Below are 72,089 nucleotides of genomic sequence, written 5' to 3'. Positions count from 1 at the left end.
ACAACCGCCATGCTCCAGAGCCCATGGTACCCATTCATCTGTCGTGAGCACTTGAACCATCAGGGAAGCGGCCTCACCGCTCACCGCCTGTCTCCTGTCCCTCTCGCCCACGTTCGGTGCCGCTCCAGGGGACTCCTCGTGCAGATCAGAAATCACTTAGCTCCACACACTGGGGTCAGACCCACCACAGCTCCAGTGGTACCTAGCCGAGTGCATTTAAAACAATTCCACAGTTCATTCTCATACCTCTCCAGAATGAGAACCCTCTGGTGTGGACCGAGTATCTTTTCTGAAATAACAAAAACAGGGCTACGAAAGCAATCAAGAGTCAAACAAACAAACAAAAGCTCTCCCTGTTGAAAACAATTGAGTATCTTTCCATCACCTATTTTTACAAGCTCAGACTCGTTCTGTGCCCCATCACGGCCTTTGCCATCCTCACCGGCAAACAAGCTAACCCTTTTCCTTCTTCCTGTTCTGCGTGTGCTGACATAGCGGGAGAGCTCTTTCTCCTACAGCAGCCTTTCTCCTGCCTCAGGGCTTTTGCTCCTGTTTGTTCCTTCTTCCTGGACTGTGTCCTGCCCCGTGGTCCAACTTGGACCACTTTTTCAACACTTAGTTCACGAATCTCCGTCCCTGAACCCTCCCCGCCTTAAAACTCTCCATCCCCACCTGACACCCGCAGGGGCCTGGGGCCTCAGGGCTCCTGTTAGCACTCCTGGTTTGCTTTGACAGACCCTGCTTGTGACAATGTCTTTACATTCTCTCACCCACCCTCCCCCCACACCTCAGTGCCCTGAGGACACTGCCTGTCTTATTCACGTCTGCAGGGCCAGCACTTAGCCCAGCATCTGGTACACATTAGATGCCCTGCAAATATTTGCTGAATGAATGAGTAAGTTGCGTTCATTGATACTTATGAGTGCTTTACAGTTTACAAAGTGTTTCAAATGGCAAATGGTATGAATAAAAGCGTGAGAAAGTGCGTGCGGATCTAGTGGCCCTTCCAGCGAGGGTTCCTGCCAGCCCTGACTCAGTGTTCAACTCTTCTCCAAAGCCTGCAATGGAAATATGGCTGTTAGTGGAGGGTGTTGGGTTTTGAACTTGGGCAACGGAGGGTAAGTTCACACACGCTGGGGCAGAGAGGGCCAGGCTTTATCCCGCTTCAGTGTGATCGACAACATGACCCCCCGCTACTCCCTACTCCAAGCAAAAATCCTGAATTCTGCCATTTACAAAGAAAGATGGGCGTGATTAGCAGATGTGCCTCTGGCCATGCAGAGGACAGGTGTTTCCATCTGTGAGCACAGGCTCCTCTCCCAGATCAGTCACACCCTGAACACAAAAGGCTGTTTCTTTCCAGTTCGTTCAACCCCAGAGCACTCAGGGAGTTTCAGTGTCCATCTTGAGTGTCCAGCCCCTCGCCAAGACCTCTAGTGAAGCCACATGGAAGAGGCGAGGGACAGGGAATTAGGGTCACATAGAAGGAGAACTGGCTTTGAGGCAGCTCCTGGGCAGGGCCTCCTCGCCCGGGGCCCCAGAGATACTCTTGGACTGATAGACAGTGGGCCCAGCCCCAGACCTGTCCATTGCCCACCTGCTCCACCTCCTGAAATATACTCCGTATGGCCCCCTCCCTTCAAGCCCATGTGGTGACAGCATTAAGACACTCCTGTCACCCACATTCTTCCTCTGCTTCACTCTTGCTCGGATTCCGCTTTCTTCCCGGGTCTCACAACCCCCTTCTGGGTCCAGCTCTTCATCACCTTGCATGGATCAACAGCTCGATTCCAAATTAGCCTTCTCAGCTTCAGCAGCCGCCATCCCACCCTCTGCCCTCTCCAGCCTTGCCTCCCTCCTGTCCCTCCAACAGACCCAAGGGCACCCGTGTCCACCAGACTCTGCCTTGTGGCTTCGTGTGCTGAAACCATGGTAAGGGGCCGCCCAAGCTCCACTGAACCCTGGTCTTGTCTTTTCTAGTTTATCACAGCCCAATGAGGCCTCAGTCCAGCAGGGAGATGGGTCTGTCTCTGAAGTTGTCATCAGCCCAAGAGGTGGCATCCAGTCCAGGCCCACTGCCTAGCTCCAGTCAAAGCTGAGTTGCAACCTTGTCTATGAAGTTGGGTGGCTCCCACTGAGTCCTCCTTTTGTCTCTTAGAAAAACTGATCACCAAGAAGCTCACAGCCAGAGATGGAATCCACCCCCTTCACAAAGGAGTTAAGCCTTCGTGTGCCTGGATTACTTACTGATTTTACCCTGGTCTCATTTTACTTGGTTTGCCTTACTCTGTTCTTTTTTGCTTCTCTCTAATTTTGAAATTCTCAAATCCTTAGGAAGGAGGGTTAAAAAATGAGCAAATCAATTAAACGAAATGATTAAACTCAAAAAAATAGAGATTAGCCATAACGCGCTCATCCTCTATGTTCTCTAGGAGGCCTCTGAGATGAGAATTAGTTGGGGGACCTTGAAATGAATCCGATAACCAGACACTTAAATGTATCCTGGAATCACAGATAGGCAGCAGTGGAAGGGAATTTAGAGGTTTCCTAATCTAATATTTGCATTTTAAAGATGGGAATATAAAAACTAAAGATGGCAAAAAACTCACCCAAAAGTCAGGAGTGACTGTGTGTCAAAGATAACATCCTTTATTCAATAATCCATTTGTTTATTGAGCACCTGCTAATAGCCAAAGGGCGGTACAGCAAAGTGGTTGAGAGAATGGCTTTTGGATTTAGACAGCCCTGACCCAAGACATAGTTTCCTCTCCCTGAAATGTAGACTGCTGTACTTACTTCAGAGGGTTGTCCTGATGACAAAATAAGACCTGACCTGTGAAGCCTTCAATGGCATCTAGCTAAGATGAAGAAGTGTCAGTTACACTTTTCCAGTTTCCAGGATCTCAGTATGATGTTCTTTCCCCACGTGGTGGAGCAGTAGAAGGTGACGTAACGGCCATAAAGATATTGGGATTACAAGATCCAAACTGTTGCCCTCACTCCATCAGCTTCAAATCACAAAGGGAGGTCTCGAGCGAATCACTGACTGGAAAGCTCTTTCCGTTCCATATAATAGTGATTAACAAAGGACAAAGTTATTTCAAAAAAACAACAGAAACCTGGGACACACAACTCAACTCCGTGCTAGAGAATCAGTGATTCCATTACAGAGAAAAGCCACACAGCAGACTGGGCCCAGTAGGATCCCACTGGTTCCAGCGTAATGGATCAACATAGATGGCTAAATGTCCTGCTTGCCACAGTGATAGCTACATACATTCCAGACAGAGTCACCGGACTGTTAAAATGTCGTACAGGTAGCCTAGAATTTGATTCAATTTTTTCTCACTATCCTCAGATAATCCCCCGTGTTAACTTAACCTACCAAAGAAGTAAATGGTGCAAATGTAAGGAAAAGAGACAGTTTTTTCAGTCATCGTCAACAAGAACCTTGGGTTCTGCCAGACTGTCTTCATCACCATGCCATGGGGATTTCACAAGCTCTGAGCCAGAGAAGCTCCACCTCTTCCCCGCCATGCCAGTTTAGGCCAGTCTTTAAACGTCAGCGTCCTCACGTTGACGCGGGGAAAATAATAGCCACGTTGCTGGGTTGCTTGCGAGGTAAGCGAGACAAAACCTCCAGTTTCCAGTACACAGTAGAAGCTTAATAGTGGCTCATCTGTGTCTTTGCCTGTACAGTTCGCTCTTCTAGAACGCATTCATGCCTATTCTCTATCTAAATCCCATCTATCTTTCAAGACCAGATTAAGGCAAAAACTCCTCCAGGAAACTTCCCTACCCTTCTCAGTCCACACAGACCTGGCACTTCTAGTTCATTGCACGTGTTATTAGAACACCCATTTATAAGATTAGAGACAGATGGTAGTATCTGATATCCAAAGGCAGCAGGCTGATACCTAATGTGTTGTCCCCATCTCCCATCATTCTACAGTGGTACTACACCAGCCCACAGCCATATTACTTATACTACTTATAAATACAATGATTAGTGTAAAATACATTTTTTTGAGAGGCAGGACCATGTCTTATCCTTTGTAGCCCTAGAGTCTAGCACTGTTCCAGAATCATGGCAGAATTCCAAACTGAAGGGCTCAAAACAACAGAAGTTTATTCTTTCACGGTTCTAGGGGCTAGAAGTTCAAGTAAGGCAGGCCATGCTCTTTCCAAAGCCTCTCAAGGAGGACCTTTCTTTGTTTCTTCCAGCTTCTAGTAGTCCTAGGAACTCCTTGGCATATAGCAGCATCACTGCCATCTCTGCCTCTGTTACCATATGGCATTCTCTATGTACGTACCTCTGAGTCCTCAGCAGAATCACCTTTAACATCCTTATTTCTACAAATAGTTTCTAAGGCAACCCAGGATTTTTCTAGCATGAATCTCAAAAGTCTTCTAGCTTCAACCCATTATCTATTCCAAAGCTACTTCCACATTTTTAGGTATTTGTTACAGAGCACCCCACTCTTGATACCAAACTCTGTATCAGTCAGGATTCTTGAGAGAAAGAGAACAAATAGGATGTATGTGTGTTTGTGTCTATAGATAGATAGATAAACAGATATATAGATAGACAGGATTTATTTTAAGGAATTGGTTCATGCAATTGTGGGGTTAGCAAGTCTGAAGTTTGTAGCACAGGCCAGCAGGCTGCAAACTCAGGCAGGGTTTCTATGCTGCGGTCTTGAGGCAGAATTTCTACTCCTCCAAGAAACCTCAGTGTTTGCTCCTAAGTTCTTCACCTGATTAGATGAGGCCCACCCACATTATCAAGGGGGGCTTCCTTACTTAAAGTCCACTGATTGCAGATGTTAATCACATCTTCAAAATACCTTCATAGCAACATCTAGACTAGTTCTTGATCAAACAACTGGCACCAAGATCTAATCAAGTAGTCACATGAAATTAACCATTACATAGGGCTAGGAGTTGTGGTTAAGTTTTGCCTTTGCTGTTAACTTACTTGGACTCATTGCTAATTCACACTGCCTTTCATTTCCTCAACCATAAAAAAGAAAAGTTTGGAGTGACTCCAAAGTATCCCAGCAAGCTCCAAAATCTGTAGTTCATAATATGCAGATTCTAGGTTGTCCTGAATTGTCCTCCTCTTCCTTCAGGGCCACCTCTGTCCATCAGCCATCGATTTCACTACCACTCCTGTCCAAATTCCCTTCCCTGAGCCCACTCCTTAGCTAACCCCATGGATCTCAGAGGCATGAGGTGGGGAGACTTGACGCAGATTTTAATAAACAAGCTACTGTCAATGGAAAGAAATTTTATCTTGGGAAGGTATCTATTCAGTTGGCTGAGAGGAGAAATACTGTCTCCTTGAATGATACAAAATAAAAGAATAAACCACTTTGTTAAGCCTAAGCTGGAAGCAAACACAACATCGGCACAACAGTTCCAACCCCATGAGTTGTCTGAGTTACCTGGTGAACAAATTGAGCAGATAGAGCGTGACAGGCTGTAATGAGCACACACAGATGCCACTTGAATCCTGTACATATGGCACCTTTTTTGCAGACATCTTATTTTCTTTAGCCCCAAAGTCTTCCTAATATTTCAGATTCATGCTGTGATTTTTTAGCGGGATGAAATGACAGCAGCTCAAAATTATATCAATAATAATATTCTGCTCAGATGAGAATGATTCCAAGAGAATGTGTTCCAGGCTGCTAGTGGGACCTCTAGCAACCATCAGGAAAAGAATTTCTTTGTGCCAAGTAATTAGGTAGAGCATTTTAGCAAAGAAGTTAAGAAAGAAGGTTGTGAGGTCACTCAGACCTGAGGAATTTTGTCCCTGTCATCCATGAGCTAAAGGTTAAGTCCCTGAAATTTCAGTTTTCTTATTTTTAAATTAGAAATAATAATATATCCACCTTATATAATTTTGATGATTGAATGAGAAATATATCATGTATATTGTAAAGTATATCACGAAAACGATGGTGCATAAGAAATACTCATAAAATGAAAACACTTAATTGAGGTTCCCTGGAGAGTCTCTAGGTGGGAGATTAGGTTACCATTCAAACATATTACCTTTTTTTTCCTTCTTTCAAGAACACACCACCTCTCCATCCCTTGACCTGACATTGGCCATGTGGCTTGCTTTGGCCAATGAGATATTAATTGACGTGACGAGAGGCTTGAGAAGCAGTTGGTCTTGCTTCCCTCTGACTTGAGCAAAACTCACTCAGGCTGGCTGGCCTGTCCCGGGTGAGGGCAGGAGAAACAAAGATCAGAGAGGCCACAGTGAGCTGATCCCAGCTGACGCTTAGAAGTGTGTGGACGCCCAGAAGAAATCACACCCTCAGCGGACCCACAGAGCCATGAGAACAAAGGTTGTTGTCGTAGGCTACTGAGTTTGAGGCTGGTTTGTTAGACAGTAATTTTGTGACATTAACTAACTTATTGTCTCTCTTCATAGGATGATCTTATATCTTAGTTTACCCAGAAGTGGCTTGGTTTACACCTATTTTTCAGTGTCTCATCTGTTTACCATTTTCTAGATTTTTCTTTTTCTTCCTTTCTTTTCCTTCCTTCCTTCTCTCTTTCTTCACTCTTTCCTCCTTTTAAACACAGTATTATATTTATTCATTGAACTGAAAAGAGCTCAGATGGGTTTGGCAGACCTTCACTTTGCACTTGAAGCCTCAGCCATGATCCATCTACTGGCATTGAATGTACTCAAAAGAGACCCGCGGTAACATATGATTAAATCTGAAGGACGGCAGAGAAAAAACACCACGCCTCTCTTCTCTTGACCCTTTCCAGACAGAATGTAACTAACCTCTCTTTCAACGACAACATGAAGAGGACTTGCAAATAAGACAAAGTGCGCTGAGACACTAGGAGCTGAGGACAGCTAACTCCTTCCATCCTTGAGTGGCAGTGAGAGAAAGACCTGAAGCTGCCGCCCATCACCTGGTGGACCACACAGCTGCGCCAGGGCCACGGTGAAGCCTGCAAGCTTCACCGTCCTCCTAGGCCAACTCAGAGGGCTATAGAGGAAACCAGTAAAATATAGGTTAGATATATATGAAGTACGTGCAGGAAATAGTCTGAGAATCCTGCTTTGCAGAGTTTAAAGAGAAGAGGGTATCATTTATTATTTAATTTAAACTTACAACTATTTTAATGATTTTACTTGATAGTAATATTGGCATCAGAGAACCCAAAATAGTGCACGTGCACGGTTAATGAAACATAAAGTAGAACTCTCTGTTTCTGAAGAAAGTTAATTAGGACGTGTCACAAAATGCTAGTAAACATTTATCTTCCACCATCGAGGCTGTTGTGATATCACTAACCACACAAAAACGAAAAGACCAATTGTACTGAAGAAGCATCAGTACCCATTTCAAAATTATTTTAAGAAGACAGTGGCCTGACAACCTTGATTTAACACACAAAGTGGCAGAAGGTGTGTTTGTAATTATTTTACGGAGCATGACTTTGAATTTAGATCAAATCACAGTTCAAATTAAGTTGGCTCTTGTTGGATTCTGAGTTTTCTCGCTCACACACCAAATGTGAAACTATGATTTTTAACACGTTAGCTCTATTGAATGAAGTTCACAAAGAGTTAAATGATTCCTATTTCACATAGAAAAGCTACTTCACATGGAAAGTCAGATTATTTCAATAAAGAATCTTCTTTAAATTCATGAAATCAAAGTAGAGCTATTTAAATGTTACTGCAAATTCAGCTTAAAAGTTCCACATTAAATGGTACAGATGAACCGGTTTGCAGGGCAGAAATAGAGACAGAGATGCAGAGAAAAAACGTATGGACACCAAGGGGGGAAAGCAGCAGGGGGGTAGGGGTGGTGGTGGGATGAATTGGGAGATTGGGATTGACATATATACACCGATGTGTATAAAATGGATAGCTAATAAGAACCTGCTGTATAAACAATAATAAAAAAAGTTCCACATTAAAGATTAAAAAAATTTGTTTTCACAATGCCATACAAAAATAAAATTTAAAAACCTGTGGAACAGAACTGGAATTGGTTGTGAGGCAAGCATAATTAACAATGCCATTTACCCCTGAAACGAATGTAACGTTGTATGGCAATTATACCTCGATAATTTAAAAACAAAAGCCATTCAGGCGAGCTGCAAAATAAAAGCTGTAGTCGTCAAAAGATAAACATAAATACACACATGCAAGTAAACATCCCAAGTAACTAAACTGCAAAACCGGTAACAAACGTTAAATACTAAAAGAAAAAAATCAGCGTACGAGTGTCGACAGTCTCTATTCTCTTTCTTTAATCAGATTTTACAAATGTTTGTTTGATTTTTGCAGAACTACTGAGCCTAAATACTCTGCAATGCCATTACACTTTTTGTAAACAGGCCTCTAAGTTTTGGTTATATTCTGTTCAAAACCAAATGGGACACACACACACCCAAAATAAACAACGAAATAACTCCTGCAGCTTTTGAAGCTTTTAACAAATTCCAATTCATAAAACAAAGCTTAGGCTCTGTTAGTTTAAAGAGCTGTGATGGTGACAGCAGTCATGTCTGATAATGTCACTACAGGCCCCGGAGGACGTAGGTGCCATTTATTGTCCCTGCTTGATGAAAGGAAAACACGTACAGAGGCGAGAAGTGCCCACGGATCCAGGAGTCAGGCAGGAGAGGTCACGGCCTCGGTTTACACATGTGTAAAATGGGGGTGATATCAGTACTGCCGCCCTCACAGAGCTGCTTTGAGGATTGAACAAGGTCATTGATGGAAATTGCCAGGCTCAATAAATCTAAGTGACTGTTGTCAAAAAATAAAAACAAATAGAAAAACAAAGCTTACAAATAAGAAGACATTAAACTTTATTCCAAGAAAAGCAAGAGTAGAAATGAACAAGGATGAAGGTGTAAATGATGTACAGGCTTGAGTTCTGAACTTCCTTAATACGTTTGACAGAATATTCTAAATAATTGTGAAGAGAAATAACTTATTGGAAGAGTCTTGTCTAACTACATATTGGAGGAAGAAAGGTATTCGAATGAGGCAAGAATAGGGCCTGGGACAATATTTGGAGTGAAATACTTATACTCTTGAGTATGAAGGAAATGCTTAAGGATATCCTTCAAATACAGAATTTGTCTGGTCCTACTAAATACTTCAGCATCCATAGAGCGTGTTTTCACAATTAACAACAGGGTCTAGATAAATGAGTCAGTTCAAAGTGTCAAATTTCAAATTCTTTGGATTTTAAAATGAAACTTTGAGGTGGATTGGAGACAATTCATTAAAATTAAAGCACTAAGACTATTGACAAAATTCAGGAAAATACTGACATAATTTTGGAGACATAAATAGCTTAAAAACCGTTTAAATGTAGGAATATACTCTAAAGCTTTTTATTCAGCTTAGACTATTTTTTGTTTCAGATAATCCATATTAAGATGTTTTGACATTTGCTTTAACGTACATGGACAAATATTGGTTTTCAGGGGTGTGTTATTTTTAGTTTAAAAAGAATTTTATTTTTGAAAATAGTTTTGAATAGAACTACATTATAGACCATCAATGTTATAAAATTAATTTGTCAGCCAATAAATAAATTTTTAAAGAATATCAAATTTCAATGATTTGGGCCTCAAAATACACCCTGGGTTGAACAGTTAACTTGAAAGTAACTCCTATTTTAAGTTCCTTTCCAGTGCAATGTTGTTTTTCATTCTAAGCAATAGCAATTGATGAGCGCTTCAAAATTCCCACTTGAATTGCACAGAGATAAATAGAACAGAGTTTGGGTGTCCAGTCATCCTGGGTCCAGTAACGCCAAATGACAGATGCTCCTGGACAAGGAAGCAGAGGTCTGCTCCTAGCAGCTTCTAATTTCTCTCTCTCTCTCTTTCTTTTTTATTTTTGGACTTTTTGTCTCACCCCAGCTCCCCCATACTGAAATTTGCCCTTAATCTGCAACTCTTCAAAGTCCAGGATTTGGGTTAAGAAAGTTCTGTGTAAATCTTTTTAATGGCGGTTTGTGATGGTGCAGGGTTTTGATGTTCTCATGAGGTACTGCTTGCATTCTTTTAAACGTCTTTAAACATCGCGATTCACATTCACTTAAAAGAATCTCTACTAAGTAATGAGAAATGTCAACAATGTGAGTTAAAAACAAGATACTCTTTTTTGGTCACAAGCCAAAAAATGTTTTTAAAAAACTTACTTTAAGGCCATATCATTACCTATGTGCTAGCTACCAGCTAAGTGGAAAGCGTTAAAATCATGGCTCAAGTGACAACTCATGTGTCATGCCTCTTCTTAATTACATGACATTGGTCTAGAGGAAACGTGGTTTCAGGGTCTTTGCTGCATTACGGAATGCAGCCGTAGAAAGTCAGAGTGACGTGGTCACCAAGAGTTTTAGAGAAAGTTATGATTAGCTTCTGGCACAAAGACCAAGGTTTTTTCATCGTTCAAAGTGAATCTGATGGCTCACAGCAAACAAAGCTGTTACAAAGTGTTTTCTATAAACCATGAATCACGTGTGGTGCAAGAGTGCGCTTCTCTGCTACATCCTTCTATTAGTCATTTCTATCTTTATTGGAGGTTTAACCCTTAATGCTTCAGGGTTAATACCTTTTGAAAATAACTCAGACGAGAATGCTGAGGTCAATTTAACGTGACAATGCATGAGTTGCCACGTATGGGTCTTTGCATGCTAGGATCTATTTCTTAGTGTAAAACACACATGTTCCAAAGGTCATAGATACTCCCAAGGACTTGAAGCTAATATGAAGGCAATTTGAAGACCCAATATCCAATAGCAATCATTCATGCAATTCTCAGGACATGACTTTCCAGATACAACTTTGACACATGTGAGCAGTGCAATCACCCTTCTCACATGGCAGTGATCCTTTTCCTTTTAGATGACACTTCTCTATATGTCATTTCATTGGATTTACAAAGTCACCTGTGAGGAGGATAGACCAATGTTACAATTCTCCCTAGATTTATATATCAAATAGAAAACCTGAAAAAGAGCCAATTCTCCTTTTTCAAGTTTTACATGGCTTCATTTGATCCCGAATACAATCTAATAGGAAAAACAGTGTAACCATTAGATTCCTTCTCTGCCCAAGGCTGTTGAAGTCGAAAGGAACATGAAATTGTGCAAACTTGGTCAATTAAAAAGAAAATTTACTGTAAGGATCACCTGTCCAACCTAGATGTACAAGTAACACCATCCTGCCAGACTTCATAGGAACTGAGATGGAAACTAAGGCTGTCTTCTCTCCCCACCAAGGTCACCTTGAATTTCTTATTTCTGCTTTTCTTCATCTCCTGTTTGGCTCAATTGATTTCCTCCAGGACCTGCCACTGCAGGCAGCCCCTAGCTTCCCAGACACAACTGCATAGCTACAGCTCCACCATCATTGGGTAAGTAGTTTCAGGGCCTCATAAAAACACAGAAAATCTGGATGACTCAACCCTTCCCATGAGCTGGTTCCCTTGGGGTAGAGTGTTATCCTTCATCATCAGCTGTGGATAGGGGTACGCGAAGTTTTAGAACAATGTTGGGAAACTAAACATCTAATTAACGTCTGTTAATACTCTCTATGTGCCAGACACTGGACTAAATATTTAATATGCATTTTCTTACTTTGTCTAGTTGACAAGCCTAAGTATAGATAGTATTGTTATGCTCATTTTACCAATGAAGAAACTGACGCACTGACTTGTCAAAGGCTGCAGGTTAGAGACTTGTGAAGCCATTCTTCTCGTTCTGGGCAATTTATTCCAAAACTGCTTTTATCCACTCTGCCATATTGCATCTCACAGTCTCTAAATTTAATACTCTCTCAGCCTTAAGGAATCATTTTGAGATGTTTATGGAGCTTAACATTTGAAGCCAAAGTTTATCTGGTTCCTTAAATATCTAAGAATTATTGAAGAACATTGGGAATAAAAGGAAGACAAAAGTGGGACACTCACATCACACATTCACACACAGTGACTAAAACGGTGAGACACTGTTGTAAGGTGCAAGGTAATAAAATAAAGATGACAGAAAACAACCTATTTTATCTATAAGTACTCAGCATATGATGAAGCTAATAATTCAAATCATCAGAGAAAGCATAAACTATGCCCCAGATGAGACAGAGACATTAGCCATGAGGACAGTGTCATATTTCACAACATGCAACATTTTAGATTTTAGATTCTGGACTCATTAAAGGTATACGTTATTTATTTAATACATATTTATGAAACATCACTATTACCTAATGCTACACAAGGCAGCATTGACGCATATCCAAAATGATTCTTTTGTCAGTTTTGTCATTTCAATAAAATTGATCCTCTTTGAGTCTAATTCTTTCACTCACCAAACATTGACTGAGCACATTCTCTGGGTCATGCACTAGGATTGCAGTCAATTAGCACAATCTCTGCCCTTAATTACCAAGTATGTTATGCTTCTGTATTTCCCAAGGTACCCAGTTTAATTCTTGTCTATAAAGGGTTTTGAAATATTCATTGATGGCCAAGAACTTTACTGTGCTATACCTTGAGCATATAGAAGAGGAACAAAAGAGGAAAGGGAGAAAGAGGAGAGGAAGAGAAGCAGGAGGAGAAAAGGAAAAAAGAAAGAAAAAAAGGAAGGAAGGAAGAAAGGGAGGGAGAGAGAGGAAGGAAGGAAAGACGGAAAGAAGGAAGGAAGGAAGGAAGACTATTGACCAGTCCCTGCATTTATGAGAAAACGTATATTCTAGTTGGACAGATATACAAACAAAGTATTTCAATATAATATGATAGATGCCAAAAAGGATATAATGACTGACTGCTAGAATGCACAAAGGAAGAGCACTTACCTGGATGGAGGGATCCCAGGAAGATTTTCTCAAGGTCGTGATGCTGGAGCAAGGTTCTAAAGGCCAACAGAAGTCAACCACTGGAATAAAGAATAGGTACAGATTGCATAAGTACATACTGAATTGATTGAATAAATAATGAATGATTGATTGAATGGATCAATAAGTAAGGGGATGGAAGAATCAAAAATGTGTAACGTGATTCTGACCTCTAGGCTTTTAATTAGCCACTGGAGAAAAGAGATAGGAACACAGGGACTCAGTTATTTTCCCAGAACAAATCTAAAGAGAGCTACTCTGGTAGAATGCTTTCGGCTGCATGTAAGAGAATACATGACAAAACAAGGCATAAACAGTGTTTTGTACAAATGCTCGTACATGAATCTCTAAGGATGCAAATGCTTAAGACAGGAATTTGGTTATTTCACAGCTCAATTTCACAGGCCTCTGGGCAATGTCTCTCCAGTTCTCTTGTATAAAAACAACATTCCAGGTGTATGTTTCCTTCACTCTCACACTGCTCCACTACAACACTACTCACTTCCAATGTGTGGTTTGGAAAACCCACACAGCAAACAATTCTGTGACACCTGGATGTCATATTATTTAACTTAATTCTGACACTTTCTACCTGGAGATACTGGAGATAGTGTCAGACCCCACAGGTTAAGGGCTCCATCCCACAAGACTACACCCCTCACACACACACACACACACACACACACACACACACACACACACTTCAGACGCCAATTGCAAGTCCAGGTGGTTACCTGTGCTTCTGACCAATAGTCTATAAACTAGAGGCTCCCACAACCCCCTCTTAGGGTTTGATTAATTTGTTAGTGACTCACAGAACTCAGGAAACCAGTCTACTTACTAGATTACCATTTTATTACAAATGTTATTAAAGGATACTAATAAACAAATAAACAGCCAGGTGAAGAGATATGTAGGGCGGGGTCCAAAAGGGTCCTGAGCACATGAGCTTCTGTCCTCGTAAAGTTCAGGGTACTTCAATTTCCAGGTACATGGGTGCCTCCTGGTTCAACCTGGAAGCTCTCTGAAACCGTCCTTTTGGGTTTTTATGGTGGCTTCATTACATAGACATGACTGATGCAATGATTGGCCATTGGTGATTGAAATCAATCTCCAGCCCCTCTCCCCTCCCTGGAGGTTAGGGGGTGAGGCTGGAATTTCCAATCCTCTAATCAAGGTTGGTTCCCTCGGCAACCAGCCCCCATCCTTAGGGACTTTCCAAAAGTCACCTCATTATCATAAACTCAGGTGTAATTGAAAGAGTCTGGTTACACCAGACAAAAGACATCCATTTCACATTTATTACTCAGTTTCAGGAACTGAGGACCAAAAGAAATATTCTAACAAAAAATGCCCTTTGTTCCATTAGTCATGATTTTATCACATGACCCTGCTTAGATACAAAGAAGGCTTAAGAAAAAAAGCATCTTCCATTTCAGCCTCTTTAGAAGGAACTGGATTTGACCATCATAGAAGTGCGGGAGAGCAGTATCAACACATGAGCTAGGTGAATACTAAAGAGAAGACCTGCCAACACGTACCTGTGATGACCCTCTATATCCTAAGATGACACATGTGAACATCAGTTCCTAAATACGAACAGTAAGGGATAGTCATTTCGATGTGTTCTGTAACTTGTCATATGTCTTATGCTTCTCTTATCCATAGGATTGTCCCCATAATAAAAGAAGTGACTTTCTGTTAAAGATGATTTAGATAGCAATGCAGAAAACATCTCTTCTCATTGCTGGTCTTACACCTTATGTCAACTCTAAGGAAGTCAATGCCTCCACTAGAAAGATGGAGCTGAGAGCAAGGGAACATCGATTCCATGCCCGGCTTTCTACCAGGAACTTGACACCCATCCTCTCATTCAGTTTTTACACTGATCCTAAGAGGCAGCGTTAAACCGGAACTGAGGTTCGCTGGGTCAAGTTTTTGTCTCAAGTCAGAGAGCTGAGTAATGGTAGAGCTGGGTGTCCATCCATGGCTCGTTAAAGAGCATCCCTCTGTTAGAACATGTACATGTCAGGAGGTGATGCCACGTGTATTGAAGTACGATAAACATTCTACTTTTGTGGATTCTCCTGCTGGGAATCTCAGCACTGAGGAAAGCAGGAGATGTCTCTTTTAAGCCCCTCTTTCTTATTCATTTAATATATCATTGGGTCTCACAATGTAGGGTCCATTTTCCTAGTCCAGGACATTTATACAGCTTGTGCAATGACAACCATCAATCACATTCGAAACAGCTACGGGAATGCCAGTGGTTCGGACTCTTTGCTTTCACTTCTGAGGGCCAGAGTTCAATCCCTGGTCGGGGAACTAAGATCGCACAAGCCACACAGCGTGGCCGGAAAAAAAAAAGAAACAACTACAAGAACAAAAATACCAAGGGTTTGCCTGAGCTTTGCAGAACCTATTATCCGAAAGATTATGTAATTTGTTTTGAGCCTACACATTCATTATTCACTCAACAGATATTAACAGACCATCATGCCTTGGACACCTGTAGATGTTTATAAATGTGGATTTGTGATCAGCCTTTAATTCACCAAATACTTCCTGATTATCTCCTAGGTGCCAGGCATTGTGATAGATTCTGATGGGTTAAAGAAATCAGCAAAACCTGGTCCCTGCCCTCAGGAACTCTGTTCCTTGAGAATTATTCTTCAATCTCTCCAGAAAAAAAAAAGATGTGTTCTGCCCTTTTCCCTAATGTAGGAGCATAATCACATGCATAAAGTCGTAGATTATGTGCTGGCTTTTGTGTTCTCGCCCACTCTAGATGCATTCTCTAGCCTTCTCCACACTGTTCCAGTCCCTGTGGCCTGCTTCACCTGGCTTCCCTTGCCTCATGGCATCCAGCTGGGTTTGCCAATGAGAGGCACCAGTGGGAAACTGGAGGGGGGAGGGGATAAGATGCAGTTTAAGTTATTTCTTTTCTGCTCCCTCTTTGTGTCATCATGGTGTGTGTGGGAGGGACTATGTCCCCCCGGGGACTATGGCTCCCACTGGGTGCCCTCCTCCAGAGTCCTGGCTGGGTTTCTCCGGAGTTCCAACTCTCACTGGGCTCCAGTAACACTGTTTTCCTTTCATTCTTTTGGCCGTGGGAGTGACAATGGCTTGTTGCCTTTACTGGTCTCTGGGTGCCTTACTCTCTCTTATTTGTTCTCTTAACCTGGCACAGACATCTATAAAAGGTCCCTGTGTTAAAATCTCCTCATCTGAACCATCTGGGGTAAATGCTGTTTCTTAACTGGGACCCTAGCTAATCAGAATATCGAAGTTGACAACATTGGAAAAAATCATCAGATCTCTCCTTTTCATTTTACGGGGACAGAAATCAGGTCCAGAGAGCATGGCACTTGAAAGAGGTTGCTTCATCCACGGGAAGAAGTAATACCAGCTCACCTGCCTCTCCAGCCCCTGCTCCTGTGACACGCACCCCAGACCATCTCCCAGCCTGAGACGTGTTTCCTTTGTGGGGTCTGATCTTCCAAGCTTCGGACAATGTCCGCTTCTGCCAGCGTTTAAGCCTGCAAGCTAAGGACATGAATGAACTGAGTCATCCCCGCAGAGCTTCATTAATTTCAAGGCAATTTAAGATTTCTGAGTCATAGGTTTCAGCCACTTAGACTTTCCCAGCTGGTACTGCACTTGCCCACACACATTTTTCTTTCAAGATTGCATCTGGGTCTAGCTGCGTGGCTTGCCCACTCTTCATCAGTTTGGGAAGAGAAATCGACCTCCTAGAGTGATCCGTGCCGGGCTATGCTTTCTCCATTTGCTGTGTGCATTGGAGTCTTTGCATGAGGACTTAATGGAATTAGCTGTCTGCAGCTCGATCCAGACTCAAACCACAGGAGACACGCACATTTCCACATTCTATATCCAACACGATATTTCACCCAGCCTCCCAAGGAAACTCAGTTATACCATATGGTGACTCCACTCTCTGAATAATATTTAGCAACTTGATGAACAAAGACTGAATCATATCTTAACTATCTTGGCCAAATATTGTTTTATATAGCCACCGTATTAGTAATATATATGTTTTATTTTCTACACTAGTACTTCCTGCGACGCCCACTGGAAATGAAGAGCTAGACCTCACTGGAAGGAGCCTGCACGGTCAAGGCATTCTTGCTTATTAGCGATCTTCTATTCAATATTGCATTGTATGTATGATACATTCAGAACCTCTGCTTTTTCTTTTCCTCCAGAACAGCTGCTGGATTGAGCAACAGTCTCCCTGAGTAACACAGCAGGGAATCCTGGGGCATTTCCCAGACACAGAAAACAAAAGATGTGTATCCATGGGGAGGATAGGGCTGGAGCTGTCGCCCTCCCACCAGGGAGAAGTCCTATAGTCTCAGGATATGGGGAGGAATCTTAGCAAGCCTCTGTGGTGGGTCCCTGTGGTTAGGTGATCTTAAGAAAGTCACTTTCCTTTCTTAGCCACAATTATACAAGGATAATAATGAACACCTTTGCTAAACTGGTAGACGGTAGGCAAGGCCTACGTCAGTCATTTATAATGTGCAGGCACTGTTGAAGCCTTCTATGTGCTAAAATAGATAACCAACAGGGACCTACTGTATAGCACAGAGAACTATATTCAATATTTTGTAATAACCTATAAGGGAAAAGAATAAGAAAAAGAATATATATGTGTGTGTGTGTGTGTGTGTGTATATATATATATATATATATAAAAAACTGAATCACTTTGCTGTCCACCTGAAACTAACACAACATTGTAAATCAACTAGACTTCAATAAAAAATGTGATCAGAAAGAGCAGCAAAAAAAATGTCTTCTATGTACCACCATAGGTAAGATGCAATCTATACTTTCAATGAACTAGCCAGTTGAAAATAGGAATGTGCAGGGATCATTTCAGTGAAATATGGCTTGGCTGAGACAGAGCTTTGCACAACCTGAGAATTCCTGAAAAAGCTGGTGCTCAACGTGGATCTTGTCGAAACTTACGGAAGTGAGAAAGGTTTTCCAGACAGTCAAGAGTTTGAATCTCAGTTACTGGAGAATATGATGCATTTTGCACAGAGTAGTGGGAATCAGGCCACATGTATAGTTATTAAGAAATATTTTTTATAATTATTAGAGCATTGGTGGTTTTTGAAAATCAAGAAAGGGATTTCTGGGGGAGTCCTCAAGGTATGATAATACTCTCCCCATATCCATGGCAACTCTTGGGCCCATCTTCATGGGAAATTGTTTGCCGTAAAGGGCTGACCTTCTGAGAATTAGGAGACAGGAAGCAGCCTGATCCATTGTTTTCTGAACAGAATTGCATTTTCTCAGCGTGCATAGGTACCCAGCACTGTGACAAGTACAGAACAGAGGAGAAGGGAGAAGATGTGGCCCTTTCCCTCAGGGAGCTCCTGATCTATTGAGATAGCCATGTTCACGTCATATAACTACCGCAGATTAATCAGAATTCAGTATATAGTCACTGCCCAATGATGCCATGCCCATCAGGAAAAAGGATATTCTCTAAGCCAGACACATCAGAAGAAGGAGGGCTTGGGAGTCATTCAACCCGTGTTTATTAAGTATCATCTTACAATAGGAATTCTTTTTATTCCTCTGGGTAAGACTTCATAGAGGAACTGCCTAGCAGACCCAGAAGGGTGACTATACTACCTGGTTCCAGTTTTCTATTACTGAGTGAAAAACTGACCTGATACTTGATGGTGGAAAACAACCACCACGGTATTATACAGCGATTTGGGGCAGCAGGTATTTGGGCAGTGGTGTTCTGTTGGGGGCTGGTCTGGTCTGGGAGGACCGAGATGGCTTTCATTCTCCCACCTGGAGCTTTGTCAAGGTTTGGCCAGAAGGCTTGGCTCCCCTGGGCCCCTCTCCCTCTCCATGTCATCTTTTGGGCCTTTCTGTGAGGTTTCTCCAGGAGGGTAGTTGATTGGATTTATTTAGAGCCTCAGGCCTCCAAGAGACTAAGGAAGAAGCTTCCAGTCTTCTCGAAGGCAAGACCTAGAACTGGCCATGCATCATATCCACCATGTTTTATTGGTCCAAACAATCTCACACGAGTTTATATCCAAGGTCAGGGCATGGGACCCCGCCTCTTAATGGGAGGAGTGTCAAAACCCTGTGGCCATCTTTAACCTGGCACATTTATCCCTCGACTTTGGTCACTTCATGTGTGTAAGACAATCTCGGTGATTTATGGCTCAAGAAAAAATGTGATAGGAAAAGGAAAAAAAAAGAAAGAAATCTCAGATGAGGAAATAGGGTAGTGCACGAGAGGCGTCTTTCATGATACTGTGAGTTCCTATACGGTCCACTGTGCTTTGCCCAGAGCCTAGTTTGGTGCTTGACACACAGAAAGTGATCCATCGACAGAACTGAGCTAACTGACAGGCATTTATTACTATATTTCTAGTTGTGTGAGTGAATTTCTCACACTAAATCTCCCAGGAAATGTGCCAGGGGAATCTTATTGCAAAACTAGCAGTTTATTGGGTTGACAAAGAGAACATTCAATTAAGGAGATTTTCAGAACACAATGGAATCATTTCAGTTGTGAAATGTGGACTTAAAAAGTAATCGTTTAGAGACATCCAAGAAGCATTTGAAGACTGGATGAAAAGATGCAGCCCCTTTTCATTCAAGCACAGACTGAGGGTCCTGGGTGGGCACGGAAGGGCAGAGGCCCAGGCAGATGTGGGTCAATCCCAGGTCTCCCTGCTGCACTCCCACATCCAGGCTCACTCTACAACACCAGGCTTCTAAGAAATTGACTTACCCAGGAAACAGCGATAACAACCACCATGCATCCATCACTGTCCTAGCACTGTGGGTATAGAGGGAAATTAAAACATGGCGCTAGGTCTCCAGGGCCTCCAAGTCTCTAGATTGGGGCATTCTCTGCCCATTCCTAGATTCCAGGGAAATGCTTGGGCATCTCAAGGTAGATCAAGATGGCAGGGCGTTGGGCTTCCCTGGTGGCGCAGCGGTTGAGAGTCTGCCCGCCGATGCAGGGGACGCGGGTTCGTGCCCCGGTCCGGGAGGGTCCCACATGCCGTGGAGCGGCTGGGCCCGTGAGCCATGGCCGCTGAGCCTGCGCGTCCGGAGCCTGTGCTCCGCAACGGAAGAGGCCACAGCAGTGAGAGGCCCGTGTACCGCAAAAAAAAAAAAAAAAAGATGGCAGGCGGTAGAGAGGCTGAGATAGCCCATTGCCCAGCCACAGAGCCACCATGCCAGAGGGAAGAATTCTTGAAGAATATCAGACGTGTACAAATTCCCTCAATGTAGGTCAGCAGCTGTTAGCTTCCACTGCTTCCTGTTAAACATAATCATCTTCACCCCAAGATTCTGACATCCCACCCGAGAGAATGCCGAGGCAGGCGACTTCTGAAAAGGCTCCTCATGGCCCCTGGTATTCGCACCTTGTGTAATCCCCTCCTGTTGTGTTTGCGACGGCCTTGGTGGCTTGCTTCTGACAAGCAGACTATGGCAAAATGATGTAGGATGTCACTTCTGGGATTAGGCTGTAAAAGACTTTGACTTCTATCTGGCTCTTCTGGGGTATTTGCTCTAATCAAGCAAGATGCCATGCTGTCAGCTGCCATTTGGAGAGGCTCATGTGACTCAGAACTGAGGGCGGTTTCCAGTCAACAGCCAGGGAGGAAATGAGACCCTCAGTCCAACAATGTTCAAGGCCTTGAAACCTGCCAATACCTAAACGAGTGACCTTGGAAGCTGAAGCTTTGGGGGGCAATTTGTTATGCAGCAACAGATAACTGATACAAGCATATAAGAGAAGAAGAAAATTTAACTAACTCAGCTCTTGGTCTAGTGCCTCTTTCTACTACACGATGTGATTTCTGGCTAATAAGGATCTTTCATCCGGAGGACAGGGAACATCTGGTCAGCGGCGTGAAGTCCTAGTATTTTAACTCAGCAGTCATATTCCCCCATGGTCTGACAGTGACCTTGCCTCCCAGTTGTCCTCAGTATCCATAGGGGATTGGTCCCAGGACCCCTCCCCCGCTCCCCCTCAGAAACCCAAATCCACAGATGCTCATGTCCCTTATATAAATTTTTAAAATTTGCATATAACCTATGCACATCTTCCTGTATACTCTAAATAGTCTCTTGATTACTTATAATACCTAACACAACGTAAATGCTACGGGAATAGTTGCTGATGCAGGCAAATTCAAGTTTTGCTTCTTGGAACTTTCTGGAATTATTTTTCTCAAATGTTTTTGATCTGTAGTTGACTGAATCCATGGATGTGGAACCCGCAGTTAAGAAGGGCTGACTGTACTTTGCACAGGAGTCCTGTAGTCAGGGCTAACCCACACTACTTCCAGGCCCTAAACAGAGCTTCACCCACCTGTCCACAGTCCTCATGACACCCTGCAAGGTCTGTGCTATGATGGTGCCATTTTAAAGAAGCAGAAACTAAGGTTTAGGGATATTCTATAATTGACGTAAAGTCAGAGAGCTACTGAACTTCAGAATAAGTGCTCGGTAACAGCTTCCTGATCTCTTGAATGACAATTGGTTGACTTTTGTATCTAACTCTTTTCTAGATGCGTTGCAGAGTCTGTCAGGGGTCAAGCGCTGTGGTCACTGAGCGACTGTGTGATTTAGAAAGAGGATTACTTCCCTGTAGCAAAATACCCTAAAAGTCAGAGTTGTTAGCAAGCTCTCTTATTATGCAAATGAAGACAATGAAGCCTGAGGCTTGATGCACACCCCATATTTAGAACAAAGGACATTATTTCTTCAACCTTCCTCCAGTTTACACTCCCAGGATCCTACACCATCCCCCAGGTCCACATATACAGGACACATTTTCTAAAGTGCTGGCTTCATTGCTAGGAGCTATCCATCCAGTGAAGGACAAGCCTCAACCTTTCTGAGTTCTGGGACACTAATTGAATAATATAAAATTTCATGTTGTCCCAAGGGATAGCAATTATACCTAGATATATTTTTTAATTGCCTAAATGGGGAACAATACTATGAAATTAGTTGTTTGCTTACAGTTTTATAGTTTGTCAACCCCCAAAGTACTCACGCGTATTCGGATGTGAATTACACAGATATGGGTGAGACACACCATTCATTCCTTCTGTGGTCTACTGGGTAGATCGCCAGGTATGGCGCTGAGTCTCCATGCTGCACACTGTCTACTCTGAGCCCACCTGGGGACCCAGGGCTCACAAGGTGGAAACCACTATTCTATAGATATTGCCTTTTTGATTAGATATGCTTTCCTGGTTTGCAACTAGCCAATGAAACCATCAAATGAAATTCTATGCAAGGAGCCCCAGTGTAGGACCTCAAAATTGTTTTAAATTTAAAACAAAATTTTGACACAGAAGGAAAGAGAAGAGAGAGAGGAGAAAGAGGGAGGCAAGGACAAGGCAGAGGGAGAAGGCAGTGGCGGGAAGGAGAGCTGTGCCATAAAATGAACGCAGGATTTGCTCTCAGAAGTGCTGGGTTTGTGCTCACAAGCTAGTGACTTAAATTCCTTGAGACACAGTTTCTTCTACCAAGGCCAGTAAGGAACCTCCTTTATGGAGCTATTGTGAAGATTAAATGGCACAAAATTCATAAGAGTGCTTTGTAAACCGTCAAGGCTGTGGCACGTATTAATTCTTAATAGACCTTAATCTGAGCAGTCAGGGCCGTCCAAGGCCATGTTGCTAATTGGCCAAGTTGGGGCCCAGATCAACTCAATGTGTCCTTGTTCAGACACTGGTCTACTGGTGACCAGCTTGTTTTTCCCGAACTGAAGGTTGGCTTTTAAAAGCTGAAGAGGGACGTAAATGATCATTCGATTCAGCCTATTCCCTTGGTAAGGAAGTTATCGTTACCGCCACTCCACGATGGGCAGGGGATTGAAGTGCCACTCAGAGCCCTAAAGCTCATGAAACAGAGGTGGGCGCTCAGCTCCCTCGAGGTCTGTCTGTGTGCCAGGTATGGAAACACATAACTAGATTTTCCAGAACACCCTTCAGACTGAATCTCTTTTTACAGTAACCTAACCCTCGAGATAAATGTAAATTTGCAGCACTTCCTGGACTAGCTGGATCATTTTACCTGTTTTCACTTTTGTTTGTTAGCTGCTCAGCGATACATAACAGGATGGTAGACAATTTGCGATATCCAGAAAATTCCCATATGCTGGGTTTCCCAGCATCCTCTAACTTAAAAGCAACAACAACAACAAAAATTTCTCCTAGGGCCTGGGGAAAAAAATGGTTCCAAAATGGCAATTCCTTCTGTATTTATACACTGGACTTTTCCTAGTGGACCATTTATCCAAAGAGAAAAACAGACCCCTTACCTAGCCATGGTAAAACAAACCATCACAAAGTCACCTTTTAATAGGTACTGCTAGGATGCACCTTGGACATAAGCAGCTATTTTTCAAACACAAGCTGTTTGGAAAAAATTGAGAAAAGAAATCCCTATTATGGAAGGATTGTAAGTGGGCCATTTAAGCCAAAGGTTTAGACATCTAAAAAAGCATGACGACAGGCAGTGTGATGTAGTAAACCTTATTCATTCCCCTGCCCCCTTCTTCCCCAGCACACACACACACACACACACACACACACACACACACACACACACGTGACCAGCATAGCCACTGAGTAATGGGCAACCATGGAAAAAGTTAAAGAGTTTCTCTGGGTCCTGGTTTCTTCATCTGTAAAGTGGGGGTAATAATATCTATTTTGATGGGTTGTATAAGAACCAGAGAGAAAGTGGCTAGTCTAGCACTCAAAAGGCATAATTAAAGTATAATTATTATTAAAGTTAGTAATAGAGAAGACTCTCACAGTAATGCGGCAATTTATGTCATGAAGCTTGGAAGCATGCCACAGGCCTCATCACCACTGGAAATTATCTCTCCATCATGACTGTATCCAAACCCCAGGGTCATAGTGAACTTGGCCAAATGCATCTCTGACAGCTGCAGCAGGGAAGCTGTGCACCCTCTTCCCTGGATCTCTCCCTTCCTCCTTACACAAAGGAATGACAGAAACTCTTCCTAGAGTTAACATGGAGGAATAATTAGGGGCACTTATCTTCTTGGCGACTTTTACTGATTCTGATACTAAGAGATCTGTAGATTCTATCATCAGGAATATCTAGATTGCAACTCATGCATTAACACCACCAACCTCCTCGTTATTGACCAAGCACACCCATGCCTCCCTGATCTTGAACATAACATTTAAAACCTGAGGCAGCCATAAAGCCAAATAAGAGAACTAGGGAACATGACTAGAGCAACGTAGAGGGAACACCTTGGAAAGGAGTAATTCCAGGGAAACATAGAGGCACCAACCATCAAGTAGGGTATGACTCAAGTCATAGGCATAGAGGTGGGAAACTGGAGTCCACAAAATGGTGTGAGTGGCCAGTGGGCATGTAGCCAAGAGGAGTGGGAGGTGAAGTTGTTGGGAAGTTCTTGAGCTTCAGCCCCGTGTCTATACCCAAGTTTCCAGGTATGGTCAAGAGGATTGTGTTTTGCACAACCCCCGGGGGTGCCATTCACAAAGACTTCAATGGGGAATGGAATGTTCTGGACTTCCAGTGTAACGAATGGAATGTTCAGTCCACAGCCTGCACGTCAGCACGTGGTAGCATTCTCTACAGTTCGTCGTGGAAGTCTGTCACAGATTTTTCAGCCTAGGTATGGCCTGCTGTGAGAGTTGTTTAAGAAACATGAATGTCATCACCCGTGGTATACGTCAGCCTTCAAGTGACGTAGTAGTCTTAGGAGTTGTTCTCAGAAACCATTTATTTGATCAACGAACACAGTACTTAGGGCTTCATACTTAGCAGGAAACTACTGTACGTTTGCTAAATAAATGAACTAATGAGTGATGAAGTGAATTTAAGGAGCGGTTAAGTACACTTCAAGACAGAGAATGTCTGGAAAGCAGGCAGAACAGATGAGTGACCTACGGCAACTGGATCTGACTGTTCTACAGAGCGGACCGCTTAATATTTCCCCGTAATTATATAATCCTTATTTTAACTGGCACATCACCTTTTATCATAGCCACATAATTGTATTTAACCATACCTACAACTGTATATTTAACAAATCCTATACATTTTATTGCTATTTTAAGCATTTTGTCTATTATTATTAAAAGTTGGATTGCTTTCTGTGGACATATTTCAATAATAATAATAATATTTATTTATGTTACATGCAAGACCTTGTGCTAGTTGCCTTATATACATCTTCCATAATTTTCACGTTAGGTAAAATTCAGATTATAGTTCTATTTTATAATTAAGGTATTCTAAATTCATCTAAGGTCATATAGCTAAAGAGTGAATGAATGAAGAGTCCCACACAGATCTTCCTACTACATGTTTTTTTTTTTTTTTTTTCAATCTGAGAAGAATTACTATCAATCCAGGTAAAAAGGTTTAAGGCACTTGGTATAAATTATGTAATTTATCCTGCACTACAGTCGTTTCCAAAGGTCATGAATTTGGCCTTCAAGAACGGGTAGGACTGTGGCCACTGTATAATTCCATCAGAAGTAATGAATGTATCAATACTCACGATTGTTTACAGCATCGGTTACCCATCACTATCAGTTATTTTCTCAGTCTCTCCAGGTGACAGTGCTTTCTCTTTCCTTGCAAGTGCACTGATATTTACTCCATGTGACCTCCAGCGTGATCTTTCTAGAACCCCAATCAACCACGCTACTTGCCCCATTTAATGGTAGCCTTGACTCTATACCTCTTCTATTCTGGCTGGTCTATCAGCCCCTCCCCATTCTAATCCCAACTCACTTTGCCTGCCACATGCCTGGCCACTGCCACCAAGCTGCCAATACCAGAGCCATGGGGAGTTACTAGAAATTTCAGAACATCCCACTCCTTTGCTTCTGCACATTCTTTCTCTCTGCCTGAAATGCCAATGACAATCTCTTATTTATGTTATTGCATGACTCATAGAACCTTTTCAAGATCCATGAGCACAGGAAAGTACATTTTTAAAATCACTGTATCTCTTTTCTCAGTGTCTGGTGCACAGTAGGTTTCAATAAATACTTGCTCTGGATTAATTCAAGGTGAAAAAAAATCACATTTTCTGGAAAATTCCCTGAAGCCCGGGAAAAGTGGTTCCTTCCTCTACACTTCTTGGACGCCTTGCTATCTAATTGCCACATTGTTACACAATGAAATGATGTATCTCCATATGTCTGTCTGAAGCCGGACTAGGAGCTCCTGGGCGTCAGAGACCAAATCTTACTCATACTTGCATCCTTAACACCCAGTGCAGGCCCAGCTTATGGTAAACCTTCATAGATTTCCTGGAACTGAAAAATATAATTCTAAGGCAATCACATGAGCTGAGCAGGGTGGGTGTTAGGCTTCTCATTTTACAGTTGAAAAAAGGGGACCCAGGGAGGAAAAAAAAAAATGTCTTGACTCAATTTTCATTCAAAAATCAGAGGCCCAGACAGGGCTGGAACAGGGTCTCCTAAACCCCTAGTTATAAAGCGCTGTTGGTGGCCACTGAACAGAGGAGGCTGGCGCCTTTCTTTCTGACCCCTCAGCAGAGAAACAGAGGTCTGTTCCTGAGACAGGGACCAGCACAGGTGTCTTCATGGGACCAGACTGGGTGAAAGGATACTACTCACCACTCATGGTGGTGGCCTGGGGGGAACAGATGAGTCCCCCTAGGGTCAGGGACTGGGTCCTGGTTTGTGAGGAGTAGGTTGGGGAGACCTGCCAGGAGGCATGGGACCACTCCTTGACCTTTTCAAACCCTGCGGCCCTGTGGTGGCCTGTCGTACAGTCTATGTCCTCTCTGGCCAACCTCCCAGGAACTGCCTATCACCAGAGCAACCTGTTTGTGCATAATTATAAATTATAAATGTGCTCCAGGGGGCATAATTATAGAGCTCTCTTTTTTGCTCAAAAGTGTCCTACTGTGGGCAATACATGATATAGTCCCCTTTTCCTCCCCCACTAGAAAATATGCATACATGCATGTAAAAGCTCAGAGGGCTCCAAGAGTCTTGTAAACGCCCCTTTCCCAGCCCCTTGGCTTTTATTTATTTATATATTTTTTAAAGTTTGTTCCCCCAACCAGATTGCTTGACTTACCAGGATACATTAGGTTAAGGCCTGGAGGTCCCAGTCTCTGCCCGAGTTCAAGCCCCTTTCCTGACGTGTGTCTGCCTAAACCAGAGGACTGGCACCTCCTGCAGAAGTTGAGAAGAACTGGAGTGAAAAGGCAGCCCTCACCTGATTCTCAGTGCTGAATGACTTTTTGGCCCACGTGTGCGTCGGGGTGGGGGCGCCACTCTGGCTAGCGGCCTGGAGCCTCGCCGGAGGTGTGCGTAGGGCATTGAGGGCATTGTTTCACTGGGCCAAGGCACTCTGGGCACTGTCTTGGGAGAGGAAGAATTAGTGATTACCTTTGGTATGAGTTAAAAGGTGCCTTCAAGCTGGTCTTCTGCAGAAAATACTCAAAGCCTTGGTGGGGGGCGGGGTTTGGAGGGTGACACCAACTAAAAGTAAGCAATCGATTTCTTTTTAAATGGGGAGAAGAGTGTTGGAAAAAGATAACGAAACTAATTTTTGAAACTCCGTGCGGCACCACTGATGCAAGCACATTCTCCACGGAGAAAAGCTACATCTGAGCAGCGGTGTCCTGATGCTCAGAGGATGCCTGGCTTTCTGGGGAAGACGAACGGGTTAGAAAGTCCACTAGCCACTGCTGGAGCTGCTTGGGTACTTGTGACCGGGCGACTCCTGCCCAGCCGCGCGCGCAGTCAGCCTGTGGAGGCGCCGGGACCCTCCCTCCCCGGTCCGGTGCTCTACCTTCCCAGCCCCGGGCCGCGGTTGGATAATGCACTTTGTTTACCTCGCCCGGGCCGAGTCATCCAACTGGGAGGCTAGCGCCCGCGCCCGACACCGGGAGCTGCAATGGCAGTGGCAGCCGGCCGCGGGCGCGGGAAGCCGCCCCGGGACTGGCAGAGGCGACGCTGATTGATGGGCACCCGGCTCAATGAGGGCGGCCCGGGCGGGGAAGGGGCGGGGCCTGCTCTGGGCTGAGCCAGTCGCCGGTGCCGCTGGGGGGGGCGGAGGCGCCGTAGAAATGTGTCGGTGACATTGAATGGGGAGACTGAGCGCGAGCTAGGCGCGCGCGCGCACACACGCGCACACACGGCCCCGCTCGCTCCGAGATCCCCGGCCACGTAAGTAACTATTAATACCGCCTCGCGGAGAGATGCGGGCGTGCTGAGCTCGGGGATTGGCCTCGGGCACCGTCGGCCGTCCCCTTCAATTTTAAGTACACATTCCTCTTACCTCCGGTTGGGGGAAGAACAAAATAAAAGAAGAAGAAAAGCCGTCAATTTTCTCCAAAACAAACCCCGCCAGGCAATTTGGGTTGAGGGTAAGGGGAGACGGAGTGGTTGCAAATTATTCCAAGGCGAGATCCAGTTACCGAACGAGAAAGGAACAGCGCGGGTTGACTGGGCTGGGGGTGCATCCCCTTCCAGGGCCGGGAGGACCCCCGGAAGCTCGGAGACCATTGATCTACCCTTGTCCCTGCCCGCACTTCTCGCTTTATTCGGAGGACGATCTGGAGCGCGAGGGAGCGGCGACAGCATGAGCCGGTGCTGACCTCCGCCCGGCGGGCCAAGCCCTGGGCTTTGCCGTGGTACCTGTGCCCGGACCACAACTCTGTGCCCAGCTTTTGCAATCTTTTGTTGGCAGCGCTGACCGCTCTAAGTTAAATGCTCCCTTGCTATTTTTTTTGTCTGTTTGTTTAAATTTTGGAGAGCTCTTGCGGTCTTGGAAAAGCCTCAGACGCCATCTACAGTTAAAACGTAGGTAACTACCCTCTCCGGCACCCCCCCTTCCACGCCCCCCACCCTTTCCACCAAAAAAGGGGGTGCAGCGCGGATTCTGTCTGCGGTGCGGCGCGAGCCGGTACCCGTGCTTATTTCCTTTTTCTTTTTGTTTGGTTTCTAACGCGCTGAGACCAAGCAGCGGCCGTGCGCTCCCCGAAGATTGCACAAACTACAGCCGGGCTCCTCCGCCCCGTCTGCGGTTCGGAAGCCTGCGTGGGGATCGCTTCGGGAGACCCGGCGCTGCAGCTCCCCACCTTAGCAACCTGGTTACTCGTCTAGATCCACGCTGGAAGAAGAGAAAGAGAGAGAGAAACTAAAAGTGCGAAGATTCTGCAAATCGCTGGCGGCTTTGGGGTAACAAAAGGACCCGAGTTGCTGCCGACCGAGGACCCCCGGGAGCCGGGCTCGGCGCAGACAAGGTGCCCGGCGGCGCCCATTTGGGGGCTTCTAACTCTTTCTCCACGTAGCCCCCTTCCCGTCCCCTCCCCTCTCGTTCCCTTTTAAAATCCGTGGCACCGAGGCGCCTGCAGACGCACTCGCCAGCGACTCGTCTCTCCAGCGGGTTTTTTTGTTTGTCGAGTGCGATCCCCACACTCATGAACATACACAGGTCTACCCCCATCACAATAGCAAGATATGGGAGATCGCGGAACAAAACCCAGGATTTCGAAGAGTTGTCGTCTATAAGGTCCGCCGAACCCAGCCAGAGTTTCAGCCCGAACCTTGGCTCCCCGAGCCCGCCTGAGACTCCGAACTTGTCGCATTGCGTTTCTTGCATCGGGAAATACTTATTGTTGGAACCTCTGGAGGGAGACCACGTTTTTCGTGCCGTGCATCTACACAGTGGAGAGGAGCTGGTGTGCAAGGTAAAAAGCCCGGGTTTGCTTTTGCTTTTTTTTTTTTTGTCTTTTAAGAAGATCCCCCCGGCCTTTTGGAGGGGGCCGGAGGGGGCGGAAGGTTGCCGAGCCCTGCAGTCCGGGGGGGGAGGGAGATTCGCGGGATAATTATCCGTGGTCTCGTTAAATGGGGTTATGTATTTATTTGTTCCTGTTCGACTAGTTGCGAAGTTTTTAGAGCGTTGCGGGCAATGCGGCGGGCTGCGGCGGGGGCGTTTTGGGGAGAGCCCGCGGGGGGGAGGGCGGCGGGACTGCGCGGGGGCCACGGCCACGCGTGCTCCCAAGGGCTCGTGGAGCTCCTCCGCGCGACGCCGGGTCCCGCTGCCCGGGGATTGCTCCCTGGGTCCAGCCCCCTCCCCTTTCCAACACCGAGGAGGGAATCCCCCGCTAATTTTAAGGCGCTGATGACTTGGTTCCTTTCGCAGCCATTGTTCTCAGCAGCGTGCAGGTGTTGAACCTTTGTTCCGTAGGTGCCCCTTCAAAGAGACACACAAAGGTGTCCCCTCTGGCTGAGCCCAGGGGCCCAGCGCGGGGAAGGAATTCACAAAGAGCTTGCTTCTGCCAGGAGCCTTGAAAGGAGGGTTGGGGGTGGAAATCAAAGCCGCCAGCGCACCTTTGGGTGCAGGAAATTGTGAATCCTTTGGGTCTTTTCCTCTTGTCTCCGTTCCTTCTCGTCTCCAGCTCTCCGAGCCGGAGCCCCCTCGACCCTGCTACTCCACCCCTCAGCACACACCGTTGCCTGTATGGTTTAGAGGCCAGCATTTGGAGCCTCGGGGATTCACAGTGCTAATGCAGAGATCGGCACTTTCCTTTCCTTTTCGTCTTTGACCCTGAACTGGTTGGCGTCTGTGTTGAGTGTGTCTGTGTGTCTTTGTGTGCGCCCACAGGGCTCCAGACGAGGGGATGAGCAGGAGACTAGTTGCAAAAAAAACAAACAAAAAATGAAGACGGTAGAGCAGGCTACCCAGGAATTGGACATAGATCAAGAATTCACTGTTGCTTAATTTTAGATTTGCTCACTGTTGTTTTTTGGGGGGAGGGAGGTAAGGAGGTAGTAAGGAGTGGGGACCCCTGATGTCTTTGAAATGGGCACTCGGCACAGCTGTGCTGCAAATAATGTATCACACTTTTACCGTCAACCACAGGCTGCTTTGTGAACTTGCTTTCTTTCATAGGGGACTGGAGTATTTCATTGTGAAACACGGGTTTTGTGAAGGGTCTCCAGTCTGTTTTGCAATTGCTCAGTTCAGACCGCTGGGGAAAATCAGAGACTCTTTAAATATTTCTCTCTGCTTGTACTGAGCATTTGGTATTTTGCACCTTCTCCAAGCTATTGAGACTCAGAGCAGCTATTCCCAGTTCACCAAAATTCAGTAGGCTATTCAGAGCTGGATTGAATTCTCATAAGACCTACAACATTGTACAATGGGGTAGTCATCCTTTGAAATGAATGAATTCCACAGAGCTGCCACTCTCATAGGAAATATGCACAATCACCCAGCAGTGAGTGTTTTCACTCCTCTTGCTAAACTTCGGTAGAGCATTTTAATATTTTTCAAAGGCTGGAGACGCGTTGAAGTCAAGGGACTCTGCCGCCAAATTCTGCAGAAGCACCTTGCCCGCTATTTCTTTGTTTAAAGGCAGAGGTGACTCTGGCTCCTGCTGTTTCTTTCTCCCTTCAGATTTTTCAAGACATATTTCACTTTGGGCTGACCTTATAGTGTCATTCGTAGACTTGCTCTCTGGCCTGAAACTGTACTTAATCGGCTGGTTCAGTTCTTGCAAAGATTGAATCAGCCCCTCACCAATTACTGTGCGGCTGCCAGTGGATTTAAGTGCAGTATCATTGTTCTGCTTGACAGAGGTCATCCCTTTAAGACACAGCAGCTTCTGTTTGCCTGCCTTTTTACCAGAGGTGATGTGGGTGACTTCTTATGCAAGCATAGCTGTGTATAACCTAGGAAGCTCCAAGTGGTTTTATAAGGCTGCTTCTATGAACTACCCTCACGTATGCACCGTGGACTCTTGGCTTACTGCAAGGCTCACTGAAATCTACACACTGAATTCCAGTTCCTTTTGACATCTTAGAATATAGAGTTCGTGTCTCCAAGCTCTGTGTTGACCCAAGAAAAAAAGTCTTTGCAAAAACAGATCCAATGTAAAATGCCACTTACGGAGAACTCTGTAGAATTCTGTAGGACATAATTTGGGAGAGAGAGACTGGAGGGTCATTTAACCAAAATAATCATGCCTGTTTATTGTCTCCCTGTGCCTACTTTAAGCTAGGCAGACGAAGGAAGGGGACTTTAGGGGGTTCTTAGCTTACTGTTTTCATGGAAATGCTTGTAGCTACTGTACAGATTTTGACATAATTACTATCTTGACAAAATGGGCTTTTTTTTTTTTTTGCAAAAACTGTGAATGACGGCCTAATCTCTGCCTTATCTGAACTGTCACATTATATAACTAAGGCTCCAAATTAAACATTTAAAAGAAGCTGGCAACCAGGCTTATGGCTTGATTTTACACTTGAAGGTGATGGTTTAAATACCAATCCAAGCCCATAAATGCCTGTTATAGCTACTAATAAAAGTTTGGTTCCTACCCATTTGGGAAAACATAAGTACTTGCTTTATTTTTCATACTCTGTCCACCATCTTGGAATTTAATTTAGTCTCTTCTACAAAGGGTATGGCTGCATTTTGAAGCTGCCATGAATTGTTTGATTTTTTTTTTTTAATTTTAATGTCCATCCAGTTTTTCAGCAGCAGGACAGGATAATAGACTAAAGGTACTGAGCAAAAAAAAAAAGAAAACTCCTTTTATTTTTTAAAAATGCAGCTCGAAGCAGGAAGTATGTTATAAATAATCATAACTCCATGAGTACTGGTGACACAGCCTGAAGCCTGGCTCTTCAGATCCCAGCATCCTCCTTATATAACACAGTGTTTACATTAGCCACTGCAAAGCCTTTATTGCTCTCCGGGAAATTTTTGAGGCTTTCCTGGGTTTCTGCTGCCTGCAGTCTGGGTGTTAAAGTTGACTCAAGCATTTCAGATTCCTAATTGAACGGACCTCTGAGGTCACCGCTCGCAGGTCATCATTTGACAGTATCAGGGTGTGATTTGTGGTCTCTGGAGACACTGAAGTATTCATTCTTAAATTCTAGGTTATAGTGGCAGCAGCTGTGCCACTTTCCTGAGATGCCTTATTATGGTTCATTCACAACGTTACTTTGCTTCCTAGCCGGGGTTCGCACCAGCCCTCCCGAGGTTCTTAGGAGGCCGGTTTGACTCACAGATTTTTGGGTTTTGTTTTTTGCAGCTAAGAGAGACTTAACTCATGGATTCTTAAGTAGCAGCCTGTGGCCCTGGCTGGGTTTTGGAAAGCCCGTGAATCCCCTTAAGACAAATCCAGTATTATACATGCTTTTGAGTGGTCGTTGTCAGCTAAGAGGGGACAGAGCTCTTATCACATTCTCAGGTGGGATCTGGACCCAAAAAAGGTCAACCATGTTCTAAATCAATGTCTTCAGTTTCTGAAGAGGAGGGAGGCCCAGTGATTCTGAGTGCTTTATCCACCTCGTGCAGGTTATTGGTGGCCAAGCCAGGATTAGATTCTCAAATTTGATTATTTCTAGGCCAGCGTTTCCCACACACACTGCAAAATGATGATCAAGGAGAGTATGTTCTAACTAATGAAAATGATTTAGTGGAGCTCTTGAAATGAATGAAGGCGTTTTCTTGTAACCTCAGAAAAATCTCTGTAGTGTTAATTCCTCTTAGATCTGTCTCCAAAAGGTACTGAGGATGGATTTTCTTTCTAAATAACCCCACAATGAGGTGGCATTTCACAGGCTTATTCTGATTCATAGAAAATCATTGCATAACTGATTCATTGAGCTAGATATCTGTGGAGGGAAGAGAGAAAGGAGCGTGTCTGCTTTCTTAATAAGAAGGACTGCGTCCTTTCCTGGCTCTGCCACTGGGGGCTTGATTTGACTTGTTATCTGAGCCTCAATTTCCACATCTGCGAAATGAAGGTATTGAATTAGGTAACCTTCAGTCTACGCATTTAACCTATTAATTGCTGTTATGTTGTATACTGCTATACCACCCAATTATGCAGCACAAAATACGTTGTATACAGTTGCTGTAGCTGTGTAGTGTCGGTGTACTTTTTTTTTGAAGGTAAATAAGGTGTTATCTGTGCAGCTTGGGATGGGTCACTTTCAAATTTTGCCTTAATTTTTCTATAAACACAGGGGATTGGGATAGAGAGAAAAAAATCATAAACTTATTTGTGATTTGTTTTGTGTCATTGTGTATACAGTTTGTGTAATACAATACACAACTTGTGATACACCACTTGTGTATTGTATTACATCTGGCTGAGCATTCTGACCTTCGTTTTCTCATATAATCCTCCCGACACGGTGAGTCAATCACTTGCCCTTTTGCACATGAGGACTCGGAGGCTCAGAGAGGTCAAGCGAGTTATTCAATGCCACACAGCTGGTAGGCAAGGCCAGTGTGGTCTGGGTCCAAGTTTGGCCCACGTCTATGGGAGGCATCCACATTCTGTGACTCGGTTGTACAGGATTTGGTTGTACTCTGACTCTTGGTCTTTTTGTTCATCCTGCCGTAGGTGTTTGATATCAGCTGCTACCAGGAGTCCCTGGCCCCCTGCTTTTGCCTGTCTGCCCACAGCAACATCAACCAAATCACCGAAATCATCCTGGGGGAGACGAAAGCTTATGTGTTCTTTGAGCGCAGCTATGGGGACATGCATTCCTTCGTTCGCACCTGCAAGAAGCTGAAGGAGGAGGAAGCGGCCAGGCTGTTCTACCAGATCGCCTCAGCGGTGGCCCACTGCCACGACGGGGGGCTGGTGCTGCGGGACCTCAAGCTGCGGAAATTTATCTTTAAGGACGAAGAAAGGTGAGTCTCGTTCCTGTCCAGGCCCGTGTACTATAGCAGGCTGCTCAGAGAGGTTGGAGTGGACGTTGTGTTTTGCTGCCTGCCGTCCAGGAGAGGAGGGGGAGCGTGGACAGACAAAGGGAGGTGGGTATCGCAGTGTTTGAAGTGCCCTTAGAAAGCCAATTGCCGCTCCTCTAAGAGATGTTATCAGATGCTCACAAGTGCCAGATTATTCTGTGACCCAGTAGTTATTTTTGTCTTGGTGTCTTGAACTCTGAAGGTGGCTGCCAGCCTGTGTGGCATTTTCAGTGTGAATAAGGCAAGATTTTGAAAAGCTTGCCTTCGGAAAGCTCCACGCCTGGGATCGGTTGTTTGTCATTCATTCGTCACTCATTCAACAGATATTTCCTAAGTCTGTTCCTCAGTATGAATTACAAGTCTCAGTACCGTGACTATCAAGTTGCATTAGCTAGTCAATGACCTATAAAGGAAATGTTACAGACCCTACATACACTTATGTACTGGGTCAGATGGGAACGGAGGGCTGGGATGTCAGTTCTAACTAGGAATTGGAGAGTCAAGAAAGTTTTTATAGGAGAGGTGATTTTGAAAGATGAATATGTTGTAGGCAATGTAGGAAGGACCAATGTTGCAGGTGAGGAACCTGCCTGTGCACATGCCTGGCAATGTGAAGGTCTCGGTTATTTTAGGAGACGGCCGGACAGGATGCTAGGCATCTGGGCTTCATTCATGGTTCTTCCATTAACTCATTACATTCTATTTAGCAGATCCCACTGGGGCCCTGCTTTCTCCTCCAGCTGACTTTGATTGTAAAAACTCTTTCAAGTTACTTTTTTTCTTTTTAATGATGTGCTGTTTTAGAGGAGTGGAAGCAGCTGATTTATGTCCACTGCTGACTATTCCAAGGATTGTTCCAGGGGCTCTGCATACATGATGTCATGGAATTCTCCGGCCTGCCTTGGGCATCCTCAGCTCCCGTTAGCAAAGTGTTTAGTGAAGTGAAGTTTCCATTGTCACAAAGCTATTAAGGACCATCTGAATACAAGGCTAGTGCACATCATTCATTCATTCGCTCAGCGAACATTTCGGGGCTACCTTTTATCCGTCTGGAATAGATTTACTATCAGACCTTTCCATCTTCCATTTAGTTGGCCATCGATCCCAGTGGCCTGTGGTGTATTTAGACGATTGCTTGTAGAAGTCTCATGGCATCCAAATGAGAGAGACCACGTGGTGTGTGCTTTGGTTTTTCCATCTTCATGGTTTGAGCTAATCGGGCAGTAAATGTCTGGGAAGCATTTGGGGATTAGCACAGGTCAAAGGGCCTGTGGTTACTTAACCCAAATGGAATAATTTCATGAACTTTTATAATCCAGCTGAGTATACAAAGTGCAGAGGGCCCCTGGATTTCCTGGACCCACAGAAGTTGATTATTGTTCCATATTTTTACCCATAAAGGAGTATCATAGGAATCCGTGGTGGCCAATATCCCAGTCTCTGACAGTGGATGGCATTTACCTATATTAACAAACTAAAGAAGGTCGGGGGCGCTATTTGAAAATCTAGAGTGTGGGGCGATGGTTACTTTTCTTTCAGCTCAGGTGTGTCTGCCCTTGGAGCCTGCAGACCCAGGTTCTTATCCTGTTTTTGCCTTTACTCCACTCTGTGACCTTATGTTGGTCCCTTCCCCTTGGCCTCAAGTTCCTCATCCTTTTATTGTCCTGGCTCAGTTCTACTGGCTCTAAGGTCTTCCCGAGTTCCAACACTCAGGCATGTGCTGCTTTGAATATTCTCATATGGAATGATAAATACATCTGACCCCAGCAGAATACTGACAGAGAGGTATCCTCTTTGCCCTTCAGTGTTCCACCATCCTTGAAGATCTAATAACTCTAACTACAAAAATAAGAGGTAATATTTGGTGATCTCTATAAGCTCCTACCATAAGGTTATCATTTAACACACTTAATTCTCTCTGAGAATTGGAGAGGTGAGTATTAGCGTGTCCATTGGGTAGATGAGGGCTCCGAAGTGTAGCGTGGTGAAGTCTCAAAGTTACAGACATGAAAGAGCAGAAATAAGGACATATTATCTCTGTTAAGTCAGCTCTCAAGAAATTCATTTGGCCGCCACCAGGAGTCAGGACAATCAATGCTCTCTTTCGTGGGGATCTGCATTTTTAAACATCATCTTTGATTCTGTCTCTTTAGAGAAGAATTTCAGGCATCAGCAAGGACATGGGGGGTGGGTGACCCATCCAGGCTTAGCACAGCCGTGGTAGACACAGATTTGTGAAGTGAGTCAGAGTAGGCTGGATGTTCCCAGGTCACAGGACATGGGGGCAGAAGCAGACGCTAGAGGTTCCATGCTTCAGCCCTTTTGTTTTGCCACCAAGAAGCAGAGCCCCAGAGGTGAGGGTGCTCACCCCAGAGCCCACAGCCGTCTGGAAGCAGATAAGGGCTGACTCCGACCTCACATTTGCTGGTGCAGGGATTCTCGAACCCCAGGCCTGCTTGTCCTTTATGGGAAGACGTGTAAGACTGCTGATCAGTGCACTGTGGCAAAGCCAGAGTCTTTGATGTCGCAGGGGCTGGAGAAGAAATATCCACGCGTAAGACGCTTCCAACATGAGAACTGTGGGGCACTGATGCTCAGTCTGGAGTTATGTTTGACTTATGCAGAAGAGCAGACCCTTTCTAGAAAGAACTAGAAAGAGGCATCTCATGTGAATGTGAAACCAGGACACCACTGGAGCAGGCGTGTCAAAGCTCAATCCTTTTTAACTCCAAAGAGCATTTTCCTTCTGAAAAAGACAACCCAAGTGACAGGCAGGAAGCTGGTCTCCATCTGTTTGCAGCATGTCTGAGCACCTGAGCCCGAGCAGCCCGGCCTCCCGAAGGACCATCGGGGGGGAAGGAGAACGCCCCATGCCACAGGCGAGGCACCTGGGCCGCACAGGAGCTAGGTGACCTTGCTCAAGGTCTCACAACCAGTCCAATGATGGAGCTAGCCTAGAAATCCTGTCATTTCCTTCCAGAGCTCTTTTTCTGCCCCGAACCATGCTGAGGTACCAACGAACTTGCTGTGCCGAACACGACATGTATCTCTGGGCAGCTCTGAGAAGGTTGCTGCTTTCCTTTTCAAGGACATTCTAAATGTTTTCATCAGTAGCTGACAGGACCTTTTTAATTTTCACCCAACCATCAACTTTTTGTAAAAGATGAATAATGCTTAGCGGCCTTCTTTCATCTTGTTTGGTTTTTAACCTCTCGACTTGGGAATGTGAGACGGGTTTTGTCACTTAGCATATTCTAGTTCCCAGGGGCCACCGAGTTTCATGGTAGAGTCTCTGTTGGTCTGCACGGTGGCTGTGTGGCAACCTCGCTTGTATTTCCTGAGAAGAACAGGACTCAGGGGCCCTGGGATCTCTTGGGGGCCATGCTGCTGGCAGCCTTCACTTTTGGTCCTAATCAATAGGACCTAATCCATAGGTATCTCAATAGGACTAAAGCTTCTTCCTCTCTTGACAGCAACGAGCGTTAGAAACAATGGGTTGAATTTGAAAGACTTTTGAAAAGTTAGGCTTCGGCATCTGTGTCTGTTCTCTGATCCTTAATGCATTGGTCCTATGATGGGGGGGCGGGGCATAGAAGAGACCTTAGGAAGCACTACTTTATTAAACTTCAAATCACCAGACACTTCTTTTGCACTCTATTTTTTTTTAATTAATTTACTTACTTTTGGCTGCGTTGGGTCTTCGTTGCTGCGTGCGGGCTTTCTTTAGTTGCGGTGAGCGGGGGCTACTCTTTGTTGCGTTGCACGGGCTTCTCATTGCTGTGGCTTCTCTTGGTGCAGAGCACAGGCTCTAGGCGCACAGGCTTCAGCAGTGTGGCACGCGGGCTCAGTAGTTGTGGCTTGCAGGCTCAGTAGTTGTGGCTCGAGGGCTCTAGAGCTCAGGCTCAGTAGTTGTGGCGCACAGGCTTAGTTGCTCCACGGCATGTGGGATCTTCCTGGACCAGGGCTCGAACCCATGTCCCCTGCATTGGCAGGCGGATTCTTAACCACTGCGCCACCAGGGAAGCCCCTCTTTTGCATCTGCCTTCTCTCTCTCAAGGATGTGCTTCTTGTTCCTTGATGATCTTGAAAGTGATAGAAGGTGAAAGCATTACGTAGTGATATTGACTCTGCCCCACGTGGTTCAGAAAGAGACCTGCCTCCGGGCTGACTTCTTATGCACAGATTTTCCATTCTGAACCATCTGTAACTCTTGAGTCCATGGCCATCCATGGGAACATTCTTAATGGCACTGTCATCACCGCAAGTCCAGTTTCCCACAAGTGGCTTTGCAGACATCATATACAAATGACACCCAGTGTTCTATTAACCCTGATGCTAGGGTGCCTTCTGCTTCTGTGTTGAATCAGCAGCACCTCAGATCCTTCTGCTCCTGTATTATTTGTTTATTTTTATTTTATTTATTGTTTTATTTGAGCTAGATTCAAATTCTGGCTCTACCACTTATTAGCTACCTGATTAAGTCATTCCATGCTTCTGAGCTGTACTTTCTTTCCTCAAAGCAGAAATAATAATTGCATCTCTGTAGGGTGGTTGTGAGAGTTCAATGAGATGATTCTGTGACTCACAGGGCAGGGCAGGCACTTACTAATCAACAGCTGCTCCTAGAGTCATTGATAAAATGGTACCGTTATGGGGGAGCAGTTCCCAGAGAATGGAGAATGCAGTAACCATTTCCATGAAGGTAGAGCCCTTGTGATGGAAGGGTTCAGATTTAAGCCACTTCCTCCTCTTTCTTTTCTTTAATTATAATCACTGGATCCGTATTATGAGGGCGCCTGACAGGTCAAGTACATGTGGTGTGGAACCTGATGCTCAGAAGGGCTAGAAGGTTGACGAGATGTACCAAAGGCAAGGTGGACAGAAACACAGGCAGGGAGCGAGGGCTCCTGCCCCAACAGGCCTGGACCGGCCACTGTGCTGCTGCCTCTCCTCCCTGCCGAGATGCTTCTGCAGGGCAGAGCCTCAGTCATTTCGTTTGTGTTTTGAGGAAGTTAAACCCCTGTCTTGGTTGAACTCGCCCTGGACACACCCTTTGCATCCCCAGTTCCTGTCGTAAAATCTGAGATGGTCTGTGTGCGTAGGAGGGGCCCCCTGTTGGTTGGGGCCCTGAACCTGAGGAAGAGCAGTGCTCAAATTCCCAGAGGGTGTGCCTGCGTCCTCCCGCCCCTCTCGCCCTGCTCTGGGATTAGAGGGGTCTGCTTGGTCAGTCTGCTCCGTGAGGCCCATGGTTCAATCCCAGCCTCTAAGGGACAAGGCCAGTTATGCCCGTGGAAAGTGAGTTGCTGTCTGGATTCCAATCTCTCCTCTTGCACTTATTCATCACCTTAACTTTGACAAGTTACTTCACCTTCTGCCCCATTGCCTCGTCATAACGAGAGGACTTTGCTCCTGAAATTAAGTGAATTAACGGCAGTGAACCTGATGCTGGGTGCACAGCACGAGATCCCTCTGCTGTCCTTGGCCTCTTCTGCACGTGCTGTCTGCCCCTCTGGGTGACCCGGGGCCAGTCTGCTGACTCAGGACGTAAAGAGCCCTTTAAGCTGGTGCATCCTGGGGCTGCAGCGGGGCCACCTGAAGAAAGCTCCAGGGGCAGGGCTTGTGCCTACAGCAGTCCCCGTTTGCCAGCTGGATTTCTCCTTCCCTTGCCACCCCTCACCCCAGCTCCCTGCCCCCAACCACAGTTCAGTGTTGACATTTCTTTGCCCAGAAATACCCCATGTGAAAGAGAAGACGGCTTCTGTACATGTTTCTTCTTTGGTTTGGAGATCATTATCTCTTGACGTCACGGGTCTCATTTCCTCTGCTTTGTGGAAGCCGATCAGTGCTGTGTCTGCCACAGGGGACTCTTCCGAGGAACCCAGCGGCCTGGGGCTTTCGGTAGAACAAAAGCCCTCTGCCCAGGCGCCAGAGGACCTGCACCTCCCTGCGGGGTGAAGGCCTCTTCCCTCCCACACCAACCCAGGTCAGTGCTCTCTTTCCCAGGTGTTAGTATCTATATGGGTCCTCCCTTTAGATCTTCCAGGTTTTTCTCACCTCTCTTGGGGCTCAGTATCTAACAAAGTACAGAGGGCAGGCACTGGATCCCTGGAGACCAGACTCTGCTTTCTTTCATTAATAGTGATTTATGTTAAGTTGTAGGCTCACTGGGTTTTAGGGAAACACCTTGCCTTTTTGCTTTGAAGGAGCCAGAACTCCTGGGATTCTCTTCTTCATGTTGACCACTTTGATGTATATCAGGCCCATCCTTAGGGAAAGCTCCTCTCCCCAGATCCTTTTTCTCAGGATGTGTCGGTGACACCCTCCGGTAGCGCCCACACTTGCCTCCGTCATAGCGTGTCTCCCGCTCTGTTGTTTTTGTCTGTGTGCATCTCCAGACTGTCCTCATCTCCTGCTGGCCTGGGAGCTCCTCGGGGTCAGAGGCTGTCTCATGCGCACTGTTCCGGAACGTGGTGGGCCCTGAATGACTGAAAATGCCTTTTACTGAGTAGGAGCCTCTCAGGTTGGATTCTAATGACAGAGCGAGGGGGGCAGGGAATGTATTGATCTAATGGTCGTCTCGGTCATGGCCCAGATGGGAGCCCAGAATGACTAAAACTTAGGATCTCCCACCTAGACACCGTTTTTCAAGAGAACTGTTTACAGAGCTCCACATCAAGTAACAAATCATTCCCATTTTGATTTAATGATTTATGCAAAAGTGACATTTATCTAAGATACCATTATCCATGTCTGCGGTGGGTGTCATTTTATTTATGAAGGGCTTCAGGTCACAGTTAGAGGGGAGGGCTTCCTCAAGGTTCTGTGCTTAGAAATACACTAAATAGTGGAAACCCAAAAGGATTTCTGGCTGGGCTCTTTACTATTGGGGCTTAATAAATTAGCTCATGGGCTCGACTGGGACCCCTCAGGCAAATGGAGCAGAGGGCACAGCAGTGAGATTTTTGATTCCTGCACTTGACCATTTGACCTCGGCCTGCCTTCTCTGACATGGGTTGGAGATAATAAACTTAGGGTATCCAGCACAGAGCCTGGTGCACTGCAGGGACTTAAAGAGATACCTGTCAAGAATTCAATCCCAAATCTGTCACACTGAAGTTTAAGCTAATACTTGAGATGAATAAAAACAGCACAAAATTAAAAAAAAAAAAAAAGATACCTGTCATGACTGCTGTCCGTCATCCTCTATGGCTGTGAGCCTCATACCCCAGCAACCTGTAGGTTCATTTATTTGTTCACCAGATATTTATGGAGCACTTGGTATGTGCCTGGCACTATTCTAGGTGCTGGAGATACTGCAGTGCCAAATGAGACAGAAGCCCCGCTCTCACGGGACTTACATGTTAGTGAAATAATATCTAGGGTCCACCATGTACCAGGCCCTGTTCTAACTACAACACTGAAATGAATTTCATCTGAATTAATTACTATATTTCAGTTAAGCCATTTAAACCCAATAAGTGAGTTCTGCTATGGTTATCACCATTTTACAGATGAGGAAATTGAGGCTCAGGGTCGTACAGCCAGTCAGCACAGACCTGGGGGTTGTACCCAGGAGACCTGGCTCCCAAGGTTAGGCCCTCAAATGCCACGTTAGCTGCAGAAATAGATAACACACAAAATACACCCTTGTGCTCAACCTGTAGAAGGAATTTTCGTACACAATTAGGCGACAAGTGAACAGCACGAGGACCTGGCCGGCTGGAGTCTAAGTAAAGCTCAGGACTCGGTTTTCTCTGAGCAGTCTTGGCAGACATAGACTCGGCCACCAGTTAACTAACCCCTCGGGCAGTCCTAATACGTCCTGTTGTTCCACTCTGTGGAGTGGGTTTGGTTTCCTCTGCAGAGCTATAAGCTGTGGTCCATTTATTATTTGGACCCTCATGCCTAGCACAGGACTTAGCATTATAAGTGCTGGTGAATGTATGACATTTGACTCAATGGGGGGATGAATAGCCCCATATACCCTGGAGGCCTAAATATTATAAGAAAAAATCCCCTAAATATACTGCTGGAAGAAGACAGTGGATGGAAACACATTTTAAACGTCCTTTATCCAGCCCTCGTGGGAATTTCTCTAAACCATGCACAGAATCCAGTCTATTTGAAATTTCTTTGGATTCTAGACATTGCAGTTCTCGAGCAGTCACGCCAAGATGCCCTGAGCTCTAGACAGCAGGTTAGAGCTGGGGGCGTCTCACAGACACGAGAATCACACTGTCTTGCAAACGTTCATTGAGCACCTGTTATGCACTACTTGCTGTGCTAGGTATTGGGGATACAAGACTCAATACCAGAGTCCTCCCCTAATGGAAGACACAGTGCAATGGTTATTTTTAACACCATGTCAGAGAGGAAGGGTGTGCGTTAGAGAGCTGTCAGCGAGCAGGAAGAGGATATTCCGACAATGGAGTGGGGTGTAGAGAAGGATTATGTCAGGGAGGAGATGGGCTTCTTCACAGGGCTGTTCCGAGTGATGGAGGAGGGAAGGGGAGGGGTCCCGAAAGTGCCAGGAGTAGGTGGGGAGGGACTGCTGGGGAAGGGTACTCTGGGGCGGGGTGGGGGCAGAGATGAGGCTGAAGAGGTCTAGGGCCTTGGCTTCGTGCCTGGGACCTTGAACTTGATCTGAAATTCAGGAGGAGGCATTGAAGTTGTTTTCTAGTCAGGGCTGGGCGGGGTCACGTTGTGATTCCAGAAGTGTGTGTGGAGGATGGACTGTGGATGGGCATCCCCTTCAGGATGCTGAACCAGGACTCAGGCAGTGGGGGGGGCGGGGATTTAAATCCAGCCCTTTTATCTTTGCAGCTAAAGAAATCAGGAGGGGAACGTCCTTCCCCAAAGTCCTATAACGTGTTAGTGACACGACCAAGAGCAGAACCCGGTTTTCTGACTCCCTGAACTTGTTCTGTCTCTGCTCAGGCCACCTGGGGAAGCCCCAGTTTAGGACCCTGCCAAGGGAAGCATCCCCGTCCGGCCCACTGTGTGGACCAGCCGCTCACAGCACTGCTGGGGGTGGCGGGGCTGGAGGGACTGGCCTGAGCCCTGCCCTCACCCCACCAGTGGGGCATGGATAGGAATGTTCTGGGCCCCAGATCAACCGAAACAGCACCTCAGGATGTGCCTGCCTCTTCCTGGAAGAAACTGGCCTGGTGGCCCCTTGGGGCAGCGCTGTCCAGCATGGAGCAGGGATGATTGCCTGGGAAGCTTTCCTGAGAGGCTCAGTCGACTGATCTGGGGTCGGGGGATCCTCGGGGACCCAGGTCTCAATGCAGGGGAGCGAGCGGTGGATGGAGTATCTTGAGGAGTCCGCGCTGCGTCTCCTCCCTTGGATGTCCTGGCTGTTCCTATAACGACGGCAGGCAGGCTGCATGGGGAGCGGGGGCGGGGTATGGCTTCCCCAATCCCACCACGGCCCTGATGAGTCGGACGCGAACATGCGTCTGCACGCCAGCTACACAGGCTTTTACATCCTGGCTGGGCGGCCGGTGCCGTGGAAACACCTGGGTGCTTGAGTCCGCTTGGGTTTCTCCTCCCAACTGTGCTGTTTCCCAGCAAGTGACTTCATCTTTCCAAGCTGCAGATTTCTCTGAATCAAAGCGGTGCGGGAACCACCACGTCCCAGATTGTGGGGTGGTGTTGTAGGGCAGTCAAAGGATATACTGCCTCCTAGAACTTACCAGCCCTCCCTAGGTCCCCCTCCCCTTAGACTTCTCCCCCCCACCCCCACCCCCGAGTGGTTCCCTTACTGGCTTACCTGCTGCTCTCTTGCTAATTTGTGAGCAGCTTGATCTAAGTGCTAGGTCTGTTCAGTGAATCTCCGGGAGCTGGCGCATCGGTGGCTCTCAGAGGTGACTGCTGGAAAGATCTATACACACAAGAAACAGAGGCTCAAGGGAGTAGTGATTTATTGGGCAGTTTAGCGACCTGGGGAGTCCCAGTGGTGGCTGCCAGGCTAGCAAAATGCAGCCCATGGTGCTCAGAGGTCTTCCTTGAGCCCCCCCAGGAGTAGCCCCAGCTGGGACCCTTGCTTGACAACTGGACCGGCAGCCAAGGGTGGCTTTGCAGTAGCGGCTGTGGCGGACTGCGGCTGACCTTTCTCCCTCGACCCTTTGCCTGCTTGGACCCACCCCACGGAACGGCCTTCAGTGACTTCCGGACTTCCTGCCCAGGCCAAGCCCACTTGGTCTGGCTGAACTCCCAGCCTGGCCCCTCCCTGGCTGACCCTGTCTTGATCTCTTCCTGCTGAGAGCCCAGGGTGGGTTTTCAGGTTTAAAAGCAAAGGATGATTTCCTTGTGTGTATACTTTTTTTCTATTTTGGATAGAAGCACTGAACATGGAAATCCAGGCTCTGTCACTCACTTTCCAGGTGGCCTTGGACAAGTCACATCTGCTTTCTGTACCCCAGTTTCTTCATCTAGTAAACGGGCAGGTCCAGCTACCACCATCCACCTCATAAATTATAGCACTTAGATCATGTATGTGATGGTTTTGTAGGTGCTCTGGTGCTGAAGAAACCCGGGGCCATATTTGTCTCCATAAACCCAGGGTCTCCCTTAAGAAGTTTCTCTGTCTTGGACACCAAGTAAATCTGTGATGTTGGTGCCAGCGTGTCTTTTGGAGAAGACACTGGCATTAGAATCCTCCTGACGTGGATTAGAGCTCAGTTCTTTCAGTTACTCTATGTATGACCTAAAACATTTCATTCTCTGTGCCTCACTTTCCTTATTTTTTAGGAAGTGGCACATATAATATTTGCCTTTCAGTTTTGTCATGAGAAATAAGATAACGTAGACTGAAAAAAATCCCAGCATTTTATAGTTGTTTAATTCGTGGTTTCCTGTTGTTGTTACTACAATTATTATATCAATATCAGGATGTTATAGAGGAAGGGTTGCAGTCCCTATAGCTTAAGAGTTAAAGGAAAGGTAAAATCGGGAAATCTGAAGGTAGAAGAGCTCTTTTCAGGCCATGTACCATTGGTTCTCATTTTACAGAAGGGAAACTGAGGCTGAGGTCGATTTCGTGACCCACAGGGAGCCACTCAAGCCTCTGCTGAGAGTGGGCAGGATATCAGGTCGGGGCTTTCAAGGCGGGTACGGATGCTCTGTGCAGGTGGGGAGTGGAACTGCATCCTGCTGGTTCTGGCTTCCTAACCTGGCTCAGGATCCGAAAACAGGAGGCCTGGCACTGGGCTGGGCCTGCACCTGGGACACAGGCGGCCCCCGTGTAAGCCTTGTTCATTCAGAGGTTGAAAGCAAAGCAGGCTGTTCCCCGCCTGTGCCAGGGACAGGTTGCAGAATGCACGCAGGGATGCAGCTTGCAGGCCAAATCAACCCTGCCTGGGGCTCATGGCTCAGGGCTCTCTCCTCCAAGAAGCAGCAGGAGATAACCACTGTCATTTACAGCTCTTTGGCCACACAAATCTCCACCATCCTCCCTTGTCACTTTCAGGAGTCTCTATTCTTCACGTACCATCTCTGGTCTCATCACCTCCATGAAGCCCATCCTGATTACCTTAGTCAGTACTGAATAATGTGAGCAGGAGTGAGCTGGGCACATATTTGGGGGAAGAACAGTCTAAGCAAGGGGAAAAAAAAAAAAACAAAAAACAAGTGCAAAGGGCCCAGGAAGGTACCGGGGCACAGAATTCATGTCCATTTCAATCTTCCTGAGGCTCCTACATCTGTCTTCCCCTCTAGGCTTTGGGGCTGAAGGTAGGTTCCTTATCGTAATAAGAAGGTTAGTTAGTTTCCACCACTTTTTGCCGACTTACTCTGCTACGCTCCTTGATAGATGCTGTACTTGCATTGTTTCATTTAATCTTCACAAAAACCGAGATGATGGGTGTGACTTGTCCTGTCTGTGTCTCCCGTGACTAGTTTATTTGAATGACTAGGGCCATCTGATGCTCCCGTTGATTTTTATGAAAATCGATTTCTCTGCCTGGAAATTCCTAATCCCCAGACTGATCAGGAACCCTCAGAAGCTGGAAGACTGTTCATTCATTTCCTCTCACTCTGGCGGGCGCAGGCGCTCCGCCGGGCACTCCCTGCAACACTCCTGAGAGGAGAGGGCGAGCCCCCCCCCATCCCCGGGGGTAAGCTGAGCCCCAGAGACCTTCTGAAGGGCCCTGCAGTTGTGTGGCACGTCTGTGGGGACCGGAACTGGAACTCCAGCCGGGCTCGGCCCGCGACCTATGGGCACCCCGGAAGGTCCTTATTTAAAGACGTAATCCAGGCTTCTTGCCTCGACCCTTGCCTGGGAGTGATGTAAACAAGTTCAGGATGTTCCCAGAGAGGCAAGGTCAGAAGAATGCCTGGGGCGCCGCATTTCCTCCCCGTCCTTTTTTAGGCTTCTCTCAGCCCACCCCGGGGGGGACGCCTGCACGCCTGCGCAGAAGAAGCCGGCTCCCTGACCCTGGGGCGCATGCGTGCTGCGCCTCGTGAGGGGGCGACTTCGCAGCCCAGCCAGCCTGGGTTGCGTTCCTCCTCCCGGAGCTGCGGCGGCGCGGGTCTGGCATCAGCTCCCCGCCCGGAGAAAGGCGAGCGCTCAGCCGCTAACTAGTCTTCCCCACAAACGAGCTGACCTATCCTCTCTATTAGACTCGGTGTCCCCGTAAAGGAATAATAATTCTTGCCTTGAAAGTTGATTTTATACATCTTAAAAGAGAAAATATATGTAGATACCTACGCATGCTTAAATGCAGAGACGGTGTTTGATATCTGGCACTTACTAATTGTCAGAGGCAGCATTTGAACCCGGGCCTCTGACCTCAAGACTTGGAACTGGCCTGGCTTCTGTGTGGCTGTGTCGCTACCGGCCGCACCGAACGCCCTGTGACCACAGATCCGGATGCTCCCAGCCGGAGGCTCGGCCTCTGAAGGGAGGAGGACGCAGGGGCCGACGGATCAGCTTAGGGGCAGCGGAGGTCAGTGGCGCATGGAGTGCATTTTGATTAATTAATTTTTTTACCGCCCTCAGATTCCTTAGGTATTTGCATAGCTCCTGAGTACTCGTCTTGAGTTTGGGGAGGAGAGAGGTGAACTCGGGGAGGGTGTTAATTGATAAGAGGGAGACCTTAACCGTTTTCGAAGGCCCTTGTCCATGATCCGGAGGGGGGTTCCGGAAGAGCGGTGAGGATGAAAGTGGGGTCCCTGCTGCCCATGGGAGGGAGGGGGTGGGGTTAACGGGGTGAAGGAGAAAGTCGGAATCTAGGGGTGTGACCCGGAAGGAGATAGGAATGTAAAAAGGGCTTTAGAATCGGCTTATAGCGAAGAGCTTGAGGTGGGGAAGCCCGTCCCCTGAAAGGTCCTGGACGCCACATCTCCCTCCTGCCCTCACCCTGCCAGGCACCTGAGGTGTTGTAATTTACAAAGCCCGCCCCCCGTAGAGCCTTCACCTGGCCTCCACTTAGTCCTGGGAAGGTGTAACTCCTTTACCCGGAGCAGGGGCCGTTGTTCCTTTCAAGGTGAGCGCCCGGGCGCTCCCGGGGCTCAGCAGCGTGACTGTCCCGTTTACTCTTTGATCGAGGGATTGAGTGTCTACTGTGTGCCGGCTACTAGTCTAGGGGCCGGAGATACCGCAGGGAACACAGGTGGTTTTCTCCACGTTCAAAGTGACCTTAGCCACGTGCCCGGGAGCCCCTGGAGGTGGGGAATGAGGTGAGGACCCTGAAGCGGCCACTGGCATCATAATACAGAGTATCAATGCAGAACCGTGGACGTGTAAGTGCGTAGTATTCCCGGCGGTGATGAGGGGATGCGGGATTCTGGGATGGGGCGCTACTTTGTATAGAAGGGTCAGGCAAGGTCTCTTTAATCAAGTGCATTTATTTGACCAGAGACCTGAAAACACTGAGCGGTGCATGTATCTGGAAGAAGAGCATTCCGGGCAGGGGCCTGGGTGGGGTGGGGAGGACCGTGTGCAGAGGCCCCAGGAAGGACTGGGCTTGGTCGGCGTATGTGAGGACCGGTGCAGGGTCTGGAAGCGGGGGTGCGGTGGGGGGCGTGTGGGTGAAGATGGTCGTCCCCGCTTGGACGAGCTGAGACAGCGGCGGAGGGTTTCGGCGGACACACCTGGCTCCAAACACGAATCTTCTGCTTCCAAGTCTCATTCCACCGGACGATAGCCCCTCGTCACACAGATGCGATGGCTTATTATTGTTATTTGCCCTGCAATAATTCTTCCCATAGCTGCTCTGCTGTCAACACGGTGAACCTGGAGGTGAGGGAGCCTGGCTGGTCCCAAAGCTGGGCAGGAGCTGCTGCTGGTGACGGGGGGACGGGGAAGCTGCAGAGAACCCACTGCGGCCTGCGGTTTGCGGCCCTTCCCCTCTGCCCTGTGGGTTTCACTGACTCACCTCCAGTTTCTGAACATCTGGTGAGGCTGGTGTGAGTCAGCTCCACCTGCCACCGTAGATTAGAAAAAGGAAAAGGAAGAAGAGATTTGTTTCTAATCCGCTCAATTCCAGATTAGCCCACCTAGACCCTTCCTACTTGTACAGATCATCACTACAGGGGGAGGAGAAGGGCATGTGCACTCCAGATTCTAATCGAATATGGGTGAGCAGATAAAGAAGGTGTGTTGCTATATATGACAGAAGCCCAGAATGTTAAAACTGGCAGAGGCTTTAAGACTGTCTTGTCCAGATGGATGCACGACTGTGTGCATGTACTTAATGCCACTGAACTGTACACTTAAGAATGGTTAAGATGGTAAATTGTATCTTATGTATATTTCACCACAAGCAAAAAAATAAAATTAAAAAAAAAAGAAGACTGCCTTGTTCAGTACTCTGCTTTAAGGCTGAGAACAGAGAGGTTTAATGACTCACCCACAGCCACACAGCAGATGAGAGATGTAGTATGGCGTGGAATCTGCTCTCCTACCTCCTAGCCCAGCACCTTTTCCAGTGACCACAACTATTTCTTGCTCATTGATGGAAATTAGGACCAGGAAGTAGTCACCCTTTGGTCTTGGAAACTCCTGTAATCCAAATATAGGATCTTAGAATCAGCCCAGGGTTTCATCAGACCTTTTGCTCTAGAGAGCTCCGAGCAGTTCTCCTTGGAATAACTTGAGCCTCGCCTCCCTTCAGTGGCTCTTAGGGGAGCTGTGGTGACTGCCTGGAAAGGCTAAGACCCGCAGTTGGAGAAAGAAAGAGAAGTAGCAGTGGATGGACCTGAGTCACGGGCTCTGATTTAGGAATAAAGCCTTATTGTGGTTTCTCCGAGCAGTTTCCTATTCTCGGCTCATCTGAGCCTCCTGACACCTCAGGGCAGCAGGGTAGATGCTTTGATGGGCCCTTTTGAGATGAAGGAACCAGCTGATAGGAATGATACTGACCTTGTAGGATCTCGTTGGCACTATCCATGCGGTCCCAACCCCTAACTCTAGCCCCTCTTCCCCGTCCCATGTCCCCTTCGTGGCAGACCGTCATCAGTGTGAGGGAATGGGATTAACTGAGTTTACAGGGACTTGGCAGTGGAGGTGTTCTGGCCAGGAGAGTGAGAGGAGGGTGTCAGTTTTAAGCACTGAAAGGTTAATAATGCCTAACTTTCCACTCAGAGAACAGCAGGGCAGGGACACAGGAATTCTTGGGAGGCGCCTGGGCTAAGGAAGGGATGCTAGGCTAGGAGCTTGGGGGCACTGAACACATACTTATTTTGTACTTGGTGATGATATCAAGTCCTTCTGCATAAAGGTGAGAGGTCGGTTCCAGGGACTCAGAGTTTAATGCAGGATTTCTCCACCTCCGTTCTTCCCCATCGTACCCAGGAGAGTCCTGTATCCATCAGCGAGCTCAGTGGTCCTTAACTGGTGGGGGAAGATTCACACACACACCCATGTACCCATGTGAGACAGAATCACATATGTGCTGGCGCAAGTGGACTATCTAACCTGAGTCACATATGTACCAGGTCAAGGACCAGACCCTAGGAGTGTGATGGGCAGGACAGGAGGCAACTTCAACAGGAAATCTTGGAAAGAAGATGAGGATGTTGGCTTTGGAAGGACTAGGTAATGGGATGCACTCCTGATTGAATGTTGCCTGGCTCTGCCTGTGTCCTAAGAGATGCAGCTTGGTGCAGTGGAAGGAGCATTCAGGTTGACTTAGGAATATGTGAGGTCAAGTTTTCTCTATTTCCCAACTAGAAGGCTCTGGGCAAGTTACTCAAACTGTCTGAGCTTCCATGTTCTTTTCTGTAACATGGGGTAATAAAATCCTTTACGTCCGAGTAAAGGGCTGTTGCGAAGCCAAAATGCCGTTGAGTGAAAAGTCCTGCTCCTATGTTGCATCATGTTCGCCACAGGTTTGCCAGAAGCTGTGGACAGAGCTTCTGTGAGCTTCCCAGCTGGTTGGATCTGAGTTCAAATCTTGTGTCTCCCCATCATGACTCAGGTGTGACTTTGAGAGTATGACTTAATCTTCTTCTTCCTCGTCACTAAGATGGGGCGATAATAGTGCTGTTTGTGGTTTGTTTACTTGCTGAACTTTGCAATCCTCCAGTAGATCATAAGTTTCATGCAGAGTCTTTGCCTCCTGGGTCCCCAGCCCTGGAATAGGGTCTGGCACGTAGAAGGTGCTCAGTAGGTAACGTTTGGCTGGGCCAATGAATGAATGGTCATCGGAAACATGAGATGTAATGATGGGATTCGTGGGTCTCAGAGCACCCTTATGAGCTCACGTTTTCCTTCGTTTCTTGCAGGACTCGGGTCAAGCTGGAAAGCCTGGAAGATGCCTACATTCTGCGGGGAGATGATGACTCCCTCTCCGACAAGCACGGCTGCCCAGCGTACGTCAGCCCAGAGATCTTGAACACCAGTGGCAGCTACTCGGGCAAAGCAGCTGATGTGTGGAGCCTGGGAGTGATGCTCTACACCATGTTGGTTGGGCGGTACCCTTTCCATGACATTGAGCCCAGTTCCCTCTTCAGCAAGATCCGGCGTGGCCAGTTCAACATTCCAGAGACTCTGTCGCCCAAGGCCAAGTGCCTCATCCGAAGCATTCTGCGGCGGGAGCCCTCAGAGCGGCTGACCTCGCAGGAAATTCTGGACCATCCTTGGTTTTCTACAGATTTTAGCGTCTCGAATTCAGGATATGGTGCTAAGGAAGTGTCTGATCAGCTGGTGCCGGATGTCAACATGGAAGAGAACTTGGACCCTTTCTTTAACTGAGCTCACGCCCCACAGTGACTTAGCAGGTACCAGGAGCAAGAGAAGGCAGTGGAGAGGACTTCTTCCGGGGAACACGTATCGCCTGGTTTGGTAGCAAGAAAGACACTGACACTCACAGGCTTCTTGGTTCAAAGAAGGAAAACCGTCAAGGAGCTGACTGAACATGTAGCATGGGGACCAGAGATGCGGGATGGGGGCGGCCTCCGGGGTCCTGTCGGATGGGCGGGAGCCCCCTGGAGCTTCTCTTGCCTAATGGAGCCCCCCGGAGACTACCCCTGTCAGTTAGGCTGCTTCCGCCTACCCCACTTTCCATTTTGTTCCAAAATATTTGCAGATCCTGATAGAATCAAAACTCTCTGCCTCAAACATACATCTTGGCATCGCACTGTTAGCATTTAACTTCTTGTCATGATTCAGGGAAGGTACCATTGGCCAAGGGTTTTTTTTTTTTTTTTTTTTTTTTTCATTTTTAAACAAGCCAACCACCTATCTGATAATTCACGGGGTTCGTTTAAAAAAAATTCGGTGCACACAGACTGACATGAAACCTGGGTGCTAAAACTAAAAGAAAATAAAAATCCATTTTGTGTCTTTTAATTGCGTTCTTCAACTCATTTCTTCTAAATAAACATTGAATATCCTGATCAGGAAATGACATGTTAATACTTTGCTCCCTGAAGTGGGAAAAAAAAAAAAATCTCTCCTTTAACCCACTATTCTGTTTTGTGTCAATTGGTTTATGGCAGGAAGCTATTAGAAGTCAAACTTCCAGATGCATTACGGCTATCATAGTTTAAAGAAAGAAGAAAGAAAGGAAGACGAAAGGAAAAGAGAAGTTCAACTCCTTTTTTTTTTTTTTTTTTTTGCTGAATGATGAGGGCTGCGTTACAGGCATGCCTCTTTCCTGAGATGATAGTGTTAGTCTGAGATCCTGGGTGCTCTCGGAGTCTGAAGCTCTTGTAACACTCTGATCTCAACTAAACATTTTGTCTTTGTTTTATCGGCAACTAGTGAAACGAAGCAGGTTGTCCCACACGTATAAAATACAGAGCAGCTATTGAGTTTTCTTTACGGAGTATGATCTTTTTTGGCTTGGAAGCCCCTCTGGTTAGGACAAAAAACCTCAGTCGAGACAAGCGGGAAGGAAAATAAGCTGAAAGCTGGGATGATATAAATAAAACAAGCTCTCTATCCCCATACGCACCTTTGTATTTTCAAGAACTCTTCTATTTATTAAGGAAAATGTCACATTGTGATGTATTAAGCCAGTACTTCAATTACGGGTTAACTTGGGTAACATGTTACATGCTGTAGTTAACATTTATATATTTTTTTTTCTCTGAGTATTTCTGTCCCTGAAATAACCTTTTATTTGGCTTTTCTAGATAGCTTTATTTGATTTCGAGTGGCAAAATTTTTTTTTTTTTATGGCTTTTCTATTGCTGTATGATACGGAACTCTTTGGGCATCAATATTTGTGTTTCCAGTACCTCAGTTATTTGGATTTTACTGCCTGTATACGTTTTGTGAAATGGTCATGTTTTTGGGTAGGTGACCCGTGGACTCTAGTATGTAAATGTTACTTGAATCTGTGCTTCATTATAGTATGTGGCATGTATGTTCAGACCTTGGATGCTTTATTCCTACTTAGCAGGATACCGGCCTCACGTTCCCAGGAGGGCGGCTTATCCGTTCATTGTTGGGAGACAAGGAGGCCATGGATTTGCTCTTGATTCTATTTTGGTAATGGAAGATAAAAAGGAGAGAGGGTTTTTTACATCCTGAAGATGGGGCTGAGTCAAGAAGGACCTATTTTTCTTCCCTCTCCCTTATTTTTTAAGTCCCCTGTAGGAGGAAAGATTGGTGACATGCATGGTGGGAATCTATGGCCTCTGGTGCTTTGTCCTGTATTTGGTTTCATGTTTTTGTCCTAATCTCTTCAATCAATAAACTTGTGCGTATTTAACTAAACCCCTGGGGTCTGGAAAATGATGATTTTCTGCTATTTGGGGTTTGAGACCACCTCACAACAGCGAGGAACTCATCTGTTCTCTTAGGTTGCCACTTTTTTATGAGGGAACCACTATTATTATTTATACAAAGCAAAACTACCTTTCTGTCATGTTTGGGCATATGCTGGCCAAATTAGATGTAATATCTCACTGAATTCACACTTTCAGAGGTGTGAATTATGTTCCTATTACAGATTAGGAAATCAGCCCAGAAAGTTGTATAACTTGCCTGATGTGAAACCACCTTTAGGTGAGTGAAGAATGAACCCCAGGTCCATTGAATCCCAAGCTGGTTACTCTTTCTAAGATTTTAAAGCCCAGAGTTTCTCAGGGCGAGTGTAATAATAGCTCTGGAGTAGAAAGGCTTACCTGGGACTCAATGCAGTATCCCACATGATTCCCCAGAGAAAGCATGTGCTGCAAACCTGACTGGAAATCTCCAAGGTGGAGACCACCCAGCTCCCAGAAACAAATGTCCGCCCAGCATCCCTTCTCTCAGTCAGAGATCCAGGGAGTATCAGAGCTAGGTGGGCTCTGTCAGCAATCCCATCTACCGTACACCTCGTTTAAGAGACGTACCTCCAGCCCAGAGAGGGTCAATTCAATCCTGAAACGTTCAGTACGTGCCTCCTCTGTCATTTCAATGCAGGTTGGGGAAACAGACATGGAAACAGACAAAGACAGTGGTGGGTAAATACAGGTTCATGGCAGCCCATAGATGAGTGCCCCACCTGTCTAAATCGGTCAGGTGGTATCCTGGAAGGGGTGGCCGCTGAATCAGTCCAGAAAGAAAAGGCTTTGGGTAATAAAGGAAGAGAAACAGCAGTCCTCTAAGCTGAGGGAACTGTGAGAGAAAAGAATCTAAGACTTGCCCGAGTAAATGTCCCTCAGTGCCAAGCTGTGGATGGCGCTCATCAAAGTCCTTGCAAAGCAGTGCGTTTGTGGCATTTGGGAGGACATGGCTGAAGCGGAGGATTTCTAATCAACTGCACCCATCTTCTAAATTCACGGAATGCTTATCATCCAGTGACATCACCTCTGTATCCCCAGCAGCACCAGACCCCATGCCTGGCTCATGGGGGGCATTCAGTAAACAACTGTTCATTGATGTTTAATTTGTGCTGGGGGCTCTATATACTGCTAAATTTCCTTCCAACCCTTCTAAGGGGTGCATCATTAGAAAACAGGCTTTGCAAGGACGGAAGCCCTCCGGTAGTGACTTTTGCTAGGGCACAGATAGGCTGATCCAATTTCTTTGCTCTTTCACTGTCTGTGATTAAGCAGAAGTGGGCCTGCTGCCTAATGAGTGCCTGTTTGAATTGTATTCTGTCAAACCTTCCCATGTGTGGTTACTGCGGGGAAGGAGTTGCTGACACACACTTCCAGCTTCTATATGAAAGCTTGCACCTTGGTGGGGACCCAGAATCAGCAAGCTCCCTTTTTCTTAATGTCTCAAGGCTTAGCCAGAAGAAATCTTTGATTCGATCGTACCTTTGGGGATGAGTACTTCACCCCATTGCTCCTTAATCCGGTCCTGGGGCAGGGCCAGGGGCCTGGGCCACTGGGAGTGAAGGCGGGGGCTGGGAAGGTAGAGGACCCGTGCTCTGAATCCTCATACTCATATTAGCCGTGACCAGGCAAATCATCACATTTTTATTAGGACCAAGGGTGTTGTGAGGATTAACTGAGATGAGGTAGGGCGTGTCAAAGGCTTAGTCCTGAGCCAGGCTGACATGGTGAGTGTTGGTAATAGCAGCTGAGGGCATAATAGGGCAGAGCTCTTACAACTGGGGAATGGCCCTGGAGTTGAGAATTTATCAAGTGCCGTCAAGGAGAGTGCCACCGAGACCTGTCCCCTGCCACAGCCAAAGCAGCTCCACTTTTACACGTGTGTAGTTCAAATGTAGACATATAAGGAGGAAGACGAAGGTTCGGCCGCTAGGTATGCTTGAAAATGATTGATCAAGTCTAACTCCTGATTAAGAGTTGACAAAGCAGCTTTGATAAAGCAACCAAGGTCCAGAGAAGTCAAGGGCATTACCAGAGGCCACCCCAAGACTAAGTAATGGACCCTGACCTGGAGGACGAAGGTGTGCACGAGCTCTGTCGGTGGGTTGTGCCTTACAAACCTCAGGGGATTTGTTATTCACCCATCTCCTCTTACTTTGATCTTAGGTCCTTCCCAGTGGCCTTTTTCCCTGACTCAGTCCGTTCTCCTCTGTGACTAACCCAGTGAACAATATTTAATGGGTATCAGATGATCATCAGAAATAATTATGGATTATATATATATCAACATATCAAATGTCTAAGCCAAAGTTTTCGTATTCATTATCTATGCCTTTAGATGATCCCATTTATACAAGTCAGATAATTGTCCAGTGTTGTAACAACAGATAAAGGCCAGGTAACTCAACTTTGGAGATGGAGCCCCTTGCTGAGCCCATGGACAATCCCTGTTGTGTCTGTGTTATTTCCGTGCATTTGAGTCCCTGGGTGTGTGTATACTACAGGAAACCAAACTCTGAAATGAGAGACGAGGGGAAGGAGGAAATAGGAACCCACACCTCCTACTCAGTCTATTGATAAGCCTTTCAAGGTAGGCAAGAAGTTTTACAAATGAGTAAAGTGAGCCTCTAAGATATTAATTGAAGGATGTCATCCAGCTAATGTCGAATCTTCTGTTTGAACCATGGTTTCACAGTCTCCAAAGCCACTCAATGCTGTCAGAGGAAACCCTGATGCCTTTCAGCTCAGAGACCTGAATATTAAAATTTGGGAGCTGTGACCAATGCCCCCTCTCCCCTGTTCCACCCATTCGAGAATGTTTTCTTGCAGCTCCCAGAGGTAAGGGACTAGAGAGGAGTTGAGAGTACCACTGAGGCTAAATGAAGTTTTCGCCTTTTCCTGAATTTAGTCACAATTCAACTGGATGTGGACAGAAGCCTTGGGAAGGAATATCTTTCCTTCCTCAAAGAGAAACGTTGGAGGGGGTGGGAAGGGATAAAGTAAGAGGTTGGATTAACAGATACACACTACTATACATAAAATAGATAAACAACAAGGACCTGCTGCACAGCAGAGGGAACCATATTCATATCTTGTAATACCCTGTAATGGAAAAGAATCGAAAAAAGAACATATCTATCTATCTATATATCCATCTATCTATCTATCTATCTATACATATATATCCAAGATGCTCCAAGACATAATCATAGCCTTTCTTCATTCATCCTGTGATGAACTGTCAACACCTTACCTCTACATAGAGACCTAGTAGACATTGTGCTTTCTTCTCCTAAGTATGGTATGAATGATGCAGCCATTGATATTTTACTTTGAAGATGATGTTCCTGACCACTGGACCTTTGAAAACTTTGGTGATGTGGCAGGGCCCTGAATCTTCATAAGGTTTATCTCCCGCTCTTTACAATTATGGTCATCTTAATAAGGCTAGCCTTCCTGATCAGCATAATGTTATCCAGGTAATGGGTGAATGTGATGCTCTGTGGGGGTGTCCAGATGGCCCAGCTGTCTTCAGGCTATGTTGTGAAAGAGAGCAGTAGCATTAATATGGCTCTGGGCCAACTGTGAATACTTTTTGTTGTCCATTTCATGTCAGTGCCATGATTTGGATAAAAAAGAATGCATTTATCAAAGCAATGGCCACATAGCATGTACTTGAGGCCATGTGAATCGCTCTCACAGTGATACCACATCTGGTGAAGCATCTTTGACTGAAGCTAATGATTGGTTGAGCTTGTGGTGGTCTATAGACATTCTCCAGTGTCCCTCTGGTGCTGTAAGAAGTAAACTTCCATATTAAATGGAAATGTGAGAGGAACCATCACTCCTTCACTCTTTTTTTTTTTTTTTTTTTTTTTTTGCGGTACGCGGGCCTCTCACTGTTGTGGTCTCTGGACGCGCAGGCTCTGGACGCGCAGGCTCAGCGGCCATGGCTCACGGGCCCAGCCGCTCTGCGGCATGTGGGATCTTGCCAGAACGGGGCACGAATCCGCGTCCCCTGCATCGGCAGGTGGACTCTCAACCACTGCGCCACCAGGGAAGCCCTCTCCTTCATTCTTTAGACTCTTTTGGGTAGCACTAATTACCACCATCTGCCTGGATGTGACGTTTTTGTTATTTACTTTCCAGACTTGCGTGGGGTAGGTGGGTAACCAGTTTCAGAAGACTCATTTGGGGCTTTCCCTGGTGGCGCCGTGCTTGAGAGTCCGCCTGCCGATGCAGGGGACACGGGTTCGTGCCCTGGTCCAGGAAGATACCACATGCCACAGAGCGGCTGGGCCCGTGTACCATGGCCGCTGAGCCTGCGCGTCTGGAACCTGTGCTATGCAACAGGAGAGGCCACAGCAGTGAGAGGCCCGCGTACCACAAAAAAAACAAAAAACAAAAAAAACAAACAAGACTCATTTGGGCTTCCTCACTATGCTGGCTCTTAACCCATAAGTCAAGACCCGATGTGAGAGGGCAGACAGCAGAAGCAAAAAGAACTACAGTTCTGAAGCCTGTGGAACGAAAACCTCATTCACAGAAAGATAGACAAAATGAAAAGGCAGAGGGTTATGTACCAGATGAAGGAACAAGATAAAACCCCAGAAAAACAATTAAATAAAGTGGACATAGGCAACCTTCCAGAAAAAGAATTCAGAATAATGAGAGTGAAGATGATCCTGGGCCTCAGAAAAAGAATGGAGGCAAATATCCAGAAGATGCAAGAAATGTTTAACAAAGACCAGAAGAATTAAAGAACAAACACCTAGAAGAATTAAAGAACAAACAAACAGAGATGAACAATACAATAACTGAAATGAAAAATACACTAGAAGGAATCAATAGCAGAATAACTGAGGCAGAAGAACGGATAAGTGACCTGGAAGACAGAATGGTGGAATTCACTGCTACAGAACAGAATAAAGAAAAAATAACGAAAAGAAATGAAGACAGCCTAAGAGACCTCTGGGACAACATTAAATGCACCAACATTCACATTATAGGGGTCCCAGAAGGAGAAGAGAAAGAGAAAGGACCCAAGAAAATATTTGAACAGATTATAGTCAAAAACTTCCCTAACGTGGGGAATGAAATAGCCACCCAAGTGCAGGAGGTGCAGAGAGTCCCAAGCAGGATAAACCCAAGGAGAAACACGCCGAGACACATAGTAATCAAAGTGACAAAAATTAAAGGCAAAGGAAAATTATTAAAAGCAACAAGGGAAAAATGACAAATAACATACAAGGGAACTCCCATAAGGTTAACAGCTGATATCTCAGCAGAAACTCTACAAGCCAGAAGGGAGTGGCATGATATATTTAAAGGATGAAAGGGAAGAACCTACAACCAAGATTACACTACCCAGCAAGGATCTCATTCAGATTCGACAGAGAAATCAAAAGCTTTACAGACAAGTACAAGCTAAGAGAATTCAGCACCACCAAACCAGTTCTACAACAAATGTTAAAGGAACTTCTCTAAGTGGGAAACACAAGAGAAGAAAAGGACCTACAAAAACAAACCCCAAACAATTAAGAAAATGGTAATAGGAACATACATATCAATAATTAGCATAAATGTGAATGGAATAAACACTCCAACCAAAGGACACAGGCTCACTGAATGGATACATAAAGAAGACCCATATATATGCTGTCTACAAGAGACCCACTTCAGACCTAGGGACACATACCGACTGAAAGTGAGGGGATGGCAAAAGATATTCCAAGCAAATGGAAATCAAAAGAAAGCTGGAGTAGTAATACTCCTATCAGATAAAATAGACTTTAAAACAAAGAATGTTACAAGAGACAAGGAAGGACACGACACAATGATCAAGGGATCAATCCAAGAAGAAGATATAACAATTTTAAATATCTATGCACCCAACATAGGAACACCTCAATACATAAGGCAAATGCTAACAGCTATAAAAGGAGAAACCGACAGTAATACAATAATAGTGGGGGAATTTAACACCTCACTTGCACCAATGGACAGATCATCTAGACAGATAATTAATAAGGAAACACAAGCTTTAAATGACACAAATAGACCAAATAGATTTAACTGATGTTTATAGTACACTCCATCTGAAAACAGCAGATTACACTTTCTTCTCAAGGGCACACAGGACATTCTCAAGGATAGATAACATCTTGGGTCACAAATCAAGCCACAGTAAACTTAAGAAAATTGAAATCACATCAAGCATCTTTTCCGACCACAATGCTATGAGATTAGAAATCAATTACAGGGAACGAAACATAAAAAACACAAACACATGGAGGCTAAACAATACGTTACTAAACAACCAAGAGATCACTGAAGAAATCAAAGAGGAAATCAAAAAATACCTAGAGACAAATGACAACAGAAACACGATGATCCAAAACCTATGGGATGCAGCAAAAGCAGTTCGAAGATGGAAGTTTGTAGCAATACAATCATACCTCAAGAAACAAGAAAAATCTCAGATAAACAATCTAACCTGACACCTAAAGGAACTAGAGAAAGAAGAACAAACAAAACCCAAAGTTAGTAAAAGGAAAGAAATTATAAAGGTCAGAGCAGAAATAAATGAAATAGAAACAAAGAAAACAATAGCAAAGATCAATAAAACTAAAAGGTGGTTCTTTGAGAAGATAAACAAAATTGATAAACCTTTAGGTAGGCTCATCAAGAAAAAGAGGGAGAGGACTCAAATCAATAAAATTAGAAATGAAAATGGAGAAGTTACAAGAGACACTACAGAAGTACAAAGCATCCTAAGAGACTACTACAAGCAACTGTATGCCAATAAAATGGACAACCTGGAAGAAATGGACAAATTCTTAGAAAGATATAACCTTCCAAGACTGAACCAGGAAGAAATAAAAAATATGAACAGACCAATCACAAGTAATGAAATTGAAACTGTCATTAAAAATCTTCCAGTAAACAGAAGTCCAGGACCAAAACAGCTTCACAGGTGAATTCTATCAAACATTTAGAGAAGGGCTAACACCCATCCTTCTCAAACTCTGTCAAAAAACTGCAGAGGAAGGAACACTCCCACACTCATTCTACAAGGCCACCATCACCCTGACACCAAAACCAGACAAAGATGCTACACACACACAAAAATTACAGACCAATATCACTCATGAATATAGATGCGAAAATCCTCAACAAAATACTAGCAAACAGAATTCAACAACACATTAAAAGGATCATACACCATGATCAAGTGGGATTTATCCCAGGAATGCAAGGATTCTTCAATATACGCAAATCAATCAATGTGATATACCATATTAACAAACAGGAATAAAAACCATATGATCATCTCAATAGATGCAGAAAGAGCTTTTGACAAAATTCAACACCGATTTATGATAAAAACTTTCCAGAAAGTGGACATAGAGGGAATCTACCTCAACATAATAAAGGCCATATATGACAAACCCACAGCAAACATCATTCTCAATGGTGAAAAACTGAAAGCATTTCCTCTAAGATCAGGAACAAGACAAGGATGTCCACTTTCGCCACTATTATTCAGCATAGTTTTGGAAGTCCTAGCCATGGCAATCAGAGAAGAAAAATAAATAAAAGGAATACAAACTGGAAAAGAAGTAAAACTGTCTGCAGATACCATGATACTATACATAGAGAATCCTAAAGACGCCACCAGAAAACTACTAGAGCTAATCAATGAATCTGGTAAAGTTGCAGGATACAAAATTAATGCACGGAAATCTCTTGCATTCCTATACAATAATGGCGAAAAATGTGAAAGAGAAATTAAGGAAACACTCCCATTTATCTTTGCAACAAAAAGAATAAGATACCTAGGAATAAACCTAACTAGGGAGACAAAAGATCTGTATGCAAAAACTATAAGACACTGATGAAAGAATTGAAAGATGATACAAACAGATAGAGAGATATACTATATTCTTGGATTGGAAGAATCAATATTGTGAAAATGACTATACTACCCAAAACAATCTACAGATTCAATACCATCACTATCAAATTACCAATGGTATTTTTTACAGAACTAGAGCAGAAAAATCTTAAAATTTTATGGAGACACAAAAGACCCCAAATAGCCAATGCAGTCTTGAGGGAAAAAAATTGAACTGGAAGAATCAGACTCTCTGACTTCAGACTATACTACAAAGCTATAGTAATCAAGCCAATATGGTACTGGCACAAAAACAGAAATATGGATCAATGGAACAGGATAGAAAGCCCAGAATAAACCCACACGCCTATGGTCAACTAATCTATGACAAATGAGGCAAGGCTACACAATGGAGAAAAGGCAGTCTCTTCAATAAGTGCTGGGAAAACTGGACAACCACATGTAAAAGAATGAAATTAGAATACTCCCTAACACCATACACAAAAATAAATTCAAAATGGATTAAAGACCTAACTATAAGACCGGACACTATAAAACTCTTAGAGGAAAACATAGGAAGAACACTTTTTGACATATTTCACAGCAAGATCTTTTTTGACCCATCTCCTAGAGTACTGGAAATAATAACAAAAATAAACAATTGAGACCTAATGAAACTTAAAAGCTTTTGCACAGCTAAAGAAACCATTAAAAAGACGAAAAGACAACCCTCAGAACGGGAGAAAATATTTGCAAATGAATCAATGGACAAAGGATTAATCTCCAAAATATATAAACAGTGCATGCAGCTCAATATTAAAAAAAAAAAAAAGTCCAATCAACAAATGGGCAGAAGACCTATATAGACATTTCTCCAAAGAAGACATACAGATGGCCAAGAAGCACATGAAAAGCTGCTCAACATCACTAATTATTAGAGAAATGCAAATCAAAACTACAATGAGGTATCACCTCACACCAGTTAGAATGGGCATCATCAGAAAATCTACAAACAACAAATGCTCGAGAGGGTGTGGAGAAAAGGGAACCCTCCTGCACTGTTGGTGGGAATGCAAAATGATACAACCACTGTGGAGAACAGTATGGAGGTTCCTTAAAAAACTAAAAATAGAATTACCATATGACCTAGCAATCCCACTACTGGGCATATACCTAGAGAAAACCATAATTCAAAAAGACACATGCACCCCAATGTTCATTGCAGCACTATTTACAACAGCCAGGTCATGGTAGCAACCCAAATGCCCATCGACAGATGAATGGATAAAGAAGAAGTGGTACATATACAAAATGGAATATTATTCAACTGTAAAAAGGAATGAAATTGGGTCATTTGCAGAGACGTGGATGGACCTAGAGACCGTCATACAGAGTGAAGTAAGTCAGAAAGAGAAAAACAAATATTGTATATTAATGCATATGTGTGGAATCTAGAAAAATGATACAGATGAACTGGTTTGCCAGGCAGAAATAGAGACATGGATGTAGAGAACAAGCATATGGACACCAAGGGGGCAAAGTGGTGGGGGTGGGATGAACTGGGAGATTGGGATTGACATGTACACACTAATATGTATAAAATAGATAAGTAATAAGAACCTGCTGTAAAAAAAAATAATTAAATTAAGTTAAAAAAAATCCAGTGTGGGTGTTATTATATGTTCTAAGTATGTCAAACTCTATACATTCGATGGATGGGGAAATGATAATCAGGTATGTCTGCAGACCCCGTGGACTCAATATGAATTGGTCACGGGCTCTAATTATCACCCCCCATTTCTCCACTCTAATATGGGGCCATCACGACACTTTGGATTTCTGGGTATCAGGGTCAATCCTACCCTGTGTCCACAGATCTTTGAAATGTCTAGATATTGCTATTTCCTCAGCAATAGCCACCCAAGTAAATGACTCTAGTTCCCTTTAGGAAAGGACAGAGGAATCATTATATGCATTTCTTGGAGATAATATGGGTTCCATTCCAGACCACTGCAGTTAAGCAAATGTCACAAAAAACTGAGTCCCACACATTGTCTGGTTTCCCAGCGCACATAAAAAGTATGTTTACACTATACTGTAATCTATTGTGTGAATAGCATTGCGTCTAAAAAACAATGTATCACCTTAATTAAAAAAGACTTCGTTCCTAAAACATGCTAAGGATCGTCTGAGCCTTCAGTGAGTTGTAGTAGTAATATCAAAGATCACTGATCACAAGTCACCGTAACACATATAGCAATAATAAAAAAAAATTGAAATATTTTGAGAATTACCAAAATGTGACACAGAGATATGAAGTGAGCAAATGCTCTGATAGACTTGCTTGACCCAGGGCTGCCACAAAAATTCAATTTATAAAAAAACATAATATCTGCGAAGCATAAGAAAGCAAAGAGTGAAGAAACAAGGTCTGCCTGTATAATATACACTTGTTTCACTGCCGCAGGGCCCTCTCCTGAGAAACCAGCTCCCTTAAATGCCAATAGGTCTGAGTCTGAAAACTTACTTCCAATTTCCTTACTTTGTCTGCAACTGGACAAAGCATATGACACTTTATTAGAGTCATTTTATTGCCATTAGTCTCGTGATCATCATTCTTATTTGCTTTTTAATGCACTGCAGACATCATGGTAATTGTGGCCTTTTGACTTTTGGCAATTAGCTGTCCACACATTATTGCTTTGGGGTATCATCACTCCCATTGCTACCTGCAAGCCATCTCCATGCCAGCTCCTCTTCCTTAGCTGTGACCGCTGAAAAGAGCCACCACTGAACTTAGTGATGACTCTCACCAGCACGTTCCTGATGGCCTTGGTGGCCTTTGAGCCATCATGAAACATAATCCTCTGATGGGTCTGCTGGCCTCACATAATACATCTGTTCCAGTGCGTTGCCTTCCCTGTGGCTTTAATACCTTTCTCTGCTGTTTCCCTACTAATTCAGGCATTTAGGTTGGCTCATTTTTGGCCATTGCTTTCTCCAGTTTTCTGGGAAGCCCCCTAACAGCATGTGTGTGTCATCCCCAGGATTCTTGCTGGAGTGGTGTCAGAGTTTTCTATTGCTACTGTAACAAATTATCATAAATTTAGAGGCCTAAAATAATACAAATTTATTATCTCATAGTTCTGTGGGTAAGATGTCAAACACAGGTCTCACTAGATTAAAACCGAGGTGCCAGCAGTGCTCCTTTCTTCTCTGGAGTCTGGGGAGAATCCCATTTCCTTGCCTTTTCCAGCATTTAGAGCCCAACGGCACTCCTCAGCTAGAAGCTCCCCTCGGCCAGCATCACATGGTTTCTCTGCTTCCATCATCACAGCCCTTTTTCTGACCCTTTCTTGCCTCCCTCTTCTAATTTTAAGGACCTCCATAATTGCACTGAACCCACTTGGATAATCCACGATAATCACCATATTTCAAGGTCGCCTGATTAACCATTCTAATTCCATCTGCAGCCTTAATTCCCTTTTGCCATGTAAACTGACATATTGACAAATTCTAGAGGTCAGGACTTGGACATCTTGGGCTTGGGGGTCACTATTCTGCCAACAACAGAGAATAAACCTTATACCCAAGGAGAGTGTTCCCAGGTCAATATGGTCTCCTGATGTATTTTTAGGTTCTAATCCCCTTGACCAAGAATCTTTAAAATCCAGGACTGCAAATACGCATTCCCACCAATACATGCTGGCTGATTATTGGAGCTACTTTGGAACGTAGTACCATTTCTCCCTTACCAGATGCTATGTGGAGCCACGATGACACTCTGGGTTTCTGGATTTCTCTGTTAATCCTACCATGTGACCAAAGGTCCTTGAAATATCTAGGAAATCATTATAGTACATGCTTATATGGGTTGTGTAGCTGGGTCATACAGCTACTGAACACAAATTATTGACTTGGTATCTGAAAGGGGACTCTTGCCGTGCAGTGTCTCCCACATAGGAGGGGTGCTGGCTTTTAATAGGAGAGCTTGCTCTCAGACTGTGAGACATCAGGATTCTGGCAAGCCAAAATCTTTGGGGGAATCCACTAAGATATAACAGGGATCCAGATTTTCCCAACCAGGGCCTTGACCTTGGTATAACAGAGCTGTCTTGGCTACATATTCAATTGCCTTTGAAGCTCTACACTAAGGATTACACCCTGAGTTTGAGCATTTTCTGTTCTCCCACTAAACCAAAGAAGACCTTCTTTGTAAGCTACCAAAGAGGCCCTCTGGTCTTCACACTCCGTTTTAAATGGTTTGTTAACTGTCCTCAACTTTCCGTTGTCCCTTTGAACTGCAGTGCAATGCCACTGTCCTTCCTGGGCAAGGATGTTAATCAGTGTCCCAAAGCTGGCCTCATAGAGCAAAGCTCTTCATCTCCCACCTCTGCTTCCCGGGGTACCATGGGAGCAGTAGTGTGGGGGGTTGAGAAGATGAGTATCAGCGATACTCATGAGGTGGGTGGATCTCCTCTGGCACCCTTTCCAGGCACCCCCAGCCACCCCAGGAAATCCTCCCAGGCCACCTTTCTAGATTCCTCTAGAGCCCCAAACCTCTGCCTCCAAAGCCAGGGTGGAAGGGGATCTGGAGCTTCAGAACCTGCCAGGCCCCATAGATCTCCACTTCCTTCCCAGAGGAGGAAACCTGGCCTAAAGAGGTAACCCATTGTTTCTCCTTCCTATGGGTGGGATGTTCCAGGGAGGATGTGTACTTCACTCTGAAGTCAGAATTTATTTCTTCTTAATGATCAGAGAACTGGGAATCCCACTGGCTCTGAAAATGTAATGCCTTAAAGGCGTGTTTAAAATATAAGCTCCTTATTAATTGTAAAAATGAACCCTCATCTTAAGTCTTTTACATACCTTCCAGCGTACGGGTTCTATCTTTACATATTGCTACTTGGCTGGCAAAGAAACAAGAATCATCTAGTTTGGTTCCGCATTCTATGGGTGAGGAAGGACACTGAAGGCCAGACACAGCTCTGGGGTCACCTCTTCCAGAAAGCTGTGTGTGCTTGAGCAACCACCCTGCCCATGGGCCCTGCTCCACATCTGGACTGTGGTCTCCTTGAGGGCAGGGTTCTGTCTAATGTGTCTCTATATTCCCAGTGGCCCACATGGGTCCAAGCACAGAGTCAATATTCATCAAATGTGTGTTGAATGAATGAAGATGGCCCAGAGATGTCCTCAGGGCCAAACCAGAGAGACGTGTCTCACATGGTGACTCAGAGCACAGGAGTCTGGTGTGAATCTCACAGCCAAGATGATTATATCAAGGCAGGGAGGATAGTAAGGGAGGAGGACAGGAAGAAACAACTGGCGAGCTCGAGAAAGCATCCTTTCTACAAATTACCAACCATTTTCTTTGTTGCATAGGAAGCTTTGTAGTTTTTTAATATATTGAATCCAGCTGGCAGCTGGGGTGGTGGGCAAAGTCCTACAGACACTATCTGATTGAATGTTTAAACTCTGTATGCCATTTAAGGGACTGAAATCTAGAATACAGGTCTCCTGAGCAGGTACTGCTTCTTTATTACCTATTGTTACATGCTATTAAATATTATAGCATATTATTAAACACTTCTTTATTACAGGTATTCTTGAACCTTCATATAGAATCTGGGAAGTGACTGGCCATCAACAAATATTTGCAGAAAGAATGAATAAGAGGTTTAACAGACTGCTGGATCTTCACAAAGGCGATGCAGCTTGGTATCATTTTGCCAGGGATGGTATTCTGGAGAGTAATTTAGAAGCCATCTCAATGTGAGTTAAATTCTTTTCTATTATTTTGACAATGTTCACCAGCTTCAGTATGAGATCTATGAAGATGCTTAGAGACATGGCCTCGGGAAGTTCAATGTTCATATGAGGCTGCTCCTGGTAGATAAACCTTTTAAAGGATGGTCCGTGCTTTTCGGGGTAAGTTTGGCAATTTCTGCACCCCATCCATGGAGCTGGATTTTCCGATATTTTCCCCAAGTGTTTGTCTTCATCTTATTCTTAAGATGAGGAAGCTGATTTTGTCAAACTATATTTTCTGTTGTAAGTATATTTTTTAGAATGCACATCTCTCATTTTCTAAATATAAATTTGCTATGTTATTAAATGTGCTTTTTTTTTTAAGCCACACGTATATCATCCAGTCCAAATGTGATTCTGACATTCCCCGGGGGAGACTTCACTGACCAGATCACGAGGGCAGACCACTGGACTCAGTGACCCCTACCATTGACTCCCATAAAGTTTTCAGTGGCCCTGGGCAATTAAAAGGCAGTGTGATGAATGATAAAGGAGAAAATCATGGCTCAAATTCCAACGCTGGGGCTCAGGGCATAATGGGGTAGCTGACAAGACTGGGCCCGTGCAACGCCCCGTGAGCACCTCTGGGATAGAGGTAAACTTGAGGAGTTGTAAGGCGACTTAATCCAGCCTCAGGGGGAGGTAAAGAAGGACTCACTGAGGAAAAATATGGCCAGTCTGAGTCCTGAAGGACGAGTAGGAACATGTGAGGCAAAAAACGTAGTGTCATCAGAAGGCCCATCAGTATACACTATAATATATGCATATATTGGGACTGCCCTGGTGGCACAGTGGTTAAGAATCCACCTGCCAATGTAGGGGACATGGGTCTGAGCCCTGGTCCGGGAAGATCCCACATGCCATGAGCATCTAAGCTCGCGAGCCACAACTACTGAGCCTGCGCTCTAGAGCCCATGAGCCACAACTACTGAGCCCACATGCCACAACTACTGAAGCCCGTGTGCCTAGAGCCCATGCTCCGCAACAAGAGAAGCCAACACAATGAGAAGCCTGCGCACCACAATGAAAAGCAGCCCCTGCTCACCTCAACTAGAGGAAGCCCGCGCACAGCAACGAAGACCCAACACAGCCAAAAGAAAAAAAAAAAAAAAATATATATATATATATATTGTATATAGACATATATAGAAATATACTCTGGTATATTTCTGACTGCTACTGTCCAAAGCTAAGCACAATTGGTTATGAAATGCAACATGTCTGAGTAAATAAAAGGTATTAATTAACAAAAACACACTTTTCCTGCCATCAAACTCTGAAAAGCATTTTTTCGCACATGTTAGAGAGAACATACAGTGATGTAAGCAATGTTTTCTGGATCAATTTTGTCACAGACGTAGATACAGATTTTGCCTAGCTATGTTTCCATTCCCTAAAAGTCCCAAGGAGTGTGTGCTGGACATTGAAATGGTGGCACAACCTATTGATATAATAAAAGGAGAGAGTTCCATGGGGACTGAGGCCATCTAGGAAGACTGGGGAAAGAAGCCTCTAGATGCTAGCTTTGACTGATGTCCTAGGACTAAAATTTCTGCCAAAGGGGGTTATGAATGACTCTTGCCACTGGCTTTGCTGAAAGCTGGGCCTCCGCCTCTAGTTTTGTGAAGCTCATGTTGTTGAAGAACCCAGGAGGACAGCCCAGATTAGGCTGAATCAATGCAGGAGTGTTTACAGCAATCCCATCCCAGGCCATCTGCTCAGAGAGTTAAACAGAACTTCAGGCACTTGGGCCTTTTTCCTTCTGGATCCCAGGTCTCACCCAATAAATGACCTGCCTTCACCAATACTCACAGTTTACACTGTCAATACTGTACCAGTTAGAGAAAACAATTTCATACTGTTTTTAAAAAAGCTTATTTTCGCACATTTACTAAAGGAAAACATAGCTTCGTATGCCTACAGACATTGTAGGGGTTGAAACACAGAAATGGAGAAAGAAATTCTGGTTCCACCTCTTTGAAGCAGAGTAATATTAGGCAAGCTTTCTTAACTTTTCTGTGTTTCAGTTTCTTCATCTGTTATTTGGGGATGATATTGCCTACTTCATACGTCTACCGTGATAGTCACAGGGATAGTACATGTGAAAGATGCAATAATGCCTTCTTATTATCAGACGGCCACTTTCAGTCTATCTTAATTTGCTTCCTGTGAAGCCAAGAACCTCGGGGATCAACATTTGCTTAGAGGAGAGAGAAAGGAAATATGATAACCGACTGGCAGTGAACGAGTCCACCCATGGGCTCCCTGGGACACCTTTGGAAGGGAGCCCATGTGCTCCTCTCTGCAGCTCAGTGCAAAGGGTGTGCTGGTCTGGGTGGGACAGGGTCAGGGCTGGAGGTGACCTCGGGTGTCCTGAGGCATGGCAGCTAAATCACTCAGTAGCCGTCCTATGGAGACAGCGGTGGGGATGCCAGGAGGTGTTGCGATATTATTTTAGAGGATTCATACGCTTAGTATTAGAGTTCCCCTCATCTAACCATCAGAGGTTTTGGACTCTGGTGTGAACATTTTTTTCTGTTTAGAAAGGGTTCCGCACATTGCTCATGACTTTAGCAGACTGCACATCTCGCGAGAGCTTGTTTATTCTGCTAAGTGAGTCATCAATATCCTCCTCTGCACTCAGCCGTGGAATGGGAGACTTGGAAGAGAGTTGAGGGCTCAGCTAGCTCAGCCCTCTCATTTGACTGATGGGGAAATGAAGGCCCCAAAGGGAGAAGCGTTTGCATGAAATCACATCGTAATGGACCTAAACTACGGGGCTCCTGATTCCAAGTCTGGCATGTATTCTACTCAATGCAACAGACTTTTAAAGAGTTTTGGAGGGGATCGGTGGAAGAAGGATCATGTCAAATACTCTACATATTGTGTCCCAATTAAACCTCTCAGCAGCTCTGGAAGAAAGTCATGTTTAGGAAGGGGATTATATAAATCTCCCAAGTGAAAGGTACCCTCCCTGCATTAAGAAGTAGAGAAACATCCTCATGGCCAGAGGTAGGGAATTCAGGGTCAAGAAGTCTCTATAACAAACTGCTTAGATTCTCAATTGTCATAAAGGCATCGTTTCTTTGTCTAAGAGGTATGAAAGCTGCCTGCTTTGGTCGCTTCTTAGGTCTCATATCTATGAGACCTCCAGAAATATGAAATTAAAACTTGTTTTTTTCTTCTGTTAAAAAAAAAGAAGAGGATTATAGCAGTTAGTTAAGGAGACACAAATAGAAAAAAAATTATATCATTCATTCTATGTAAAAAATATTCTACATGGAAAATACTTGTGTACTTACTCCCCATTCGTTGTGCTAAACGCGGAGATGTGGAAGAGAGTAGTACAGATCCCATCCTCGTCGTCACTGACTTTATAATCTAGTGGGCTCTGGAGTCTGTACTACACAGGTAGTTTTAAAACTGGTTACCTGGAGCACTCAGGTGCCACAGAGATGGCTCGAGGTTTACTTGAGGCTGCACAGACGATCACGCTGGGGGCCACATCTCTCCTCCTCTCGCCATCCCCGCGTCAACTGTAGAGATGCCATTCTGTCTCTTTCTACACTGCGACTTCGTGTAAGATTGCACTTGAAGACAGGATTCCTTTGATTCATCCACTAAGCTGATCCATGCTGCCTCCTTCTCTTATTCAGAAAATCTTCAGCTGCCAGTGCAAAAACTCAACTCAGAGTATCTCGAGAACAGAAACAATGGAATGTACTGGAAATCTTTGGATACATCAAATTTGAGGTTCAGCCAGGTCGGGAAGCTTAAACATTGGAAGGGGGAGCCCCCTCTTGTTTGGCTTCAGATCAGTTCAGATCTAAGAACTTGAATAAGAACATCAGATTTTGCTCTCTCTTCCTTTCTTTCCTTATCTTTCCACTTAGCTTACCTCTGCTTGGCTTTATTAGTCGTTTGTTACCTCCAAATAGCAGATGATATGGCTGTTGGAAGCCCCCGATCTGTAACCTTCCAGCAGAAGGAAACATTTCCTCTCTCTATGTCCACATAGTCATCTCAAGGAAGAATATTATTGGTCCTGTTCGGGTCCAACAAATCCGTGGTCAACACATGCTCAGGTGCCAACCCTGGAGGAGAGGGTTGGGAACTATGATTGACAGTTCCACCACCATCAAAGAGAATGATAGAGTAATTTATAGAAAGAACGGATGAGAATGTGCAGGTGGGAAGACCAATGCTAAGGTAGCATAGTCTATTATATCCTTCCTTCCTTAAGTTGATACAGATATATTCTTTGATAACCTATTGCTTTATTCTACTTATTGTATTTTCTTTAATATTGACTAATTGCAAAGATGATTCTAGGCAACTGAAATTAAAGTATGTACAAGAAAGATGAAACTCAAACTCTTGAGCTCAAGGTAAAAGGTAAAAGGGGGTGATCGTAACACTATTTCCAGATGCCCTAGCTAGGAGA

At 45.2% G+C, this 72,089-nt stretch overlaps 1 protein-coding gene across 1 annotated transcript; it reads left to right on the top strand.

Annotated features, from left to right (window-relative positions):
* Nucleotides 1–28,215: 28,215 nt before the first annotated feature.
* On the top strand, nt 28,216–53,091 carry TRIB2 (tribbles pseudokinase 2). Its single transcript, XM_065891048.1, has 3 exons — nt 28,216–29,695; nt 34,373–34,665; nt 51,451–53,091. Exons 1-3 carry the CDS (start codon nt 29,426–29,428, stop codon nt 51,917–51,919), a joined length of 1,032 nt encoding a protein of 343 aa, XP_065747120.1. The 5' UTR covers nt 28,216–29,425; the 3' UTR covers nt 51,920–53,091.
* The last annotated feature ends 18,998 nt before the right edge of the window (nt 53,092–72,089 follow it).

Source organism: Phocoena phocoena, chromosome 14 (genome assembly GCF_963924675.1).
Source record: "Phocoena phocoena chromosome 14, mPhoPho1.1, whole genome shotgun sequence".
Classification (NCBI taxonomy): Eukaryota; Metazoa; Chordata; class Mammalia; order Artiodactyla; family Phocoenidae; genus Phocoena; species Phocoena phocoena.
This window is presented reverse-complemented; position numbering and strand designations above follow the sequence as displayed.

Excerpts from the sequence above, each read along its gene's own strand:
- TRIB2 (XM_065891048.1), top strand. The coding sequence starts at position 29,426 with ATGAACATACACAGGTCTACCCCCATCACAATAGCAAGATATGGGAGA. Across the intron at positions 29,696-34,372 it reads GAGAGGAGCTGGTGTGCAAG|GTGTTTGATATCAGCTGCTA; the intron begins GTAAAAAGCCCG and ends ATCCTGCCGTAG. Across the intron at positions 34,666-51,450 it reads ATCTTTAAGGACGAAGAAAG|GACTCGGGTCAAGCTGGAAA; the intron begins GTGAGTCTCGTT and ends CGTTTCTTGCAG.